This window comes from Oncorhynchus kisutch, linkage group LG15 (assembly GCF_002021735.2).
Source record: "Oncorhynchus kisutch isolate 150728-3 linkage group LG15, Okis_V2, whole genome shotgun sequence".
NCBI classification, from domain to species: domain Eukaryota; kingdom Metazoa; phylum Chordata; class Actinopteri; order Salmoniformes; family Salmonidae; genus Oncorhynchus; species Oncorhynchus kisutch.
This window is the reverse complement of record NC_034188.2, coordinates 50308569-50379910: the sequence shown is the minus strand read 5'-3', so window position 1 is coordinate 50379910 and position 71342 is coordinate 50308569. Positions and strand designations below refer to the sequence as shown.

The window sequence follows — 71342 nt, the reverse complement described above, 5'->3', positions numbered from 1 at the left end:
ACGTCACAATAACTAGCCTTCCCGGGGGGGGGGGGTAACGGATGGCATCCCCAACTGGAGGCATATGAGGTCAAGAGGCCAGTGTTGGTTCCATGCCATAACAATAGTATAAAACAATACAACTAAAAGCTGGAGATGGGTACAGAAGGTTTAATCTCCTTGTTTGGCAGAGGAACAGCAGCGTGGAGAAAATGTGTCTAACCTAAAAATGTAGTTAGCTCGGATGGGTCAAATTTATGCCTATAGAAACTAAACTTACCTTTCAAAACCTGATGAAACATCAAAAATGTTCATTCACCCAGGCCGATTGCAGTACTCCAACACGTAAGGGGAATAATACCAAATAATAAAAAGGTACGGTTTAAGTCTAGACATGACCTGATATGTGTTAGGTCCTCCTGCTGCCTAGTCTCTTAAAGACATTGACTGACCCTACGTCCATCTGAGCACCAAAACTCTCTCCTCCTCCAGCCCTGGTGCTGCTGCTGACCTTGGGGCTTGCCAGGGCCAGGCCTGGCCGGGCCTTATTTCTGGTGCTGGTCACCCGGCTGTCCTGGGTGTCGGCAGGCGGTGGGGAGGCAGGGGGCTTGCCCAGTCTCTGAAGCACGCTGAGCTTGGCAGGGGGGAGGCCATCGGGGGACGAAGAGGAAGAGGGAGAATCAGTGGGGGGGAGTTTGAATTTCCCTCCCAGGCGGCGGAGGGTGGTGGGGGCCAGCTTGGGGGCCACAGGCTCTTTCTTCTGGGAGGGTGGGAGTCGCTTGAGGACACCAGCGTACTGTAGGACCGAACCCTCTCCGTCACTATCATCCTCCTCCTCCTCCTCTTCCACTCCGTCTACATCAACCCTTCCTGCAGTTCCCTGCTCCTCCTCCGCGCCGTCTGCTCGGCCCAGACGACTGAAAACACCCGTGGCCTGGAGAGAGACGGGCCATGAGAGCAGAGAGGCCATGCCCTGACTAACTTTCAACGTCAGTCACACAGACACACATGTAACGTGTCAAAAGTGAGGGCTCACCTTGCTGCTGCCCGTGGTGGTATCTGCCTTGGACTCGGCTCCCAGTCGCTCAAACACAGACATCCGCTTGCTCCCTTTTTATAGGTAAGAGAAACAGAGTTAAAAAGATAAATATACTGTCAAACACAGAAATTGAAAGAGTGGGATGGTGTGTGTGTGTGTGTGTGTGTGTGTGTGTGGGGGGGGTTCTAGTGAGGGATAGGGGTCATCTTTATCATGGTAAGAGATAAAGACATTCCAAGACCCATTTCCTTTCGATGCGTCAGACCATAATGTTAGTGGGATGAGCATTAAAGGGCGTTGAATGATTAGTTTCCTTGGTTCACCGTGGCCAGAAGGTGAGGCCCTACCTTTCTTGACCTGCTGGGCCAGGATTCGGGCGGTGCGTGCCGTGGTGCCTTTGGGCATGTTGATGATGTACTTGCCTTCCATCTCTGCAGTCACGCGCCGACGCTTCACCGGCAGACCGTTCCCCTCGTCAGCAGGCCGGCTCAGCACTGGCAAAAAGTGAGATAGGATGGCGAGAGAGAGGAGGTGGAAAGAGGTAGAGAAGAAAAAGAATGAGATATTGTGGGATGGGAACAGAGAGAGTCAAGTGTGACATCTTTGCGAGGGAGATTTTGCCTCTAGCTACGGCAGATAGAGTGAGAAGGCCAGTCCACACAGAGGGTGGAAAAGGGGGGTAGCTACCTGCTTTGCCACCTTTGGCCTGTTTGTTGGACACTGTCACAGAGATTGCCCGGTTGTCAGGGTGATGGGCTGGTGTGTTTGGCGGTGAGTCGCGGCTCAAGGCGTTGGCAATCATACGTGTGGCGGCTGCAGAGAAACAGGAGGATTAGAAACATATGGTGAGGATTCTGGCCAGAATGGCTCCCGTGCATTACCCAAGAGGGTGACGCTACTCATTGGCGGTGGAAGGGGCGACTTATCGTCCTACACTGTTAAGCACGTTGAAAAAGGCGATACATAAAAGGCAAATCACTGGTATGAAATTCATAACGGTTCATTGTGTTGAACCAAAATACTCACGGGTGTTGGCAGTTCTTCGGAGTTCGGTCTGAACGCTGGACTGTCCTGAGGTTATGGCCTGTGTGGCCATTTTGCACATGTCCTGGAGACAGGAAGGGGAGGTGGGAGAGAGGCAGTATTGGAGTAACTGCTGTCAGAACAGCATTAAAATCAGCAAGTCTTCTGGCAAAACACCATATCTCTATCGCATGACTTGTAGTGCTGCATTGGAGGAAGTGCTCCCAACATGTGCCCGAAAAGCTCTTTAAATTGTATTTATTTATTTATTTCACCTTTATTTAACCAGGTAGGCAAGTTGAGAACAAGTTCTCATTTACAATTGCGACCTGGCCAAGATAAAGCAAAGCAGTTCGACACATATAACAACACAGAGTTACACATGGAGTAAAACAAACATACAGTCAATAATACAGTAGAAAAATAAGTCTATATACAATGTGAGCAAATGAGGTGAGATAAGGGAGGTAAAGGCAAAAAAAAGGCTGTGGTGGCGAAGTAAATACAATATAGCAAGTAAAACACTGGAATGGTAGATTTGCAGTCGAAAAATGTGCGAAGTAGAAATAGAAATAATGGGGTGCAAAGGAGCAAAATAAATATATAAATACAGTAGGGGAAGAGGAAGTTGTTTGGGCTAAATTATAGATGGGCTATGTACAGGTGCAGTAATCTGTGAGCTGCTCTGACAGCTGGTGCTTAAAGCTAGTGAGGGAGATAAGTGTTTCCAGTTTCAGAGATGTTTGTAGTTCCTTCCAGTCATTGGCAGCAGAGAACTGGAAGGAGAGGCAGCCAAAGGAAGAATTGGTTTTGAGGGTGAAATGAATGATGCAACAGGTCAGTGATTGTATCTTTCCGGCCATCATTTCTCTAGACCGGTGGTCTACCATCCTGTCGATCACGATAGACTGGTTGAACATGATCTACACAAGCCTTCTCCTTTACCTGTCGGTAGACCTGTTTGGCGTGTTTGAGGATGGCAATAATGTCACCGATGACAGTGATGCCCAGGTCCATCATGATCTCCTTACTGAGGTCCATCAGCATGTTCTTCTGGACCCTGCAGAAGAGAGGGTGAGAGAGAAGGAGGTGGGATTGCGAGAGAAAATAGATATTTAATTCCTACTAATAGAAGAATGGACGAGAATTTATTCGAAATTAATGGAAATGATTCACGACTTCGATACCAAATTGTTTACATTTACATTTTAGTCATTTAGCAGACGCTCTTATCCAGTACATACTTTTTCCAGGGATGCAAACTGGCGAGTGCCCAAAAAGGTGACACTTTCTTTTTGCACTGAAACACGAATTTTTTTTTTTTTTTTTTTAAACTCTCCTAAGGGGGAAATACAGCTTTTAACAAAAGCAAACAACAAAGAATATGATCTACATCAGCGGTTCCCAACCACCGGCCCCACGCACGGAAAGGATCATTCATTATAATGTATATATATACCCCCCCAAAAAATTATCTGTAAAATAAAATTATTATTATATATAATTAGAGGCTATTTGTGCAGTAATTACATTGAACTTGGCGCAGTCTGTTGGTCCTTTTCTCACCGCTCTAATATCTGTCACGCCCACATCAGTTTACAGATTCTGAACTTGAGTAACGCGAGCGCCCATCGCCGTCTGCGTGAGCTGTGTTGCTCACCAACTACCTAAGTTGACGTGAATAAAAAACAAGCAAACGTCGAGATCTTCGGAAGGGCTAAGGAAAATAAAAGGCCCAACGACGATGTCGAGAAAGCAGAGACAGCAAAAAAAAAGAAGCCTCATTCAATAGAAAATATGATGTCCTACCTAAAATATGGCTTTATTGCGACAGGTGACTCGCAGTCCCCTCTGTGCGTAGTTTGTGGATATAGGCTATCCAGGGAGAGATCGCCTGCCAATGTTTGAGTTACGAGAGCCGCTGCAGAGAATTCTTTCAGGAAAAAAAAAGTCGCCACTGGCAGCACATTTCAATGACGAGGAATGGGCCGCAAAACTCGCTTACCCGTGCGACATATTTAACCTGCTCAACGAACTCAATCTGTCACTTCCGGGGGAGAATGACAACTGTCTTTAAGTTGGCAGATAGCGTGGCTGCATTCAAAGCCAAACTGGAACTGTGGGGAAGGCGAGTGGACAGGGGCATATTTGACATGTTCCAAAAATGAGCGGGGATTTAGGGAGAGACAGACTGGGCAGTCTTTCTCCCAGCTGGTGCGCGATCCCCCAGTTTCGCTGTCAATGGAGTTCGAGCGTTACTACCCAACCACCAAAAGACCCACGAAATGCGAAGGAATGGATCCGCGACCCATTTGTGAATGTACCAGGTGAATCGTCCATGTCTGTGCAGGAAGAAGATCAACTCCTTGAGGTTGCAAATGACGGTGGCCTTAAAAGTATGTTTGAGAGAACTTCATCTCTGCCGACCTTCTGGATTTACAATCAAAGCTGAATATCCTGACATCGACAAAAGCATTGAAAACGTTGATTCCATTTCCAACATCCTATCTCTGTGAAGCGGGGTTTTCCGCAATGACGGCAACAAAAAAACAAATTACGGAGTAGACTGGACATGAGGAACAAGGGTGTCACTGTCTCCCATCACCCCTAGATGGGACCGTATTGTTGCCGGGGAACGAGCTCAGGGCTCCCACTGATTCAGCGACATGGTGAGTTGGCATAATTTCAGCCAGAGTACACCTGGCATACCCCTTTTTATCCACTGTATTGAAAGAGAGAAAGTGTGTGGTGTTTTTCACAGCTATTGACATAAGCCAGGCCCAGCTCCAGCTACACTTGATCCCTGAATCTACTTGTTTAAAACAATTGCCTCATTTTCACCTAATTCTCTCATTCTGAAAATGAACCACATATTGTAGAGGGAAAACATTAGTTCCATAGCTAGTTAACATTTCACACAGATTGCCAGGGTCCATTAAGCAACTAACGAGTTATAACTTGAGGAACGGCAAGGAGTCATATACCAGTTAATACTATCGCGAGTGAAGACAGCCTTAATTACCTGTTGTCCACAAAAGACACGGCATAGTTGACAGCCAGACCAGCAGGTATCCCAGCATCTTTGAAGAACTGGATCCACTCCGAGGTGGCTGAAAAGACAGAGGGAGGAGCGTTAAAACCCGCTCAAGTAGCTGATTAAAAACAAACACCTTGACTTGAATTTCTTTAGTGTTTTTAATATAGCTCTTAAAAGATACTTGTACAAAAGTGATGATCTTAAAACGTATTTTGACAAACCTATTTTTCACTGGCAATACTAAAAGCCATAACTTACTGACCTTCAACGCTAAAATTCAAAGCCATCTGATTTGGCTATATCCATATAGTAGTGAGCTCCAATGGAACATTCCAAGTGGAAACCCTGGTGACAGGACAGCATGCTGAAGTCAGACAGCACATGCTCGACCAGCCAGCTAGGTGTTATTTGTAAAACCATGATGGATCGCCTTGTGGTGACAGCGATATTCCACTGGGGTTCATAGACACATTTGATATTGCCAGTGTTTCCACCAGAACGATAATGTTGCCGTCAAAGCGGATCAGTGAGGTGTAAAGGACTTCATTTTACAGTATCAGGCAAAACAACATAGTTTTTTAATTAAACTGAGTGGTCTCTGGTTAGCTAACTAGAGGGCGATAACAGGCAGCTAAAGTCAGTCCCAACATTAGCTAAAGGGCCTTGGTTGCAGTGAGTGGGCTACTCGTCGCGAACATAACATAACTTGCTAACTAAACTAATTAACCAACCGTTCTGTCTAGGATTAATTTCACGATGGCCTGCACGAAACGTATGATAATGAAACCAGGCGACCTTTCGGTAACGTTGTTAGACTAGTGATCTACCTCTCCTCCATCACGCTAATGTTAGAACGATACATGTGTAGTTGTGGACTAGCTAACTAGCTACTAGTTGACTTGCTAGGTAGCCAATTTAACAGTAGCTAACGTTCATGTGAATGAAAATGTGAGCTAGATTGACTTTAACTTCGTACCTATCAGTCAACTCGGTGGTGCCAATGATAAACTACTCATCAGTCCCACTTTTGTTTGTGGTAAAAAAATGTTTTAACCACAAACAAGAATTTTGAATAGCTAACGTTATCTAGCTAGCTAAACGGCTAACGTTAGCTACTACATTCTAGTCGGCACTTGAGACCTACACACTATGCTAGCTAGACACAGACACCAGTTTCTCTACATTCCGAAAAATAAATATCCTTCATCACTATTCTAAGAATAATTGATAACAATTAAATATTTGTGGAGTCTTTTTAAGCTATCTTCTACATTATCTGGGCCCTTTTATATCACTCACCTGTTGTTACGGACGCCATGTTTACAGAAGAACAGCTGCATCCAGGAGACAGCTCCGTTCGTGACGTAATTTCCGTTGCGTTTCTGAAGTGGCATATTTTCACCACCAGAGTGCAGTGTAAGCCTTCAATCTACTGCCATAAATTGTCGTTCATTTTTTGGAGACATTTCAGTGACGTGACATTTTCTGATAGAGGTGAGGAATGGGGCCACACCGGTGGAGTCTGGTGGGAGGAACTTTAGTACGGACTCATTTTAAGGACTGGAATGGAATAAATGGAACCGTAACAAACAGATCAAACATGTGGAAACCACGTTTGACTCTGTTCCATCTATACCATTGCAGCCTCTACAATTAGCCCATCCTCTTATAGCTCCTCCCACCAGCCTCCACTGGGACACACACACACACACACACACACACACACAACAAATAACCTTAACAATATGTTGCTGTTTATTGAATGCCATTTTCGACAATAAAGATTTGGAACGTAATATAAACAGTTATGGAGGGGATCGTTCCCTCAGCTTTCACAGTCTATCAACAACAACGATGAGTAAAGCCCCCCCCCCCTCAAGTAAAATAAGAGAGAATGGAGGAAAGGAGTTAGAATGGGGTGGACATAGAGAGAGAGAGAAAAAGGGAGAGCGAGAGAAAGAAATATGACCGGTGGACTGTCATAACATCTGGTCCATTTGAAAAAGATCGACAGTACTGTATAATATAATCAGAGGTTAAATTGATTCATTCAGAAACAGAAGCAAGAGAAGGCTATTGAGTATTACATTTCATCAATTATTATACTTATTTTATGCATTGGACAAGGACAAGTGTGTAGTTATCAAAGCACCATCATTATATCGATCAGTTGAGTAAAAGTGTTTGTACCACTGATGCAGCACCCTCTCAATATCCTCCAATAAAACCCATTTAGTTTAGGGCCTCAGCTGTTACAAATGGTCTCAATGTCTCGAGTATACATTTCTGAGTCCATTTTCATTGGTCACTGCCTGATCACAACAATGCAACCGTTGCTTCACAGAAAAAGACAAACATATGTTTACATATACAGTCTGATTATTATTTTTTTTCAAGAGAAGGCATTCGAGGAAAAGACGAAGGTTCTATTGAAGGAAATGACAGAAATAAGGCATCAAAGGAAAATGCTAAGAAATGGAGTGTTTTGAAATATTTCTTTAAGATTCATATATTTATAATCAAGGTCCACCCCTCAACCTCCACTCAATTAGGTCAAGACCTCTTGGCCCAAACATAGATACAGGGCTATGTGAATGAAAGCTTGCGGTACAGTTTATAACAAGGGTTGAAAATCACAGCAATACATGGTCACACTGGACACATAGCGTAGCAGAAAGAGAGTGCCAGAAGACTTCTGGCACTGCGTAAATGAAGTTCTTCAGATGATTTGCTACATGTCTACCTCCGGCGATATGACTGCATCTCAAGAGTCTCCATTTCAGTACATAACATCGTACGTTTGCAACCCATGGGGAAAACAAATCGTTTGTCGTTCACAAAAATGGTCAAAGACCTCTTGTCTGTTCCAGTCAGTCTTATATCAGGTATTTGTATGAAGGCAGGTTCACTGATGCGACAAAGTTACTGAGTTTATGTCATAATTTCTACGTGTCCATGGCCCATCTCTACTTGGATTGTTAGGAAAGGAACGTCCAAAATGACTTAATCCTCTCAGTTCTCTCCCTCATCCTCCTCTCTCTATGTCTCGTCTTTACCTTTCGGTCTCTCTCTGCCTCTGTCTGTAGGCCTCCAGTGACGGTGTGAATAAACAAATCACACGAGGGAGGTGGTGTGAAGGCAGTATTGGCCACCAGCCTGGACACTGCAGAAAATGCCATTTCCGGAGATGAGAGAAGGGTAGAAGAGAAGGGGGGGTTTGACAGTGAGCAAGCATCTGCAGTGCGGACAGACACTCTCTCTGTCTGTGTGTGTGTGGGGTCTATATAACGGAGACCTTAGATGGTACAGATTAGAAAACGAGTCTTATGTGAACTGGACCTCATTTCCTGATCTGTCCAGTGCTGACATAAGTGCGTATTCTTCTTCCTAACCGGGTTTCCAGGCTCAGACAAAAATGACATAACGTTCTCTGAGAGAATGCACGGTTGGGATTCAAGAAATCAATGCGACACCTGTTTAGGGTGTGAAATAAGAAGAATATCGTCGGCATGAATATTCAAAGCATGCTCTCGTTCAGTGAAAGAACCACGGCATTGTTGTTTTTGTCCAACTCTGGAGACTCTGTGAGCTGCTGTTGATGGAATAGGACCCATGGACCTTATCACTGATAAGACTTGTTGTAAGTGACCCTGCCAGAACAGGATGTACAGGGCTATGTGAATGAAGGCTTGCGGTACAGTTTCTAAGTTCATCTGATGTACTACAGGTAGCGGCACAAAACCGTTCCATTCACGTGCCATCTATCAGCATAAAAACCCTTTCACACATCATCAACAATGCCATGGTAGGTTCATGGAAGGAAATGAAAAGGCAATGACGTTCGCCATTCAAAAAGGGCATACGAGGCCTGTCCCTTGTCTTACCAGTTGAAGCCTGGCACGTTAGTTATTTTGGAGGGGCCCTCTTTTGAAGACTTTAGCCCGTCTAATGATAAGCCAAACATATTTTTTTTTCTCTATCACACCTCCATTGATATTTCAACAATAACTACTATGGAGGTGAATATTTTAAAGAGAGCAACTCTCAAAAAGCTCTCCAGAAATGTCTGTCGATTTGAATCGCATGATAACTACTTTATTGAACAAGAATGCACACTAGACTCTAACAGACTTCTCAACAAAAACATTCAATTAAAAATGATTTGCATCATTAATACTTTAATATGTATTTTGACATTCAATTCATATTAAGTTTCCTCATTTTGGGTCCGAAGGGGACTAAGTGGTGGCATTAAGCTTTGGTGGTGTAGGCATTGGGACTGACCTCGCAGAGGAAAACAAACAGGCAGATGTGAAAGCAAAAAGGCAATAGTACCACCTCAATAATCTCATCATACTGACGAGCCGCAGTACATGCAGTATCACGTGTTAGATATAGTTATCCTGAATAATGTGCTTTATATATAAAACATATGAGCACAGGCAGTGATAATGTGCGTCATATTGAGGGAATGGTTAAGTACGGTCATTTATTATAATTGTTTGTTCTTTTAGAAAAATATCCATTTTAAAACCAGCCTCAAAAACCACCTCTGTTTCTTCATTGACAAAAATATCCCATTTTTATATTTTCAAACATTCATACTTTACAATCATTGTACATACACTTCAATATACATATCTTCTGTATGTATATGCGTATGCTTTTAAGTATACTTTTGACACATATAACATTTTATGATTAGTGCACATGCCTCTGAAGTTGCCAAACATAATACAAATAACAACACAATGCAATAATAATAGTAACATTAAGGGGGAAACCTCCCCTGAAAGAACAAAAACTTCCGGCATCGGCAACACAGGTAAGAGCGGAGGACAAAGCCAAACATGATTTTGTTTTTATACATAAAACATAACAAATGTCACTTGAAAATGAAAAGGAACAAATTCACAGGCAAATGAAGAACACATACTCATAAACACCCCCTCCTCTCGTCTCCTCTGTGTGTCCGGACTCTGTATTGTGCTCTAACATCGTGTCAACCTCAAATCAAAAGAAAGAAATAAGCGGGCCAAGTGGCTCAGAGTGGGATACACTCACAATAAATGCACCTCCCACTAGGAGAGGAAGAGAGGCCGCTCATCCCAATGTTCAGAGGTTGGTTGAATATTCCTTTTAAAAGTATCTTAAAAAAAAAAAAAAAATACATAATGGTTCACAATCTGATACCAATAAACTCATGTCTGACAAAAAAGCTCTTTACCAAAAGGACATGCCTTTCTCAATGCTTTTGTTCTTCTTTTCATCATGACATTTTCTCTGTCAAAGGTAAGACTTAACAACGACAACAGAGAATACTTGGTGATAAAGGAGGGGGGAAGAACAATGTACACAATAGTATCAGTAACGAATGGAGGACAATTCAGATGCTTGAAAGCGACGGTATGAGTATTTGTGTGGGCCCAGGGTGAAGAGACTTTGCAGTATGGCGGTGGTACTATGCCAGTAAGAGGTAACCCATCCACACAGTTGGCAAGAGCTGGATTTTTTTTGTTTGGGGGGGGCGTTTTTTAAATTCAATTTAGGCTTAAGAGTACAGGGGGCTCATCCGTTGTCTCTGCCAAAGTTTCAGCTCTCCCTCTAGACCTCTACCTCGGGCTAAAGCCTCTTCTCTCACTCTCCTGCCGTCCTCATCTCACCAGCGCAACACAAGTCTCATTTCATCTCCATCGTTTCAACATCCAACAATGGCTCAGGAGAAGAATGAAAAGAGTGACAACCCTTTTGCATTTGTGTCCATCCTATTTTGTGTCTTTTCAATGTTTTGTTTTGTTGCTTTGTTTTTTTTTAAAGCTCTATTTTGAGCGAAACACTCCAGGGCTCCTCAGTGGGGGGGGTGCGTCCGTGTCCATGTGGGGGGACGAGGGGGACGTGTGAGGTGGGCCGGCGCTCAGTCAAGGTCCCAGGGTCTGGAAGGGCTCGGCGTGCTCTCAGGGTTCGAAGACTTCAGAGAGAGAGAGAGACAGAGAGGAGAGAAACAAAGATGGAGAGATGGACGAAGACGGCAGGATAAAAAGAGAGGGAGCCAAATAGCTGGAGGCTGTGACGCCCTCCCCTTTCCAAGTCACAACTAACGACGAAGAAGCAAGAGGAACCGAGAGGATGAGGAAGGCAGGAGGGGAGAGCAAGAGCTCAGCAGTCTGGCCTCACAAAAGAAGACCCAAACCTAAGTCCTTCTTCCCTATTTCCGCTTGCACAAATACATTCAGCATGAAGAGGAGGGGTGAAGAAGATGAGAGCAGGAGCAGTGAGAAAGGAATGACTGACAGAGGGAACGACTGGGAGGACAAGTGTGCCTGTGGGATCGCAGGTGAGCATGTTTTCTATTTACTGTGTGCACTGTACGTGCACGTCACAAGACGTTGAAAGATTCATTGTGAATTAACCTGGGTATGATGTCGGAGAATGTTTTCACAGATCGACTGACAACTCAGAGCCCAGAGTTTTGGACTCAATTTGAATTCACTTGAAATACTTGATGAGTTATATTTAGTTTCCTCATAAGGACAACGGTGTGCACTAAATGCTATGCGGTCAAACTTTGCTTGATGTCATGTTTACTCGGTCTGAATGTGTGCGATTTTTTTTGTATGGCTCATTATATAATGTATGTTCATCCATGTTGTTGACCTCGTCTACCATGAGCAACTGTTTTTTGCCGTATATAAGTGATTGGCGTAGGGGCGCGCGCGCGTGGTGTGTGTCTCTGTCGGTCAGTCAGAGCGCGAGCAGCGAGGGCGAGTTCAGGGAGCCAGAGGACTGCTCGCTGCTGCTGTTTCTCTGGTTAGCGCTGACCCCGCAGGCTCCCTCTGGGTAGCTGAACACAAATGAAGATGTGTATGAAGGGTTGTAGCTGCCAGCGGCCGCGCCATCATGGTGACCACCACCCCCACCGTCGGCCACCAGGCACGGCCCACCCGGCGCAGGCTCGCTTGAGCCATAGAAAGAACTAGAAAACGCTACCTCCTGCATCATCCCCGGGTGCGGATTAACCTGTTGCTGCGGATGAACCTGCTGCTGCGGTTGAACCTGCTGCTGTTGTCGCTGCTGCTGATGCTGCGAAGTAGAAGGCTGCGAGGTGTAGGCGGGAGGCAGGTAGAAAGTGTCCTCCACAGTCAAGCCCACGATGGAGACGGGGGCCTGTTGGGGCAGTAGGGGCTGATGCTGGAGCTGTGTGGAGCCTGAGGCCTGCTGCTCCTGGTAGGGGATCTTGCAGCTGGGCTCGTGAGCCACCAGGACAAACTCCAGGCGCTCCTTCTCCTTCTGCAGCTCAGAGATCTCAGCCTCCAGCTCAGACTTCTCCTCCTCCAGGATGTCGGTCTCCTGTGGAGGGAGGGAGGACAGGCGAGAGATAGGATTCAAAGAGCTGTATAGTCTAACCCTCTATGTCTATGGAGATGGATGCATGGCTATCTTTCTAGATATAGATAGGCCAACATGTTTCCTCCTTGGAATAGATAGCATAGCCTATGCTAGGACTGGTCAATTAGACTATAACAACTGTAGGCACAATAGACTGTCACAAGCACTATAATCATCTTTGCTCACTTCAACTTCTGTTAATAACCAGCCACTTAAATAACATTGTGTTCCTATTACTCACATACACAGTCATTACCATAAGCCTAGTAATGTAGCGTAACACACTGTATATAATTATTACCATAAGTCATTTTGACAGTAAGAACCCCAGCCAAGCTCACCCCTTGCAGTCGGTCAGTGAGTTCGCGCCGGCGGTTTCGGCATTTGGCGGCTGCCAGCTTGTTCCTCTCGCGCCGAACACGCCTCTTCTCCTGCTCCTCTGGAGTCAACTGGAGGAAAAGAATAAGGAGAGATTAAAACAAACCCAAACTTGGTCTTTGCCTCTATCTCGCTAGCTTAGAATAACAGATATATAGATGTCTCATCAGATACAGTATCATAAAAAAAATGTGGTGAATGTGTTAACTCTTGCTGTCTACCTATTCGACATATAAAGATTGACACACAGGGCATACACACACACTTACAAACACACCAACATCTCCATCGTCACTCACAGACTCGTCTCGTACACGGCGACTACGGGTCCTAGACTGGCGGATGGGGCCCGGGGCTGGGCCTTGCCCCGGGGTCTCAGAGCCTGTGGGAGTAAAACCTGAGCCAGAGGAATAACTGGGCCCTGGCAGATCATAAGGGTCTACCAGGGACACAGACTGGGTCCCACTTTGGCCAGAGGCCTGGGACGAGATGAGAGTTGGCTGCACCATCCACTGCAGGTCCTGGCTGCTAGTGATGGCTGTGACTGTGGGCACAAAGGAGCCTGGCATATCCACTCCTCCACTGCTGCCCCCAGAACCACTGCCTACCCCGTCCCCGCCTCCAGCAGACACACAATCCTGGAACACACAGAGATGGAGGGGTTAGGCATGAACACAGACAGAGAAATGTGATGCTGCTATACAATGCAATGACAACAAAGTGTCTTGCTCTTTAAACATTGCTTTGTGAACAACTTAGATGTTGATTTCCTTGAACATAAGAGGGTAGATATCACAGCAGAAGATTGCATAGACTTGATGTCCATAAGACACACACTTTAGGGCACAGTTTGACGCACCCATTCTAATTGCAAGTCATCTATAAACAAACGTTGAATTAAATGCCACCATTGCAAACATTTACCATGTGGATATGAAGCTGACTGGTATAATGCATTATGATACTGTTATAAATGCATTGTATGTCCCCCTTATTATGATCTCATTATGATCCTAACTTAATAACAACAATCCATTTAAATGTGTTCAAATGTAACACATGTATAACCCTTATAATAACATCATGAAGGCTCATACAAGCTTACAATAAGTAATAAAGCATATCAGGAAATGTCACTCTTATGGAATGATTGAATGCCAGTGAGAGTTGGAGTCTCCCAAAAATCCCTGCAGAACAACGTTATAAATAGATCACTGCAAGAATAGATTTAGGTGCCCAAATCTATCTTTGTCTCTCTCTGCTTTAATTATAACTGAGACGAGCAGTGATGCCATAGTAAACTCGGAATACATTAATATTCATATCAAAGCGTGTAAGGCAAGGCGGCATGCAGCTTTGAGGAGACCGCCTAAACCAATCAACTCGCTCAAAAAAAGTCCCCCCTCCTCCTTCCTCCTCCCCCGGCGTTCCCTTAGCAACGCAACGTAACACTCCAAAATAGAACGCATTTACGTCACAGCAAGCCCTGAACTGGGAGCGTGGAGAGAAGCGAGCAAAGGCGGAGTATTTTTGTGCATACGTAGGAGAGTGCCAAAACGATGTCATCCGTTGCGCGGGGCGCTGTAAACCAACCACCAAAGACAGTACACGTTGCTAGTAGCATTGGCAAAGCATGAGTCCGAGATCATGCCGGCCGGCAGCCTTTATTTCAATCAAGTTCAAGTCCCTGTAATTTTCCAGGACATTAGCAGCATATCTTTAGCATTGTTGATGCGACGTGAAAGGGAAATGTTCTTGCCTTTCCCTATCATAGAACCTATGTAATAACAAGCTTATAATAATGATGATACTCAGGTTGATAAATCCAAACTCTGCATGGTTGAACTCTAATGCGACAAGGTATAACTGCACCAGCATTTGCAAATGCTACTGAACTGTAAAGCATCATATGAAATCATTCGAAACTCAACCCATATTCCTGGAATACAGCCCACGGCACCATCATCATGTACAACATAAATCAGACTTCATGCATTATTATATAAACATCTGTCAAATGAAATATTGCCTCAATATTATAATGATAAACTTTCGGAAAGTGGGCGGAAAGGACACATAAGCTCCCATTCTCGAATCATTGCTCAAAGTAAAGACATTGGACTTATTGGACCTACCTGTGAGGCACTGGCCGGCGGGCTCCCGAAGGAGTCCACGGAGGAAAGGTACTGAGACTCAATAGACGGGGACGAACTTCCACGGGAGAAGGTATCAAAGTCACCGGGGAACCCTTGGAACATTACCCCGGAGGAGCCGAGTGAAAAACCTATAGTTCCCGGAATGAGTGTGACGTCACCTGCAGTTCGAGCGCACACACATGGGCAAGGGGAGAGAGGGGAGACAGCTGTCAGTTTGCTGTCATTGAAATGCAATCTCATGTATCTAAGATAGGGTCAACAGTAAACATGCATAACTGGAAACCTTGCTTTACGTGTAGCCTACATGTATATCGGAAATAACGTAATAAGAACCGTGTGGCTGCATTATCTAACATTCATGTTAAGAAAGTATTTTACCGTTAATGTGTTCCTTATTGTGCTCCGGTAAGATGCTCTTGGTATCTTTCCAAAAAAGTTGCATGAAGAAGAAAATCCAGTTCGCTGCAATGGAAACAGTCCTTACGTTCCGGATTTTAAAAACTCATTGATCCAATTCAGAGTCCCCTAAAATATGTCATTTGTCCGTTTTTCCAATGTGCAATTATAGATCCATGTAAAAGTCCACTATGGATAAACTGATCAGCGATATAGAGTCTCGGCCCACAGAAGCGAGTCTTGTCTTATGAATGAATCCATGGAGTACGAGCGAAGCATTGTAAAGGACACGAAGTCCCGCCTCGGAGTTCCGCTGACGTACGTGCCCATTTATGGGGTTATGTTTTTGTTTGGTATCCTTGGTAATGACGTTTAGCTAGGGATTCCCTCTCCCACAGAAACGGTACAGCAGACGAGAATAGAAAATGTTACTAACACAGCCACGAAATATTTCTAACCAGTAAACATTTTCGGATAGTAAATTTAATGAAACAACATGTTTTAGTGTGCACGTAGCCAAATTATGTATTGTAAAAGCAGATGAAATCATCATCCAAATGCACTTGTTCTTAGTATTTTGGAGGTGTCTGCTCATGTAGACTAATAATTATTTTCTAGACTCAGTAAAAAAGCCTAAATATTGTAGCGTTAAGCTCCAGATCAGGTAAAACTTTGAGGGCTAGTTTGGCTCATTGCCTAATGAATATGTTCATGAATAAGACAGGCAAGATTATTAATGTACAGACTGTCTGCCTCGTATATATATATATATATATATATATATATATATAGTATTCATCTTTGCATAGGCCTAAAGATATAAATAAATATATAAATGAATATAGATCTTGCATGTAGGTTAGCAGATATATAGCCTAGTATATACTGTAGGCTATAGCCTAGTGACAATGTAATGGGATATTACTGAAATTACTTCTTAAGGTGTATCAATGAATGGCTGGCACTATTCAAGTAGGCGTATTTAGACCGGTTGGCCATTATAAACATATACACATTCCATTGTCGATTTCTTACGCAATTGTGTTGGTTTGACATCGCTCACAAGAGGAAGGAAACCCACCAGGCAGAGAGAGAAAATCCTCTCGGATAAACTTTCTCACGGACACGCCCTCGGGAGTTCCCTTTCTTGAAGAGGCCGTGGAATCCCTCGTTCTAGTCGGGATCATCTGCTGCTGGGATTTCGACAGGTTTTTCGCGCTGGCAAGTTTGAACGCATACATTTATTGTTCTTTATCGTTGCATCAAATATCATCAATATTAGTTTATGAGCTGGTCTTTTAGACTGAAATGGAGAAGGTCGAGCCAAAGCATGTGAAGCAATAAGCAAGTGTTTTTGGACTTCCATCCGACATGTGTTTGTATGAGTGGAGCATCTTCAGGCAACTCATCTATGGACGGTGAGTCTATGCACTCATCTAGAAGATGGCAAGATAGACTATGTGTTATTCATGAGCGTGGTGTGTGAAATGTGCAGAGGGCGTCGCTGATCAATGATTCTGTTGTCATTTTTTCCCCCCACACAAGTTCCCAGAATAACAACAAGGGGTATTCTTTATTCAAGAGTCTCCAAACGTTTTACCAGAAAATATGTAAACAGATTGAAGCAGAGCGTTCCGACACGGATCGTGGGCAGTAGTGACGGAAATACACTGCTGTCACTGCAAACATCATCCTCTGTCGAACTGTACATAAACATGATTGATTTTCTTTTCTGTAGCCTGCTCCTCTCTACGTAAAGACGCCAATGGGAATATGGCAGGTGGGAGGAGGTGTGTGTGTGGGAGGTAAAATGTCGTAAAATGTCACCGAGGCAGGCATGTTGTAGAATACATCGGTGTGTAAAATGACTGGGAATAGTGGGGATAAAAACAATTAGTCAGCACTACAACGTCACCGATGAGGAACGGTCTGTATTCTGTCGGTGCTCAATCGCAATGATTAATCCGTACAGATGGTCCATTGTAAACTCTGAGGTCATAACAATACCGCATACATGTACCTACCTACACAGGAGAGCAGCAAGTTTTGTATTATATTAGAGGAAGGAGGTTCATAGTCAGGGAAGTTATCAAGAAGATAGGACTGGCGGGCTATTATTGAGATAGCATACCTTACATTTCACATTCTTATTGCACTGACTACCAACGACAACAACCACAACTACCATTAAGCTGTTTAAGAAAGGACAAGGACGTTGAATTGAGGGATACAGTTAGCGTGGACTGTGGCGGCAGGTAGCCTAGTGGTTAGATCGAATCCCCGAGCTGACAAGGTCAACATCTGTCGTTCTGCCCCTGAACAAGGCAGTGTCATAGGCCGCACTGTTGCTAGTCCGTAATTGTAAATACGAATTTGTTCTTTACTGACTTGCCTAGTTAAATAAATACAAAGCATCTGCAAACAGCAATTCCCTTGTCATAAACACATCTGCACTGCAAGCTGAGGCTAGCTAGACATAAACAAGAAAAGCCAAGCTGTGTATAGCATGCATACATATATAATCAACGAGACTTGTCTATGTTATATAACGGCTAAAACAAGACTACATCGGTTTTACAGACCAACCATGTGCTTACAATCCCTTTCTCACCACAATCCCTTTCTCACCACGTATGCTGCATGTTTGCACAGCGTTGCGTTGCCTTGGAGATACAGTTCCAACACGCCTGACGTAGAGACGTAGAACTTTTGTCTTTTTTTGTTTTTGTTGCCTGGCAACCGGTTTCCGCAGTAACCAGTTCTTGAGTGACAGGACAGGGGCAGAGCGGTAGTTGAGGCAGGAATAACATGGCTGACTGAAATGTAGCTTTTCCTCGAATCCACTCGTTTAACAGCTCATTTTGCGTGTTTTAAAGTTTGTGTTATAGCCCTGCCATCTCCGTTTACAAATACGTTAATGGTTTTGCATGCATACATCTAACTTGTAGTCGTGTGAAGCGTCGGGAGATACTAGCTACAACAACGCAGCATAGCAAGCATTCTAGCTAGCCTAGCTACAGCAAGCTAAATTGTCCCCCAACTTTCTTTTCACGAGATTCCTCTTGGTTGCTACTCGTGGCTAATTGGTTTGGTCAGGAAATGAATTTTTGCAAAATAGTGTACATTGAAATAGTGTACATTGTTCTGCCTAGGAAGTTAGCCATTCAGTTGTCATCTGCATCCAATAGTTGTTAATACTCATTTTCATGCAATAAAATATGTTAGGGACATTTCTCCTGCTTTATAGAGATGTGGTGGTTTTGAAGTTCATGCAGAAGTTTCGAATAAAAATCTGCTAGAAGTCTACGTGTTGCAAAATTACTGAGGTCTTACGACATTGACTGCCACTTATTGCACAATATTGTTATCCAACATATGAATACTGCTATACCACAAGGTCATAGTTGGCTATATTATTTGACTATCATTCACCATTTTCTTAAGCAAATGACTGAGGCTAAATTGGTATTGTAAGCTACTCAGGGAAACCGGTTCTTAATAAATTACACATCTCAAAATATATTTGATAAGAAAATTACCCACATTTTTGTTAGTTGTTTCTCATATGTGCCCTGTATGCGCCCTGTTTAGCCTGGTCCCACGATCTAGTACGGTTCTTTTATGGACACATAACAACAGTCTAAAAGGGTTTTCTAAAACACACACACACACCTTGGATCAGCCTATGACCTGTTTGTGTGCACTAGAGACTTGCAACGTGGAAAACAAATCAGTATGAACCACCATGCAGTTTACTTTTTATTATTCTCCTAATGTTATAGTTTTACAGTATACTCCTTTTGGTATCTAGTGTACCAAAAGCATTTGAGACCGTCTCATTGATATCAGGTAGCCTAAATGCCAAATGTATAGCAATGTACACCACAGATTTTACATTTTCTATCAGTGTCTGAGTTCATGCATTTTGCATTCCAGAGGTACTAAATTTGTAATGAACCAGTAGATCTGTCTTGTGCCTCAGTGGGGTTTGTTTCGCTTGTCCCTGCGTATTTTCGGGAAGCTGCTAATTTGCTAACATGAGGCCTGTGCCTGTTTCCTTGAGGGGCGGGGCATTTTTCCCCAGTCTTCCTGACCCAAATATTTGTTACCAGGCAACAGCCAGGCCCGTCCCACTCCAGAATGGTGTTGTTTACACCCCTTCTGTCTGCTCACCCCGACAACATTGCATAATCCTTCTCACAGACTTTCCCCACTGAAATAAGTTTGACCTGGTTTTGTTTGCTCTCCAACACACCACAACCCCCACCCCCTCCTGTTAACCACAGAAATATAGCTAACTTTATCTCCAAAGCTCTCTCGACCTTTTCCTTCTCTGTCTGTTGCAGCTACTCACTTAGTTTGCGGGACAAAAGTTCTGCAGAATAGTTCAGGACTTTGAGGCAGGCAGGTTACAGGGCTATTGCTTGCTTTGGGGGTTAGCTCTTGGCTACACAGTTGTATGGCAGTACGTATTTTTCTGATATAAGGGAGAAACTCTGCCCCTACAACCTCTCCTTCTCTCCGTTCCTAGTCCGTCAAATCCAGTAATTATTTCTTGGCAGCATAGATGGGCCATTGCCTCAGCCTAAGCAAACATGACTTGTATTTGTTATATTAACTGGGATATAGCAGAAATGAATACCATTGGCCGCTTGAGCGAAACTTCTATGAGCTCACAATGACCCTCAAACTTTTGAACCTGTGGACTTCTCCTTTTTCTGGCTACAGTTGCTTTAATACATATGTCAAACTATGATATATTACCACTATGTTTAACACTCCCCCTGTTTAGTGTTGACCTATTATTAAAACGTTGCAACTATCGGAGGCATGTACCGGAAAGAGTAACGTCTCTACCTCACACTTCCATAACTACAGTTAAGTAGGTATCATGTCTCCACACTCTGTTTATCTGGGGAGGGAGACGGGGAACCCCTGTCCACCTCTGTGTGGCGGTATCTCGCAAAACACTCAGTCGTGCCTGGAAACATCTGGAACGTCTGGGAGCAGAATGAGGTCATATTGCTACCTCCTTCCTGCACTCTCTCACTGTACAGCTGTCTGGGTTGTGTTATACTTGGACCACAGACCAGGGAGTGTAAAACAAAGGATTTGCAAGGGCTAGGACTGAAATAACTTGATTAACTAGACCTATCCTTCCTCTGCTCCTCCTGCGTCGCTCTGTGGTCAGTGTGTTCAGACAGACAAATAAACAGACAGCCAGGGTCATTAACTTTTACTTTCTCTTGTGGTAGATAATGAACTCTGAATGCTGGAGTGAGACAAGTGTTAAGGCAAATATTCACCTATTTTGAATGTTATATCGTTTTTGTGCATCTCTTAGTGATGCTCTATTGATTACCGGGGTAATTTCCTGTTTTCATGTGTATCCGAGCTATTCACCCTTCAAGCAGGCACAAATACAGCCAGGATGACGAGTTTTGTATAGTGCGACCCCGGGAATCGATAGAACATGGCTCAGAGATTCACAAAAACAATATGACTTTCAAAATGGGGAAATGGATCAGCTTTAATATTGCGGATAGCTTGTAGGTTCTTGACAAAGAAAAGGAGAGCCTTACACTCTAGGAGCTCAGATGCAATAATTTTATATCCAACGTTTTCGACAGACAAGCTGTCTTCATCAGGATATAATGACAAACACTGCGGGTCACTAATTTATATACTTTGAAAGGACACACACAGGTGTCTGTAATCATGGCAGGGTGTGGCTTGATTTCATTGGTTGATTTACAGATATAACTATAACATATAAAGACCATGAATGGATAACATACGATCATAGATACAATGTGGCTACATGGGCCTACAAACATTTACAATGGATAGCAAAAACACAACAAACACAAGAATGGCATCAGATCAAAGTCTACGTTGGGACCAAAGGGAGCAAGATCCAGGCAGCCTCTCGTTTTACCAATAAATTGTCAAGGTCACCCTCTTTCCTAGGGAGGGTGACGTGTTTAATGCTGATAGAGCAAAGTGACAAAATATGTGTGGTTCGCTTCCAGAAAGTGGGCCGCAACTATTTACAACTAATTGTAGGTTCTATCTATTTAATTGCTAACATACGTTTTTGTAAGAGCATATACAATAAATATAGACGGGATGCCTGTCAATACATTCCTGTGTCTATAATGGTCGACTGCGTAATTTTTCTTTTTTCAATTGACTTCCTTTTTTTGTCTGAGTGAATCCTTAGCCGTCAGCAGAAATGAGCATGGCTTGATCTATTGTATCATGCACTGCAAATGAGTTGAGTACCCAAAGTTAAATGCAATCAGTGGGTTTTAGTATTCTGCAGCTCTTCGTGACTCAGACAGCACGTCAAACCTAGCCTATTTTCATCAGGCCAACTGCCAGACAGGGAGGAAGAGATGGAGGAGAGGGTCGAATGCCAAAATGATTATTCCCCCCACTCACTTTTCTCGCTCACCGTGTCTCTTCGTCCATTTCATTTTCTCCTGATGTCTTTGTTTCAACCTATTTCTTGATCTCCATATTCCCCTACCTCCTCCCCTTCTTACTTATATAAGGGATGCCCTATTTCTCAAGGCACTTTACAAGGAGGGAAATAGGGAGTGAGTGGGAGAGAGAGAGAGAAAATAAGAATTTAGAGACATTGGAGGAAAGATAGTTCAAATGAGATTGGATGGGAGAGAAAGAGACGTCAAGACAAAGAGTTCTGCATGTTCTTCCTTCTTCCCCTTACCCCATCTCCACCGTCATTACCCATCTCACCCACACACTCCCCACTTCCCCTCACACACACTCCCATCTGCTCCTTACCCCTCTCACCCACACACCCCCTTCTGCTTCTCATCCCTCACACATACACTCCCCTCTGCTCCTCACCCCTCTTATCCACACACTCCTCTCGGCTCCTTAGCCCTCTCACCCATACACTCCCCTCTCCTGCTCAACCCTCACACATACTCTCCCCTCTGCTCCTTACCCCTCACACATACTCTCCCCTCTGCTCCTTAGCCCTCACACATACACTCCCCTCTGCTCCTCACCCCTCTTATCCACACACTCCTCTCTGCTCCTTAGCCCTCTCACCCATACACTCCCCTCTCCTGCTCAACCCTCACACATACTCTCCCCTCTGCTCCTCACCCCTCACCCATACACTCCCCTCTCCTGCTCAACCCTCACACATACTCTCCCCTCTGCTCCTTACCCCTCACACATACTCTCCCCTCTGCTCCTTAGCCCTCACACATACACTCCCCTCTGCTCCTCACCCCTCTTATCCACACACTCCTCTCTGCTCCTTAGCCCTCTCACCCATACACTCCCCTCTCCTGCTCAACCCTCACACATACTCTCCCCTCTGCTCCTCACCCCTCACACATACACTCCCCTCTGCTCCTTACCCCTCTCACCCACACACCCCCTTCTGCTTCTCATCCCTCACACATACACTCCCCTCTGCTCCTCACCCCTCTTATCCACACACTCCTCTCGGCTCCTTAGCCCTCTCACCCATACACTCCCCTCTCCTGCTCAACCCTCACACATACTCTCCCCTCTGCTCCTTACCCCTCACACATACTCTCCCCTCTGCTCCTTAGCCCTCACACATACACTCCCCTCTGCTCCTCACCCCTCTTATCCACACACTCCTCTCTGCTCCTTAGCCCTCTCACCCATACACTCCCCTCTCCTGCTCAACCCTCACACATACTCTCCCCTCTGCTCCTCACCCCTCACACATACACTCCCCTCTGCTCCTCACCCCTCTTATCCACACACTCCTCTCTGCTCCTTAGCCCTCTCACCCATACACTCCCCTCTCCTGCTCAGCCCTCACACATACTCTCCCCTCTGCTCCTTACCCCTCACACATACTCTCCCCTCTGCTCCTTACCCCTCACACATACTCTCCCCTCTGCTCCTTACCCCTCACACATACTCTCCCCTCTGCTCCTTAGCCCTCACACATACTCTCCCCTCTGCTCCTTAGCCCTCACACATACTCTCCCCTCTGCTCCTTAGCCCTCACACATACACTCCCCTCTGCTCCTCACCCCTCTTATCCACACACTCCTCTCTGCTCCTTACCCCTCTCACCCATACACTCCCCTCTCCTGCTCAACCCTCACACATACTCTCCCCTCTGCTCCTTACCCCTCACACATACTCTCCCCTCTGCTCCTTACCCCTCACACATACTCTCCCCTCTGCTCCTTACCCCTCACACATACTCTCCCCTCTGCTCCTTACCCCTCACACATACTCTCCCCTCTGCTCCTTAGCCCTCACACATACACTCCCCTCTGCTCCTCACCCCTCTTATCCACACACTCCTCTCTGCACCTTACCCCTCTCACCCATACACTCCCCTCTCCTGCTCAACCCTCACACATACTCTCCCCTCTGCTCCTTACCCCTCACACATACACTCCCTTCGGCGCGTCACCCCTTACCCCCACACTCCTCTGCTCCTCACCCACACACTCCCTTCTGCTCCTTACCCCTCACACTCCCCTCTGGGCTTCACCCCTCACCCACAATCCCCTCTGCTCCTCACCCCCACACTACTCTGCTCCTAAACCCTCACCCACACACTCCCCTCTGGGCCTCATCCCTCACAATCCCCTCTGCTCCTCACCCACACACTGCTTTTGCATTATACTCCTCACCCAACCTCTTTTACGACTCACCCCTCTTACAACTCTGCACCTACACACTTAAAAATAAGAACCTAAAAGGGTTCTTCAGCTGTCCTCAGGAGAACCCATCGAATAACCGCTTTTGGTTCCACGTAGAACCCTTTACACAGAGGGTTCTACATGGAACCCACAGATGATTCTACCTGGAACCGAAAAGGGTTTTCCTATGGGGAAAGCCGAATAACCCTTTTGGAACCCTTTTTGTTAATAGTGTACCCCCCCCCCCCATCTCTGATCCTCACCCCCATTCCTCCTCTGCTACAGTCTCACTGCTTCTGCATCAACCTACTCACTGGGCCAACATAGTCATGCAAACCAGGGCTTGGAAATCATACCGCAGCACAAGGATTACCTTAAACCGACAGTGCATTTACTTCTGAGCAGGGAAACACGACTCCAACCCTGGAGGGCTGCAGTGTCTGCATCCTTCCATCTTTACCTTTTAGACACCGACTGATTTAGACACGGGGAAAACACATGTTCATATTTAGGACATTGACTTGCATTGGTTTTGGCCCACAAAGGCTTAAGGGAGCAATTCTGTGGCCTAAATGCTCCCTGGAGACAGTGGTCAGCTAAACAAAAACCAAAGCATGGATTACTGTTTTACCTTGTCCATAGACTGCTGACAGGGTAAGGAAAACAATATGTAATTTGGCTGAATTATCCCTTTGTAACAGGGTTGTATATACCAGTGAAGTGAATGATGTGACTTTAGTACGGTTTAAATACTGATTTGGCTTGTGATGCAAAATTTAAAAAAAAAGGGGCTAATCCTGACTATGATGAAGAATAAATTCATTTGTAGCTACTCAGTGAAATGTAGTTGTCAAAATATTTACATGATCTTGTCAAAGTTTCTCAAGTGAAAGCATCTATGACCACATGCTTTTCTTACAGACTGTTAAATCATGTTATATCTGCTTGACATTTCACAATTAGTTGTTGTTTCAACTAGCAGTCAGTGACTGTGGCACACCGGTCACTTTTACAGCACAATTTCTAGTAAATTGCCAAGGATATAGGTGACGGTCTGACGAATAAATAGCAACAGAGTGATGAGAAACAGAAGACAGAGAGGAGGCGTACAGTAAATGTAGATACGTCTCTCTGCGTCTCAAATCACCTCTTCTGGTAAATCATGCACTCTGTGTCCCATGCCAACACACATCCTTAAATACCTCACTATGACGACTGAGATAAGCGTAACCTCATCACATTATGCCTGACCGAGTGAACCTGGGCTAAATTAGCAGCTTGGCAGCCTCCGTATGCACCCCCCCCCCCCCCCCCCCCCCCCCAGCCACCACGGCTGTACAGCCGAAAACACCCCCACACTGCACCACAACTCCAGCACTATTCCTGTAGCCTCTCCTGCCACTACGGCACAGAAATAACAGCACCTCCAAGAACAGACGCCAAGCCTGGATACCTCTATTATCTTGCTGGCTTGAACTGATTCAGCCTCTACGTTGTGTGTGTTTTTTTTGTATTTGTTTTTTTAGTGGAAAGAGAAACAGAGAGGAGTACCCCATCCTGATACATGTGTATTATGTCTGCTGGGCCCAGCCTGGGCAAGACCACTGCTGTCACACTAACTCACCTATGTATGTATGTGCAGTGCCTTGCGAAAGTATTCGGCCCCCTTGAACTTTGCGACCTTTTGCCACATTTCAGGCTTCAAACATAAAGATATAAAACTGTATTTTTTTGGTGAAGAATCAACAACAAGTGGGACACAATCATGAAGTGGAATGACATTTATTGGATATTTCAAACTTTTTTAACAAATCAAAAACAGAAAAATTGGGCGTGCAAAATTATTCAGCCCCTTTACTTTCAGTGCAGCAAACTCTCTCCAGAAGTTCAGTGAGGATCTCTGAATGATCCAATGTTGACCTAAATGACTAATGATGATAAATACAATCCACCTGTGTGTAATCAAGTCTCCGTATAAATGCACCTGCACTGTGATAGTCTCAGAGGTCCGTTAAAAGCGCAGAGAGCATCATGAAGAACAAGGAACACACCAGGCAGGTCCGAGATACTGTTGTGAAGAAGTTTAAAGCCGGATTTGGATACAAAAAGATTTCCCAAGTTTTAAACATCCCAAGGAGCACTGTGCAAGCGATAATATTGAAATGGAAGGAGTATCAGACCACTGCAAATCTACCAAGACCTGGCCGTCCCTCTAAACTTTCAGCTCATACAAGGAGAAGACTGATCAGAGATGCAGCCAAGAGGCCCATGATCACTCTGGATGAACTGCAGAGATCTACAGCTGAGGTGGGAGACACTGTCCATAGGACAACAATCAGTCGTATATTGCACAAATCTGGCCTTTATGGAAGAGTGGCAAGAAGAAAGCCATTTCTTAAAGATATCCATAAAAAGTGTTGTTTAAAGTTTGCCACAAGCCACCTGGGAGACACACCAAACATGTGGAAGAAGGTGCTCTGGTCAGATGAAACCAAAATGGAACTTTTTGGCAACAATGCAAAATGTTATGTTTGGCGTAAAAGCAACACAGCTCATCACCCTGAACACACCATCCCCACTGTCAAACATGGTGGTGGCAGCATCATGGTTTGGGCCTGCTTTTCTTCAGCAGGGTTAGGGAAGATGGTTAAAATTGATGGGAAGATGGATGGAGCCAAATACAGGACCATTCTGGAAGAAAACCTGATGGAGTCTGCAAAAGACCTGAGACTGGGACGGAGATTTGTCTTCCAACAAGACAACGATCCAAAACATAAAGCTAAATCTACAATGGAATGGTTCAAAAATAAACATATCCAGGTGTTAGAATGGCCAAGTCAAAGTCCAGACCTGAATCCAATCGAGAATCTGTGGAAAGAACTGAAAACTGCTGTTCACAAATGCTCTCCATCCAACCTCACTGAGCTAGAGCTGTTTTGCAAGGAGGAATGGAAAAAATGTCAGTCTCTCGATGTGCAAAACTGATAGAGACATACCCCAAGCGACTTACAGCTGCAAAAGGTGGCGCTACAAAGTATTAACTTAAGGGGGCTGAATAATTTTGCACGCCCAATTTTTCAGTTTTTGATTTGTTCAAAAAGTTTGAAATATCCAATAAATGTCGTTCCACTTCATGATTGTGTCCCACTTGTTGTTGATTCTTCACAAAAAAAATACAGTTTTATATCTTTATGTTTGAAGCCTGAAATGTGGCAAAAGGTCGCAAAGTTCAAGGGGGCCGAATACTTTCGCAAGGCACTGTATGTATATATGTATGTATGTACAGTGGGGCAAAAAGTATTTAGTCAGACACCAATTGTGCAAGTTCTCCCACTTACTTATACTTATTTTCCACCATAATTTGCAAGTAAATTCATAAAAAATCCTACAATGTGATTTTCTGGAATTTCTTTTCTAATTTTGTCTGTCATAGTTTAAGTGTACCTATGATGAAAAGTACAGGCCTCTAATCTTTTTAAGTGGGAGAACTTGCACAATTGGTGGCTGACTAAATACTTTCTTGCCCCACTGTATGTATGTATGTATGTATGTATGTATATGTGTGTGTGTGTGTGTGTGTATGATCTGTCGACTATCCCCCCTTTCTGTCCTGAGGTGGATGGACTGTTGCCATGGGCAACCTGTGTGTAGTCACCTAAAGATGAACAGGAAGCTGTGTCTGAGCAAAGCTTCTATTTATAGGAGCATCAGGAGAAAGGACAAGAGCATACATGCTTGTGTGTTTTTGTGACTTTGAGAGCACACAGGGTAACAGAGGGAGAAGGAGGCAGATTGTGAGACAGTTACTAGAGAGCGCGAGGGAGGGCGCAAAGGAGGGAGGGAGCGAGGGAAGTAGCGGAGGAGGCGGCAAGTGCGTGTTGATGCTGTACGTGGCGTCAGTATGATAAGTATAGAGACGTGTGTGCAGCGCGGCTGAGACATCACCTTCACTCCCTCACCAGGGCAGGCCGTACTCACCGTGTATGTGAGGCTGGGCTGTATTTATAAACACAGAAATAATTTGACATTATCGAAGCAGATTTTTATTTTGGGATACATTTTATTATAATTTTCAACAGTTTAACTACATTTTCACTATTTAAAAGTCAAACGATGAAAGAGGGAACATGAATACTTGGCTGTAATACTGAATATATATAACAGGAATACTGGAAATATTTAGGTGAAATAGCTGATATACACTGAGTGTAGATTAGTTGGAGGAGACAGGTTAAAGAAGAATCTTTAAGCCTTGAGACTGAGACATGGATTGTGTAATATGTGCCATTCAGAGGTTGAATGGGCAAGACAAAAGATTGAAGTGCCTTTGAACGGGGTATGGTAGTAGGTGCCAGGTTGGAGGGGGTGGGTTGGGGGGGGGGTCTAACCCCATGTAAATACATGTAAAGCAATATAACACAATATGGCAGTAGAGAGTGACAGCGCTGTACATTATAGTAGAATATAATGTGCTGTGTGACATTGTCATCGCATACTGCTTTGAGGCTGTTATTCCAACACTGCTAATGTGACAGTTCCTATAGCAGCGGGGTATCGTATGCTGACAAAGGCCAGGGGATGTTTGTGTGTGTGTGTGTGTGTGTGTGCGCGCGTCTGTGTGTGTTGTGTGGACGAGGGCGCCCGCGGAGGCATGATGTTATGGAGGCATGATGTTATCATATGGTCCTGGTCAGACAGAATGACCCTGCAGTGCCCACGCAGAAACCCCCTTTACAGAGCACTCTCACACGGTCAGGAGTCGGAGCAGCCACTGTAAAAGAACATCAACTATTCAGGGTTAGAGGGCATTATTAAGGGTATAGTCTGTATTAAAGGTGGGGTCAGGGTCAAGGTACTGTATAATTTAGGCTTGTGGCACAGGACAGGTTAGGGTCAGGTTATGGTTCATGGTTACCGTTGAGATATAGGGTTATGGCTAGGGTTAGGGTTGAACCAGGATGTGGACATGAAGCTAGGTTTAGGGTTAGGGTTGTGGTTTGGGTTAGGGTTGTGGTTTAGGCTAGGGTTAGGGTTGAACCAGGATGTGGACAGGGCTCGGGCCAGGGTTTTGGTTGATTTTACGGTCAAGGAGGACTCACGGCATTGATTTCTACGCCTTTGATCTCTGGGTTGCTCTCTGATTTAAACAAGGCTGGGTAGAAGGGACACAAACAAACACAATATCATAACCTGCAACAAAATATAACACACCTAAGTGTTTGTGTGTGTGTGTTCAAATACCGAATAGCTTGCGCAGCCTGGAGACACAGGTCACAAAGCCATGGAAAGGCAGGTGCAGCTCCCCAGAGCCAAACCTCTCCCACAGAAGCTGTATGACCTGGCCATCACACTGCACACCTAGCAGGAAGGAGGAAGAAGAGAGGAGAGGAGAGAATGATGAGGCAGGGATGAGAGGGAAGGAGAGAGAAATGTGTTATTATCCATTCAAGAGTGGAGTCCCTGCTGAAAAATAAACAGCATAAATTTGGTTCAGATTTGGTCCGGGTCGGACCAGCCTTTATTTGGCTCAACTTTTGACCAATCAGATCAGCTCTGAAAAAAATCTGATGTGAAAAGATCTGATGTGATCGGTCAAACCAATCCAATCTGTTAGTTGTTCCAGTTTAGATGGTTTGGTCGTCTCATTTATTCATCTTTCTAACCCTGGCAGTCATTCTGAATGCAGATTGTGGGTGAAGGAACTGTGTTATGGGAAAAACTACACCCTCAATGTATGATATCTGTAATGCATTGTCTTAAATGATTAAGCACTGTGATGCTGGTAAGCCTGCTCCCTCCAACACCTGACGTCACCGGTCCCTTCAGATAGCCATCAGTAATAAGGCAGCATTCTGTAACGTACACGCAGGGAGTCAGGAAGCAGGTGCAGAAGGTGAGTTTAATAATGAAAGAATACAAAACAGCGAGAAGCGTGCAGAACGTGTGAGAACTGCTGCTTGGCGACTGAGGCTTACTGAGGGCTGTATGAAGGGAGAGTAATAAGGGTGGTATTGAAGGTCAGGTGTTCTTAACGACAGGGAGCAGGTGTGCGCAGTGATGGTTGCCAGGACCGGTGGTTAGTAGACCGACGTCGCCGGAGGGAGGGAGCAGGTGTGACAATACCAGTATCATCAGCATAAACTGGTCACCAGCATACCAGCATCAAAATGTCCAAAAACACAACGAAGGCTGGTCACTAGCAAACCCAGCAGCATATGCTGGTCTATGATGTTTTTTGTTCAGCAGGGGTGGAGTGTGAAATGTAAACGAGGATATGAAAGTGAGGTAGTGAGGGAATGGCAGGGTTCTCTCCCCAGAGAATATGAGTGGCGCTGAAGACTTGCTACGCCACTATGTAAAACTTTATTTGTTATCGTTTAAGGACAGGCATCGCACCCATAGGGTATTGTCCCACTCTGAGATTGCAGGAAATGGCCATTACAGATGTTCAAAAACACAAACATCTCCCCCCCCCCCCCCCCCCCCCGCCGTACTCCGCAGCACTACCTTGTTAAAAAACCCGGAGTAAACTCTGAGTTAGAGATTGAGTTAGGGAGTGAGGATAAGAGGCAGATCAGAGAAAGAGATTGTGTGTGTGTACGCACCAGCAGCCTGGAGGGCCAGACTAAGCTCAAAGGGGCTCATAGTCCCTGAAGAGTCCTGATCAAACTTGAAGAAGATGGACTGAAAGAGAGAGAGGTCAATGAAGGATGGTTGAGTAGCTGTTGAGTAGCTAACCTGTAGCTAACCTGCAAATACAGAAAATGCTCTGTACAGTTCCCTTTTCTTATGAATTCCTTTCTCTTTATTAAACTCGCCCACCCTTCCTTCATCCACGCAATATTTCATGACAATAAACCCGCCAGTGGGATATGAGTCGATCTGCGCATCACTAGTGTGCATATCAGACAGAAAAATGGTTTCCTGGTCTATTTAAGTTGGTAACCCGTTTATAATAGCAATAAGGCGCCTCAGGGGTTTGTGGTATATTGCCAATATACGACAGCTGTATCCAGGCATTCTGCTTCACGTTGTGCCTAAGAACGCCAATATACCACAACCGCTCTAGCCTTATAGGGCTCCAACAGGCCACGCCCCTCTGTTGTTATTGTTCTGGATCCGACACACCCGATCTCGCCACCTCCCGCCTGCCTTCCATCTTTGAGGACATGTATTTCCAGCGTTAAGAGTTGTCACTAATATCTTGTCTGAGAAGGTTTGACAGACGCAATCAATATGGTATTGGCACCACCTTGCCCTTCGATAGGCTATGAGGAAGATTCACCTTATTGCTCATATCAATCAAATCCTCTCAGATCTCCACAAGTGCATAGGGTCGATTTGGGATTGGCCGAGGTGTTGCGTTTCTAATTTCTGTTAGCTAGTTAAGTGGTCCAGTGTTTTGTCCCAGACTGTACTCCTCACGCCGGAGTCTAACTACTGCATTTTACTACGCAAAGACGCTTTCCCACGTCTCGTGTAGCCAATATAAGGGTGACAGTCACAGTAAGCACACACATACAAGCAACAATACACGCAGCATCCGTTATTTTAATTTAAAAAATAAACATTGTCCGTTTTACTAACGGAAAATGTACAAAATGTGTAAAACAGTGAAATATACATCTCAGACTCATCCTCTGGCTTCAAAACATAACTCCAAACTCTCGCGGTAGTTCCGTGGTTGTTGATCGCGTTAGAACTGACCCAGGGTCTGTTTTTGTGGTGGCAGAAATGCTAAGGCTCATGTTTAGTGTAGTTTTTGGTGCTCTTTGAAACTCGGAACTGACGGTAAAAACACGACTTCTCAGCACAAAGGTTGATACATTCAAAACGGATTTGCACTACATCAACATACGAATGGTTTTGCAATCTTGGGAGAAAATAGAAGGTCTACGTTGCACAGTAATATCCCTATTGCTAATATTTAATACCACCATGGTAACGAGGATTGAGAATTCAGTTCCGGAATCACTTGTTGCTTAACACCTTGGGGCTTGTCCCTTAAGCAGTCAATCAATCACATTTATTCATAAAGCTCTTTTAACATCAGCAGATATCACATGGGGTTAACAGAAAACCCAGCCTACAACCCTAAACGGCAAGCAATGCAGTCGTACCTGCAGACTGCGAAGAGAGGCCAGCACAGGCTCTGTCTGCTCTCGGGTCAGACTGCTACGCCCCCCAGTCTGACAGGTGGGTTAGGGATCGCTCTCAGACACAGACAGAGGCGCTCAAAAGTACCAGGGCCCGTATCCACAAAGCAATATCAGAGTATGAGTGCCGATTGTTCCGTATCCCAGAAAGAAAATTTTTAAAAACACTGTCGCTCAAACAGAAGAGGGAACTAACAAAAGTCACTGACGATCCAAACGAGACAGGTGGGGTTTTAGGAGGGGTTCTGAAAGACACTCATGGAGGTGTCCACTGAAAGTTGACGAGCAACAACTGGGACGGAAAAGACACTCACCATGAGCGGCCCGCTAAATTTGCCCAAGAAGCGGCAAACAAAATAAAACTCCACACCAAACTTAGGCCGGAAGCAAACCAAAAAGTGGAGCAAAACGAAAACAGGGAAGATCAGAATAAGGATAGGTTTATTTGGAGAGAAAAAAATAGAGAGTGCCAACTAAAAGGTGTTAACCCTCCACATCTCTCAAGCCAAGTGCAGTACTGGGTCAGCAGCTCTTAAATATCACTTGTGCCAGTACAGGTGAAACACCTGACAAACAAGATGACAAGCCAGCACAGATGTAAAACATACTGATTAATGAGGTGACACCATTTGGTGCGGCCATTGTGCTAACGTCCAACCTCGAAAAATAAATGGGAAAACCAAAGCATGTAACACCTTCCCCCCTTAAGACAACAAATATATCCTATATTTTTGTTGGACAAGTTTCCTCACAAGCAACAGAAAACCACTTCCATATCACAACATGATCGACTTAAATGAGTCTCTACTTAAACAAGTCACCTTCTCCAATATAAAACATGTTATCTACTGGCTATCAATACTTAAATACAAGACCAAAAAAAATATATATATATATATATTATTTTGAGAAACAGAGGTAAAATCACATGCATTTCTATTACTCTCATCCCCTTGGAATGAGCTCTACCAAAACAAATCTCCAATACAGCAAAATGTGGAGTCAAATAAAATGTTGGCAAGGGCTACAGACTGGCTAAATATAAAACGTATGGACTGCCTACCCTTGAAAGGCAATCAGCAACCAAGTTGTCTTTTTTCAATTACTCAAGTACTGTTTTTGATGTGAGGCCAATTGCTTTGAAAAAGGGTGCTCATTCTCCAGACCACGTAGCACAATATGCATGAGCCTTTGAAACGTGGCTCCAGCATTTTGTAACCCAAACGGGAAAACAAACCATCAGGTGTGATAAAAGCAGACAGCTCTTTGGTGTGCTCAGTTTAGGGGGACCTGCCAATATTCCTCCAGCAGATTGAACTTGCTAACGTACTTAGCAGCGCTAACACGGTCTGCACAATCGTCGACTCTGGGCAAAGGGGAGGAGCCCGACTTAGTTGTTGTCCGACTTAGTTGTCGGAAACAAAACCGCAGAGACCCATCTGCAATGCCGTGTTCAAACATAAAATCCAACTCACTGTGGAGTTTCTTTCTCTTTTCAGGTTTTACTCGATAAGCAAGTTGTTTCATTGGGGCAGAGTCCCCAATGTCAGTGTCATGCTCTGGCACACCTGAGAATAAACCCTGATATTCTAAAAGCAGTGCAACAATGTTGACTTTTTCCTCCAGAGACAAGTGTGCCAAAAAGACATCAAGGTTATCTAGAATCTGAGTTACTCAGCCATCCCACGGGCACAGGGTATATTGGGCTTTCCTCGTGCTCTTGAGGAAGACAGTCAACAGTGACAGCAGTGGCAACAGGTAGAACATCACTACCGGTTTCCACCGACTTCTCACGCCGGATGGTAACGGGTGTAGTATGGTTTTAATATGTTGACATGACCCAGCCAGGGTTTCTTCCTGGCGCTCCAGTGTGGCAATGATGTAATCCAGATGTAATTTTTTTTTTTTTACTATGGAGTAATGGCCTGAAAAGCAAGCTTGCACGTTGACTCCAGAATAGGAAACAAAACCAGAACTTAGTCACCCACACTGAAAGTGCAGTTTAGGGCCTTTCTATCATACCAAACTTTCATTTTCATTTGCGCCTTCTCCCAATTCTCACTGGCAAACTCACAGGCGAGGTGTAATCTGTATCAATAACTGCTAACGTGCTCCAGCAAATTTGTTTTTGTGTTTAAGGTGTTGACTTGCAACAACCTCACTCGGAGTAAGCTCAAAGATTCCTGAACAACCTTCCGTGCTGCAAACAGCAAGAGGAACCCCTTCATCAGTCTTTCTCAAACTCAAAGCTCATGTCATTAAACGTCAGAGTGATGTACAATGTGAAACCGTACAGATGTGCGTTCTTCTACAGCTACAGTGGCTTGCGAAAGTATTCACCCCCCTTGGCATTTTTCCTATTTTGTTGCCTTACAACCTGGAATTAAAATAGATTTTTTTGGAGAGTTTGTATCATTTGATTTACACAATATGCCTACCACTTTGAAGATGCAAAATATGTTTTATTGTGAAACAAACAAGAAACAAGACAAAAAAACTGAACTTGAGCATGCATAACTATTCACCCCCCCCCCCCCCCCCCCAAGTCAATACTTTGTAGAGCCACCTTTTGCAGCTGCAAGTCTCTTGGGGTAACCTTGGCACAACTAGCCACTGGGAATTTTGCCCATTCTGCAAGGCAAAACTGCTCCATCTCCTTCAAGTTAGATGGGTTCTGCTGGTGTACAGCAATCTTTAAGTCATACCACAGATTCTCAATTGAATTGAGGCCTGGGCTTTGACTAGGCCATTCTAAGACATTTAAATGTTTCCCCTAAAACCACTCGAGTGTTGCTTTAGCAGTATGCTTAGGGTCATTGTCCTACTGGAAGGTGAACCTCCGTCCCGGTCTCAAATCTCTGGAAGACAAACAGGTTTCCCTCAAGAATTTCCCTGTACTTAGCACCATCCATCATTCCTTCAATTCTGACCAGTTTCCTCGTCCCTGCCGATGAAAAACATCCCCACATCATGATGCTGCCACCACCATGGTGGGATGGTGTTCTTGGGGTGATGGGAGGTGTTGAGTTTGCGCCAGACATTTCTGTCTCATCTGACCAGAGTACCTTCTTCCATATGTTTGGGGAGTCTCCCACATGCCTTTTGGCAAACACAATTTTTTCTTTAAGCAATGACTTTTTTCTGGTAACTCTTCTGTAAAACCCAGCTTTGTGGAGTGTACGGCTTAAAGTGGTCCTATGGACAGATACTCCAATCTCCGCTGTGGAGCTTTGCAGCTCCTTCAGGGTTATCTTTGGTCTCTTTTTGTTGCCTCTCTGATTAATGCCCTCCTTGCCTGCTCCCTGAGTTGTGGTGGGCGGCCCTATCTTGGCAGGTTAATTGTGGTGCCATATTCTTTCCATTTTTTAATAATGTATTTAATGGTGTTCCGTGGGATGTTCAAAGTTTATAACCCAACCCTGATCTGTACTTCTCCACAACTTTGTCCTTAACCTGTTTGGAGAGCTCCTTGGTCTTCATGGTGCCGCTCGCTTGGTGGTGTTGCAGACTCTGGGGCCTTTCAGATCAGGTGTATATATACTGAGATTATCTGACAGATCATGTGACACTTAAATAAAGTCCACCTGTGTGCAATCTAACTAATTATGTGACTTCTGAAGGTAATTGGTTACACCAGATCTTATTTAGGGGCTTCATAGCAAAGGGGGTGAATACATACGCACGGACCACTTTTCCGTATTTCATTTTAAGCAATTTTTTTCATTTCACTTCACCAATTTGGACTATTTTGTGTATGTCCATGACATGAAATCCAAATAAAAATATTTTAATTACAGGTTGTAATGCAACAAAATAGGAAAAACTCCAAGGGGATGAATACTTCTGCAAGGCACTGTAAGCTATATATAACAGAGGTGACACCCATTCGATGTGGCCAATATTCTAATGAGCTAACATCCAACCTCGCTGATCTAGGATCAGAATAGCCTTTTAGATCATAATCAATAAAACTATATGGACGGATCCTAGATCAGCAGATCTACTCTGAATATGCTTTGTGGATACGGGTCCGAGCAAGAAAAACAAAGCCTGTGAGATGTAAGGGGAAACGCTGTGACAACTGGCCAAATAAAAGGATACTTCCTCTCCAAAGATGAGCTGTCTGCATGTCTCCAGTGGCAGCTGGTAGTCTTTCTCCATAACTGAGAGAGAGGGAGAGAGGGGAGGGGTGAACGAGGCAGAGGATTGTAATGGTATACTATGAGGTTTTGCCTAGAAAAGTCATCTGTTTCCCCCAAAAATGTGTCTCTTACTACTCTGCTCCCACCTACTGGCTTTTACTGGTACTGCTGTGTACGAATATTCCCCAGCAACATGCAATAGCGGTAGCCTTCATTGCAGCAGTTTAAAGAGTTCTGCAACATGGTTTGACTAAATTAACATATCACCTTGTAATGACAACCTGAGTTCATTAAACCCCCTTGGACACTGTGCTATCTAACCTCCAAACGAGCTTCAATGCCATACAACACTCCTTCCGTGGCCTCCAACTGCTCTTAAACGCTAGTAAAACCAAATGCATGCTTTTCAACCGTTCGCTGCCTGCACCCGCACGCCTGACCAGCATCACCACCCTGGATGGTTCCGACCTTGAATATGTGGACATCTATAAGTACCTAGGTGTCTGGCTAGACTGTAAACTCTCCTTCCAGACTCATATCAAACATCTCCAATCAAAAATCAAATCAAGAGTCGGCTTTCTATTCCGCAACAAAGCCTCCTTCACTCACGCCGCCAAACTTACCCTAGTAAAACTGACTATCCTACCGATCCTCGACTTTGGCGATGTCATCTACAAAATTGCTTCCAACACTCTACTCAGCAAACTGGATGCAGTTTATCACAGTGCCATCCGTTTTGTCACTAAAGCACCTTATACCACCCACCACTGCGACTTGTATGCTCTAGTCGGCTGGCCCTCGCTACATATTCGTCGCCAGACCCACTGGCTCCAGGTCATCTACAAGTCCATGCTAGGTAAAGCTCCGCCTTATCTCAGTTCACTGGTCACGATGGCAACACCCATCCGTAGCACGCGCTCCAGCAGGTGTATCTCACTGATCATCCCTAAAGCCAACACCTCATTTGGCCGCCTTTAGTTCCAGTTCTCTGCTGCCTGTGACTGGAATGAATTGCAAAAATCGCTGAAGTTGGAGACTTTTATCTCCCTCACCAACTTCAAACATCTGCTATCTGAGCAGCTAACCGATCGCTGCAGCTGTACATAGTCTATCGGTAAACAGCCCACCCATTTTTACCTACCTCATCCCCATACTGTTTTTATTTATTTACTTTTCTGCTCTTTAGACAATATCTCTACCTGTACATGACCATCTGATCATTTATCACTCCAGTGTTAATCTGCAAAATTTTCATTATTCGCCTACCTCATGTCTTTTGCACACAATGTATATAGACTCCCCCTTTTTTTCCTACTGTGTTATTGACTTGTTAATTGTTTACTCCATGTGTAACTCTGTGTTGTCTGTTCACACTGCTATGCTTTATCTTGGCCAGGTCGCAGTTGCAAATGAGAACTTGTTCTCAACTAGCCTACCTGGTTAAATAAAGGTTAAATAAAAATAAAAAAAATAAAAAAAGGTTGATGTCAACGGAAATCTAATTAGCATAATAATAACAAATCCCCATAGAAATCTGTCAGTTTAAGCTAGAGATAAATGTTTTTGCATTGGATGCATCTCAATCCACCACATTCGCCTACGTCGCCCTTCCCCATCTGAGCCAATCTGACAACGTCTGTCTATAGCGTCCAAACAGTTTGGGCTGCCCAATAATATGACTCTCACGAACATATACATGGCGGTTGTTGTGCTCTAGGACACCCACAGGCCACACAAGATTCATCGTTTAGCTGTTGTTTCATGTCGTGAATCTGTTATTCAACGTGATTGTATTGAACAATAGCAGTAAGGCCCCCAATTTTTTTCATTTTTTTTCATTTTGAATATATTTTTGGGATACTTCAAGGGGTCTTAAACCCCCCTCCGGATTAGACAGGTCTTAGACTCTTATGGGTTCATTAATGATCTAACCTGAGTTAACCAGCTTCATGAACTCCTTAGCATTCAGTTTGTCATCCTGCCAGGGAGAGAGAACAGGAGGTTAAGACTGTCTAAGGGAGACATTTATCTTCTATGATTGAGTTATATTTAGAGATGAGAGAATTCCTACCGGCCCCGCCACCTCATCAAAGGTCTTCTGTACTCTCTTGCGATCCTCTGGCAAGACTGGTGGCATTGACATTACCTGTGAAGGACACACACACACACACACACACACACACACACACACACAGACAGTTGGCTTGGTGAACTGGAGAGCAGGACTGCAGTAGAAGTAGACTTCAGTAAGGTTTACTCACCATGAGGAAGCCAGTGGAGCAGGTGAAGTCTTGTGTCCTGGAATACAAGGAGGAGCACCATCAGTCTGTTACTAATTATCTTCATCATCATCATCATCATCATCACCCCCCCACCACCCTCCTCTCCGTACCCCAGATTGTTGCCAGTCTTGGAGTAGACGCGGAGGAAGAATTCCGCAGGCACGTTGGGCCTGTAGGTGGAGGCCAGGATCACGTAGTTTCCCGGGTCCAGCCTCACCTTCCTCCACACAGCCCTACGGTGACAAAAGAAGAAGACAACCTCTATGGGAGTAAAAAAATTATTGAAAGTATATATGGAGGGCCTTTTATATTTGTGGTTTTTGTATTTTTCTTTGTGTGTTTCCTATACTCCTGCCTTGATTGCAGTATCTGTGTAATTGCTTGGTCTTGTTATGCAGGGCTCTCTTGAAAGGGAGACATTGGTTTCAATGGGACTCCTCTGCCTAAATAAAGGCTCCAAAGAAAATCTAATAATAAGTGTATTGACTGTTTTCATAAAAATGTGACATATTTGCAGTAAAGACTGGCTACTGAAGTACCTGAGGGGCTGGTACTTCCCAGAGCGTCCCACAGGGTGCTGGTTAGAGAAGAAACTCTGGTCCAAACACAGGCCCTGGAGCTACGAGAGTGGGAGGGTAGAGGAGAGAGAAAAAGGCAGAGGTAGAAAATATGGAGTAAAGGAGATGGTGGAGAGAGAGGGAGCAGCGACCATGGTTGGTCGATTTAAAAGTGTAGTCTAACTAAAGTAAATAGTTGTGTTTTTCAAATACTTTACTACAAAATACTCACCTCTGGAGGAACCTGCAGATACAGGAAAGACATCATATTAACTGAAAATGTAGAACGTTCACATTCACAGCACATACAATTGACAACACATTCTCTCTCTCTCTCTCTCACCCTGTAGATGTGGAAGGCGATGTGGAGAAAGTTAATTTTATTCCTCTTTCTCCGGTCTTTCTGCAGTAGTTCCACCAGCACAGTGCACTGCTTTGCTTTCTTCTTCTGCTTCTCTGCCACCATCTTCTCCTCCGGGGTCATCTCTTCATCCTCATCTTCATCATCATCTTCTTCTTCCTTGTCCTGCTCGGCAAGGACAAGCTGGAACTGGGGATTCTTCCAGAATGATCCTACGAGAGAGAGAGGGATAGTTAGATAACGGGGGTAGAGAAAGGTTTGATGAAAAGGAAAGGAGTAAATGAAATTACAAACATTCTGCCATTGGAACGAGCTGTTCTCCCTGCTCTCCCAGGGATCTGTTCTCCCTGCTCTCCCAGGGATCTGTTCTCCCTGCTCTCCCAGGGATCTGTTCTCCCTGCTCTCCCAGGGATCTGTTCTCCCTGCTCACCCAGGGATCTGTTCTCCCTGCTCACCCAGGGATCTGTTCTCCCTGCTCACCCAGGGATCTGTTCTCCCTGCTCACCTCACCCAGGGATCTGTTCTCCCTGCTCACCTCACCCAGGGATCTGTTCTCCCTGCTCACCCAGGGATCTGTTCTCCCTGCTCACCCAGGGATCTGTTCTCCCTGCTCACCCAGGGATCTGTTCTCCCTGCTCACCCAGGGATCTGTTCTCCCTGCTCTCCCAGGGATCTGTTCTCCCTGCTCACCTCACCCAGGGATCTGTTCTCCCTGCTCACCTCACCCAGGGATCTGTTCTCCCTGCTCACCCAGGGATCTGTTCTCCCTGCTCACCCAGGGATCTGTTCTCCCTGCTCACCCAGGGATCTGTTCTCCCTGCTCACCCAGGGATCTGTTCTCCCTGCTCTCCCAGGGATCTGTTCTCCCTGCTCTCCCAGGGATCTGTTCTCCCTGCTCTCCCAGGGATCTGTTCTCCCTGGCAGACGGTATCGGAGCACGAGGTCTGATACCAACAGGCTCAGAGACCGTTTCTATCTACAAGCCATCAACACTTGAACTGGACTGACTACCTGCTCTGATTGTCCCGAACCTTAGCACACATTCACTCACCCACACACACAAAACACACATTCATGCTACACACAAATCACAACTGCTGCTACCAGACTCTTATTATACTGTTCAGTTTATCCACCCCCCCCCCCATTCCTCCCTACCTGCAAGTAAGCATTTCATTGGACAACGTATACCATGTGTATCCCGTGCATATCACTCGTGAAACTTGAAACACACTCACGACGGTAACTACGACTGCCCCCTGCGGTGGAGCCCGATACCCAGGAGCCTTTGTGGGAGCTGAGTGTCCATGCAGAGGTGGGGGCGGCAGGGGAGTCGGGTGTTTCCCCGTCCACTATGGGTTCAGGGTTCACGCTACACAGCTCCACTGTGTCAAACAGCCTGGTGAAGTCCTCCACATTCATCCTGACACACAGAGAGGATAGACTGTCAGTGTGTGTGTGTGTGTGTGTGTTATTTTTGTAGGTATGTTTGTGTCTACGTGTGTTTGTAATGCCAGAACCTACCAGAATTCTCCATCCTCACTCTTTTTCAGCTCAATCCTTTTCTTTTCAGCAGCATCCACATCGTCCCAGTCTTTACTCCTAATTAAAAAAAAGAACTCGCCATTAACCATCAAGTATTCTCACAGCTTGCTAGAGCACTGTGAACTGCGGTGGCGCAATGGTCTGAACATCACGAGTTCAATCGTTTAAAGAAACATAGTGCCAAGGAAGGCATACAGCGACGTTTTATGGACCTTTTGAAACGTTCCAACATCAAAGTCTATTTCTATTGACCAGGCTGGGTGTAGTCTGTCGTGGAAATGTCCTCTATTTACCAAATCATGGGAGCAAACCACACACGAGTCAGACTTATGCTTAATCTTCACCTTTAATAATAATTAAGCTTTTGCAATAGCATTTTGACTTTCAACAGTTCAGTATCTCTAATGAAAAGTTGAGAGTCCCCAACATAATGGCAAATGGGATCCTTTATAGCAAAGATCCAAACCCTCCCTAGACGACATGACAAAACACAGGTCTTAGGAACTTACACAAAGAAAGACTTTACTTCAGAGGAATATCCCCTAGTCAGACAGAGTTGGCTATAAATTATCGTTCAGTTTGGTCTCCTAAACAAAGCTCTTATTTCGTCCCACCCTATGATATATACCAAATTGTCATTTAGATACAACAAATTCTAAATACAACCAATCCTGGACAAGCTCACGGAGAGGAGAGTGAGGCTATAGGTTAAGATAGGAGCAACAAAAGAGGGAGCATAGAATTATTCCAGACACTGCCATCCTCCTCTCCCCGATGGGAAAAGTAGGGTGTGACTGGCACACAGACACAGTGGAGCAAAAGATATGTTTACACATGATGACACCTTGACCTCTCCCCTCTCTCCAGCCCAAACAACTTAGAACAGATACTGCAACCCTGCCACAGTATTATACAAACATAACATTCTGATGAGAAGTAACTTACAAACATATGATGAATATAAAACACCTTACCTATGTTACCACCTAATTCTGATTATTCCCCAACAAGTCCCAGCCTGTGTAACGACAAAATGAAACATGTGCACGCACGTACCTCGCACACGCACACATACTCTTCCTTACTTGTCACTCCAGGGTCCAGAGTACTCCACAAAGCCCCAGGGATTCCTCAGCCGTAGCAACAAGGCCTCACCATCCGGCTTCTTCACCTGAACCACACACACAATGGTAACACTTCATTTGAAGGGGACCTTATTGCAGTGTAATAACACTATAAGAAGTATTGTATTCATTGTGATTATTCATAGTTACATGTTGTTAGTACAGGATGTAACTGGTGGTAATTGCAGTCTGTAATTACAGAGAAAGTTTGTTCCTACACTACATGACTGCTCATCTTACATCTCATTCCAAAATCATGGGCATTTGCTGCTCCTCCCGCAGTTCGGCGTTCCAATTCATCCCAAAGGTGTTTGATGGCGTTGAGGTCAGGGCTCTGTGCAAGCCAGTCATGTTCTTCCACACCAATCTCGACAAACCATTTATGTATGGACCTCGGTTTGTGCACGGGGGCATTGTCATGCTGAAACTGGAAAGGGCCTTCCCCAAACTGTTGCCACAAAGTTGGAAGCGCAGAATAGTCTAGAATGTCATTGTATGCTGTAGCATTAAGATTTCCCTTCACTCCAATTTGCATTCCGCCTCAACAGATCCACAGATGATGCAATCTCTATTCCACTCAACACTGCCCTTTCCCACCTGGACAAAAGGACACCTATGTGAGAATGCTGTTCATTGACTACAGCTCAGCGTTCAACACCATAGTGCCCTCAAAGCTCATCACTAAGCTAAGGACCCTGGGACTAAACGCCTCCCTCTGCAACTGGATCCTAGACTTCCTTACGGGCCGCCCCCAGGTGGTAAGGATAGGGAACAACACATCAGGTGTCCACGCTGATCCTCAACACGGGGGCCCCTCAGGGGAGCGTGCTCAGTCCCCGCCTGTACTCCCTGTTTACTCATGACTGCATGGCCAAACACGACCCCAACAGCATCATCAAGTTTGCCGATGACACAACAGTGGTAAGCCTGCAATGTTTGACTGTCTCGCTCTCCTTGAGCAAAGGTCTACTCGTCTCGCACACATGATGACGCGCAAACACAGACACACTAAAATGCCAATCCAATCTTTGCTGAATTTTTTCCCCCAGAGTGCCAACCGAGTGGCGCAGCGGTCTAAGGTACTGCATCGCAGTGCTAGCTGCGCCACTAGAGATTCTGGGTTCGAGTCCAGGCTCTGTCGCAGCCGGCCTAGACTGGGAGACCCATGGAGCGGCGTACAATTGGCCCAGCGTCGTCTGGGTTATGGGAGGGTTTGGCAGGCATGAATGTCCTTGTCCCATCGCGCACTAGCAACTCCTGTGGTGGACACAGTCGCCAGGTGTACGGTGTTTCCTCCCACACATTAGTGGGACTGGCTTCCGGGTTAAGTGGGCCTTGTGTCAAGAAGCAGTGCAGCTTGGTTGGATTGTGTTTCTGAGGACGAACGGTTCTCGACCTGTACGAACTCGTGATACTAGCCAGGCTGTTAGGATAGGGAATGTACTTCACAAGTACACATTCATTACAAGTAAGTTAAGTTATCCTCAATATACACAGGATTTAGCTAGTTAAAATGAAGTGTAACACCTAGTAATTACATTACACTCTGTGGTGTACTAGTGGGTTTATTCTCCAACTTGGATGGCAAGGAGGTTAATCTTGTACACATTATAAGTAATATCTTTATTATGACCTTGGATGACACCCGTATGGTAGTCAATGAGGTTCACCTATATGTGCGGCTTTGGAAAACCTATCCACAACCGTAAGGGCCGAAGCAGGGACGAACATCCGGCTAGAACCGAGTAAATAACAGAGCACAACGAGCCTGCCTTGAGTTGAGGCATTTGGCGGTACGAAGATATTCTAGATTCTTATGGTCGGTCCATACTAACAATGGGTGTTCCGCCCCTTCAAGCCAGTGCCCCCACTCCTCAAGGGCCACCTTGACTGCAAGAAGTTCCCAACTACCAATCTCATAGTTCCTCTCAGCGGAATTAAGGCGATGGGACAGGAAAGCGCAGGGATACAACTTTTTGTCCCGGGCAGAACGTTGGGATAGAACGGCTCTACTCCAACGTCCAAAGCGTCGACCTCCACCACGAACTGACGGGACAGGTCCTGATGGATTAGGATGGGGGCAGTGGTGAAACTACAGTGCCTTGCGAAAGTATTCGGCCCCCTTGAACTTTGCGACCTTTTGCCACATTTCAGGCTTCAAACATAAAGATATAAAACTGTATTTTTTTGTGAAGAATCAACAACAAGTGGGACACAATCATGAAGTGGAACGACATTTATTGGATATTTCAAACTTTTTTAACAAATCAAAAACTGAAAAATTCGGCGTGCAAAATTATTCAGCCCCCTTAAGTTAATACTTTGTAGCGCCACCTTTTGCTGCGATTACAGCTGTAAGTCGCTTGGGGTATGTCTCTATCAGTTTTGCACATCGAGAGACTGACATTTTTTCCCATTCCTCCTTGCAAAACAGCTCGAGCTCAGTGAGGTTGGATGGAGAGCATTTGTGAACAGCAGTTTTCAGTTCTTTCCACAGATTCTCAATTGGATTCAGGTCTGGACTTTGACTTGGCCATTCTAACACCTGGATATGTTTATTTTTTAACCATTCCATTGTAGATTTTGCTTTATGTTTTGGATCGTTGTCTTGTTGGAAGACAAATCTCCATCCCAGTCTCAGGTCTTTTGCAGACTCCATCCGGTTTTCTTCCAGAATGGTCCTGTATTTGGCTCCATCCATCTTCCCATCAATTTTAACTATCTTCCCTGTCCCTGCTGAAGAAAAGCAGGCCCAAACCATGATGCTGCCACCACCATGTTTGACAGTGGGGATGGTGTGTTCGGGGTGATGAGCTGTGTTGCTTTTACGCTAAACATAACGTTTTGCATTGTTGCCAAAAAGTTCAATTTTGGTTTCATCTGACCAGAGCACCTTCTTCCACATGTTTGGTGTGTCTCCCAGGTGGCTTGTGGCAAACTTTAAACCACACTTTTTATGGATATCTTTAAGAAATGGCTTTCTTCTTGCCACTCTTCCATAAAGGCCAGATTTGTGCAATATACGACTGATTGTTGTCCTATGGACAGAGTCTCCCACCTCAGCTGTAGATCTCTGCAGTTCATCCAGAGTGATCATGGGCCTCTTGGCTGCATCTCTGATCAGTCTTCTCCTTGTATGAGCTGAAAGTTTAGAGGGACGGCCAGGTCTTGGTAGATTTGCAGTGGTCTGATACTCCTTCCATTTCAATATTATCGCGTGCACAGTGCTCCTTGGGATGTTTAAAGCTTGGGAAATCTTTTTGTATCCAAATCCGGCTTTAAACTTCTTCACAACAGTATCTCGGACCTGCCTGGTGTGTTCCTTGTTCTTCATGATGCTCTCTGCGCTTTTAACGGACCTCTGAGACTATCACAGTGCAGGTGCATTTATACGGACACTTGATTACACACAGGTGGATTATATTTATCATCATTAGTCATTTAGGTCAACATTGGATCATTCAGAGATCCTCACTGAACTTCTGGAGAGAGTTTGCTGCACTGAAAGTAAAGGGGCTGAATAATTTTGCACGCCCAATCTTTCAGTTTTTGCTTTGTTAAAAAAGTTTGAAATATCCAATAAATGTCGTTCCACTTCATGATTGTGTCCCACTTGTTGTTGATTCTTCACAAAAAAATACAGTTTTATATCTTTATGTTTGAAGCCTGAAATGTGGCAAAAGGTTGCAAAGTTCAAGGGGGCCGAATACTTTCGCAAGGCACTGTATAATTAAGATTCAGAAACGGCCAGTCAGCATCTGGGAACCACGTGAACGGAACCTTGGGAGAAGTGAGTGTAGAGAGGGGGGAGTGAGGTAAAGACAAGAATGTCGTTGAGGTAGACAAACACAAACCGGTTTATCATGTCACGTTGACCAGGGCCTGAAACACTGCGGGAGCGTTGGTCAGTCCGAACAGCATAACCAGGTACTTTTAGAGGCTTGAATGCCGAGGAGAGGAGTGGTAGAGGGTAATGATTTTTTACTGTGTTGTCATTGAGGCCCCGGTAGTCGATACACGGACGCAGGGTTTTGTCTGTTTATTCCACAAAGAAGAACCATGCGTCGGCAGGGGATTCAGAAGAATGAATGCTCCCTGCAGCTAGAGAGTCCTCAATGTAGTCCTCCATGGCCTTGGTCTCTGGGCCAGACAGAGAATAAAGCCACCCCTGAGGCGGTGTGGTGCCCCGGAGCAGATCAATGAAGCAATTGTCGGGACGATGTGGCGGAAGGGATGTGGCGCGAGCCTTGTTGAATACCTCCCAGAGGTTCTGGTACTCTGCGGAGAGATCCAAGGCTTTTCCCAAGCCCACAGGAGGATGTCTCGGGGCAGGCTGTGCCGCCTTAACACAATGTGCGTGGCAGAACGGGCTCCAACACAGGATAGAACCAGTAGCCCAGTCAAAACCACAGGAACACAAGAAGATTTAAATGAGTAGAAACTGCAAAGAGGCACAAGGACATCCAGTGCATCTAGCAACAAGAGATTACAACCTTGTGACAGTTGTCACTGAATTGGATGCAACTGAGAAGAATCATTAGTGAATTTAGTGGAAACTTGCCCATTTGTAACAAGCATGGTAAGAAGCATTTGTTGTTACACCTCTGTAATTACAGACTGCAATTACCACCAGTACAACTACGAGATTACAATTAACTACAATACTTGTTACAATGTAATTACACATGTAATTAAACTGTAATAATGACCCCTTAAAATGTAGTGTTACTGGAAACGGAAACAATTATGTGAGCAAAGCGCAAAGATTTTCTATCCAAATTATAAAAGTGGATTATTTTCTGATGACCTTAGCTTGGTGAAGCACAGTATGATACATACCATGTCAGTGTCTGTGATGGCGTAGGCATGGCCCTTCACCAGTCCCTCTGCAGTCACTGTGCCTATCTCACGATAGTTACTAGCCTGTGGAGATACACAGCACATAGAGAGCAACTCACCACAGGTGCTGCATACACAGTAAGAATCACACTTGCCGTCACAGTAGCTATTGGCGAAGGAGAGGTGTGAGGAAGGTACAGTGGGGCAAAAAAGTATTTAGTCAGCCACCAATTGTGCAAGTTCTCCCACTTAAAAAGATGAGAGAGGCCTGTAATTTTCATCATAGGTGCACTTCAACTATGACAGACAAAATGAGAAAAAAAATCCAGAAAATCACATTGTAGGATTTTTTATGAATTTATTTGCAAATTATGGTGGAAAATAAGTATTTGGTCAATAACAAAAGTTTCTCAATACTTTGTTATATACCCTTTGTTGGCAATGACAGAGGTCAAACGTTTTCTGTAAGTCTTCACAAGGTTTTCACACACTGTTGCTGGTATTTTGACCCATTCCTCCATGCAGAGCTCCTCTAGAGCAGTGATGTTTTGGGGCTGTTGCTGGGCAACACGGACTTTCAACTCCCTCCAAAGATTTTCTATGGGGTTGAGATCTGGAGACTGGCTAGGCCACTCCAAGACCTTGAAATGCTTCTTACGAAGCCACTCCTTCGTTGCCCGGGCAGTGTGTTTGGGATCATTGTCATGCTGAAAGACCCAGCCATGTTTCATCTTCAATGCCCTTGCTGATGGAATGAGGTTTTCACTCAAAATCTCACGATACATGGCCCCATTCATTCTTTCCTTTACACGGATCAGTCGTGCTGGTCCCTTTGCAGAAAAACAGCCCCAAAGCATGATGTTCCCACCCCCATGCTTCACAGTAGGTATGGTGTTCTTTGGATGCAACTCAGCATTCTTTGTCCTCCAAACACGACGAGTTGAGTTTTTACCAAAAAGTTATATTTTGGTTTCATCTGACCATATGACAGTCTCCCAATCTTCTTCTGGATTATCCAAATGCTCTCTAGCAAACTTCAGACGGGCCTGGACATGTACTGGCTTAAGCAGGGGGACACGTCTGGCACTGCAGGATTTGAGTCCCTGGCGGCATAGTGTGTTACTGATGGTAGGCTTTGTTACTTTGGTCCCAGCTCTCTGCAGGTCATTAACTAGGTCCCCCCGTGTGGTTCTGGGATTTTTGCTCACCGTTCTTGTGATGATTTTGACCTCACGGGGTGAGATCTTGCGTGGAGCCCCAGATCGAGGGAGATTATCAGTGGTCTTGTATGTCTTCCATTTCCTAATAATTGCTCCCACAGTTGATTTCTTCAAACCAAGCTGCACGGTGGCTCGGAAAAACTCCCTAGGTTGTTTCTAGGTTGTTTCTGGTGTCCTTTGACAGCTCTTTGGTCTAGGCCATAGTGGAGTTTGGAGTGTGACTGTTTGAGGTTGTGGACAGGTGTCTTTTATACTGATAACAAGTTCAAACAGGTGCCATTAATTTCAGGTAACGAGTTGAGGCCAGAGGAGCCTCTTAAAGAAGAAGTTACAGGTCTGTGAGAGACAGAAATCTTGCTTGTTTGTAGGTGACCAAATACTTATTTTCCACCATAATTTGCAAATAAATTCATGAAAAATCCTACAATGTGATTTTCTCTCTCTCATTTTGTCTGTCATAGTTGAAGTGTACCTATGATGAAAATTATAGGCCTCTCTCATCTTTTTAAGTGGGAGAACTTGCACAATTGCCCCAATGTATGTAGCTATGTTGGTACAGCATTCATCATAAAGTCTATAAGCCATACATGTGCCATGGGTGTGTGTGTGATCTGTCTGTGAGCGTGTGAATGTGTTCTTCGCTATGTGTGTGTCTGTGTACCTGTATGAAGCAGCTGAGCAAGCTGCCACGGGACAGGGCAGCAGAGAGGGCTTTCCACATGACCCTTGGGGTGCGTGAGGAGACAGGGAGGGAGTAGGCTATGCCGCCTGTGAAGTCCTCCATTGCCTCAGAGATATTACCTCCCTTCAGACTGCCATACGACCCGATCAGCCTGTGGTGTGGTCGAAGGATTGAGGAATGAGGGAGGTGATATTTTCACACACAGCCAGACACACAAACACTAAAATGATGTAAGACATTGCAAGGATGCATGCACGCACACATACATAAACACACACACAGACGCATATGCTGGTGACTGACTTGGCATAGGCTTTCTCCACCAGGGCGCTCCAGTACTCGTTGCGGGTACAGGAGTAGCTGAAGAGCAGGCGACCCTCGCGTACAGGTAGCCTGTCATCTACTACCACCTCCACCCACTCACCATACTGCCAGAACTACATGGGGGGGGGGGGTTATGGATGGAGAGGGAGGCATAAAGAGGGTGGACAGGGAGGAAGGGAGGAAAGATGAGGCGGGGGGGGGGTTATGGATGGAGAGGGAGGTCGGTAGGAAGGGAGGCATAATGAGGGTGGACAGGGAGGGAGGGAGGGAGGGAGGGAGGGAGGGAGGGAGGGAGGGAGGGAGGGAGGGAGGGAGGGAGGGAGGGAGGGAGGGAGGGAGGGAGGGAGGGAGGAAGGAAGGATGAGGCATAAGGAGGAGGATGTAGGGAGAGAGCGAGGGAAGGAGGAGGGAAAAGGGGAGAGAGGAGGGGAAAGAGAAAGAGGGGAAGGAGAGATGGGACATTAAGAACTGTAATATACTGTGGGTCTCAGAGTCATGGCTGAACAAGGACGCATCTAGCTAAGTTTTTCTACGTATCGGCAGGACAGAACAGCAGAGTCCAGTAAGATCGGTGGGGTGTCTCTTTCTTTTACAGGATTTAAAAAAAGAATTGCCCCCTTTTTCTCCCCAATTTTGTTGATTACTGTCTTGTCTCATCGCTGCAACTCTCCAATGGGCTCGGGAGAGGCAAAGGTAAAGTCATATGTCCTACGAAACATGACCCGCCAAACCACACTTCTTAACACACGCCCGCTTAACCCGAAAGTCAGCAACACCAAATGTGTTGGAGGAAACACGATGAGCCAAGTAAAGCCCAATTGTGCGTCGCCGGTGACTGAGGTGGTATACTCAGGAGGCTGAAAAGATTTGGCATGGGCCCTCAGATCCTCAAAAAGTTCTACACCTGCACCATTGAGAGCATCTTGAATAGCTGCATCACTGCTTGGTACGGCAACTGCTCGGCATCTGACCGCAAGGCACTGTAGTCAAACTCCCTGCCATCCAGGACCTCTATACCAGGCGGTGTCAGAGGAAATCCCTAAAAAGACTACAGCCACCCAGTCATAGACTGTTCTCTTTGCTACCGCATGGAGAGCGGTGAACAGATAATAAAATGTCTACCCGGACAATTTACATTCATTTATTATTAATTGTTTTGCAATAACTCCCTTGCACTGGCTCTATGCACACTCACTATACTCTACCCACACATTCATACATACTACAGTGACACACACACACTTTACATACGCAGCTGCTACTCTGTTTATTATATATCCTAGTCACTTTTAACCTTACCCACATGAACATACTGTATTACCTCAACTACCCCCTGCATATTGGCTCGGTACTGGTACTCGTCTATAGCCTCGTTAATATTTTTATTGTATTACTATTTCCTGATTGCCTAGTCAATTAACCCTACCCACATGTACATACTGCATTACCTCAACTAAACTACAGTACCTCATACCCCCCTGCACATTGACTTCGTACTGGTACCCCTTGTATATAGCCTTGTTATTGTGTTACTATTTAAACTTTTGTGGTTTAAATATTTCTCTTATATTTGGGCTAGTAAGTAAGCATTTCACTGGAAAGTCTACACCTGTTGTATTCGGTGCATGTGACCAATAAAATGTTATTTGGGGGAGGGGGAGAGAGAAAGAGAGAGAAAGAGAGACACTGTGTGGTCTAGATTAAAGGCTCATGGCTATAAGGGGATCAGCTGGAGAAAAACACTGGGCTGTGTGCGCGTGCGTGCATACGTGTGTCCCAGGGTAGTAGCTACCTACAGGTCTGTACTACACTCCCAACATAACCCCTCCGGGTCTACTCATATGTATCCCCCCCACACATACTCACCAGAGAAAACCACTAAGCCATAACTAACGATCTCGGTGAGGTTTTAATGTTTTTGGTCGACCAACATTATAACTACATGATTATGAGTTTGGAATCCAGATAACATATTTTTTTTAATTAAACAAACCAAGTAACAGATTTAGTCATCAATATTTTTAACCTGGACATTTTTAATGATCATACAACCCCAAAAGCAATCACTCTGGATTTGTAATTGCCTATAGGATGGCGTTTTATTTCTCAGATGACATCGGCTAAACGAACATCATTTACACAGGATTATGAGTTTGGAATCCATGTAACATGTTTTTTTTTATTAAACAAACCATGTAACATATACTGAGTGTACAAAACATTAGTCCATGGACTAAAACATTAGTCCATGCCCTCAATTCGCCAGGGCATGGACTCCACAAAGTGTAAAAAGCGTTCCACAGGGATTATGGCACGTGTTGACTCCAATAATTCCCACAGTTGTGTCAAGTTGGCTGGATTCCCGTTGGGTGGTGGACCAAAATAAATCATGTAAAAAAAAATAATCGGGCTACACGTTAAAACGTTGAGCGTGAAAAACACAGCAGCGTTGCAGTTCTTGACACACTCAAACCGGTGAACCTGGCACCTACTACCATTTCCCATTCAAAGGCACTTAAATCTTTTGTCTGGCCCATTCACCCTCTTAATGGCACACATGCACTATCCATGTCTTAATTGACTCAAGGCTTAAAGATCCTTGTTTAACCTGTCTCCTCCCCTTCATCTTCACTGACTGGATGTAAGCAAATTCAACAAGTGACATCAATAAGGGATCATGACAGTTTTGGCCAGTGACCAATGTTATGGATTATCATACCAAATTGATATTGCAAGCATTCATCTGATACACGTTTGGACGTACCATCTACTCTAACAGAGGAAAATACAATAACATATAGTCCCTAACCAGGGCCCAGTGTACATGGGTGGCCAAGGTTGCAGGGCATTGGAAAAATTCAAACCAAACCCTAGTCCCCCCCCCCCCCTAGAGAGAGCAGGTGATGATGTTAGTCCAGAGAAGATGCCTTTGTGGCAAATGTAAATTATTTAATGGTAATGACGATAGGGGCAAGTGTGCAGAGACGAGATAGAGAGTGGGTTAGAGGTGTGTGTACGAAAGCGTGTGTGTGTGGGGGGGGGGGGGGGGGGGGGGGGGGTCTTGTTTGGAATCAGTCTCGGCTGTTTTAAGGGGTGAGTGTGGTTATTGTGGTAATTATGTACCCTTGTTAGGTACGAAAAGGGGGGAGGGTGAAGAGGGGAGCAAGGGGTCATAAATCTAGTGGGGTAATTATACAGCAGTACAAGAAAACTGTCCGTTATCCTAGGGAAGGGATCATCAACCAGATTCTGCCGCGGGCCGATATTTTATCGAGCAGATCATAATTACAAATCATTTGTAGACTGCAAATTGACCACAAGAAGCCCAAACAGATATAATATTTGACTAAAACATAATTATTTCAAACCTTGCCTACATTTGTATACGATCACATATCAAATCAAAATCAAATCAAATCAATTTATATAGCCCTTCTTCCATCAGCTGATATCTCAAAGTGCTGTACAGAAACCCAGCCTAAAACCCTAAACAGCAAGCAATGCAGGTGTAGAAGCACGGTGGCTCGGAAAAACTCCCTAGAAAGGCCAAAACCTAGGAAGAAACCTAGAGAGGGGCAGCTGGGTAGCCTAGTGGTTAGAGTGGTGGACTAGTAACCAGAAGATTACAAGTTCAAATCCCCGAGCTGACAAGGTACAAATCTGTCGTTCTGCCCCTGAACAGGCAGTTAACCCACTGTTCCTAGGTCATTGAAAATAAGAATTTGTTCTTTCCTGACTTGCCTAGTTAAATAAAGGTAAAATAAAATAAAGAGGAACCAGGCTCTGAGGGGTGGCCAATCCTCTTCTGGCTGTGCCGGGCGGAAATTATAACAGAGCATGGTCAAATAATAATAATCACAGTAGTTGTCAGCACCTCAGGAGTAAATGTCAGTTGGCTTTCCATAGCCGATCATTAAGAGTATCTCTACCACTCCTGCTGTCTCTAGAGAGTTGAAAACAGCAGGTCTGGGACAGGTAGTACGTCCGGTGAACAGGTCAGGGTTCCATAGACGCAGGCAGAACAGTTGAAACAGTGGCTTGCGAAAGTATTGGCATTTTTCCTATTTTGTTGCCTTACAATATGGAATTAAAATAGATTTGATTCACATAACATGCCACCACTTTGAAGATGCAAAATATTTTTTATTATGAAACAAACAAGAAATAAGACACAAAACTGAAAACTTGAGCGTGCACAATTATTCAACCCCCCCCAAAGTCAATACTTTGTAGAGCCACCTTTTGCAGCAATTACAGCTGCAAGTCTCTTGGGGTATGTCTCTATAAGCTTGGTATATCTAGCCACTGGGATTTTTGCCCATTCTTTAAGGCGGATGGGTTCCGCTGGTGTACAGCAATCTTTAAGTCATACCACAGATTCTCAATTGAATTGAGGTCTGGGCTTTGACTAGGTCATTCCAAGCCATTTAAATGTTTCCCCTTAAACTACTCAAGTGTTGCTTTAGCAGTATGCTTAGGGTCATTGCCCTGCTGGAAGTTGAACCTCCGTCCCGGTCTCAAATCTCTGGAAGACTGAAAAAGATTTCCCTCAAGAATTTCCCTGTATTTAGCACCATCCATCATTCCTTCAATTCTGAAGTTTCCTAGTCCCTGCCAATGAAAAACATCCCCAAAGCATGATGCTGCCACCATCATGCTTCACTGGGATAGTGTTCTTGGAGTGATGAGTGGTGTTGGGTTTGCGCCAGACATAGCGTTTTCCTTGATGACCAAAAAGCTCCATTTTAGCCTCATCTGACCAGAGTACCTTCTTCCATATGTTTGGGGAGTCTCCCACATGCCTTTTGACAAACATCATTATTTTCTTTATTCAATGGCTTTTTTCTGGCCACTCTTCCGTAAAGCCCAGCTCTATGGAGTGTACGGCTTAAAGTGGTCCTATGGGCAGATACTCCAATCTCTGCTGTGGAGCTTTGCAGCTCCTTCGGGGTTATCTTTGGTCTCTTTGTTGCCTCTCTGATTAATGCCTTCCTTGCCTGGTCTGTGAGTTTTGGTGGGTGGTCCTCTCTTGGCAGGTTTGTTGTGGTGCCATATTCTTTCCATTTTTTTATAATGGATTTAATGGTGTTCTGTGTGATGTTCAAAGTTTCTGATATTTTTTTTTATAACCCTACCCTGATCTGTACTTCTCTACAACTTTGTCCCTAACCTGTTTGGAGAGCTCCTTGGTCTTCATGGTGCCCCTTGCTTAGTGGTGGTGCCCCTTGCTTAGTGGTGGTGCCCCTTGCTTAGTGGTGGTGCAGACTCTAGGGCTTTTCAGAACAGGTGTATGTATTAGAAGTCGACCGATTATGATTTTTCAACGCCAATACCGATTATTGGAGGACCAAAAAAGCCGATACCGATTAATCAGCCAATTTTTTTATTATTTATTTGTAATAATGACAATTACAACAATACTGAATGAACACTTATTTTAACTTAATATAATACATCAATAAAATCAATTTAGCATCAAGTAAATAATGAAACATGTTCAATTTGGTTTAAATAATGCAAAAACAAAGTGTTAGAGAAGAAAGTAAAAGTGCAATATGTGCTATGTAAGAAAACTAACGTTTCAGTTCCTTGCTCAGAACATGAGAACATATGAAAGCTGGTGGTTCCTTTTAACATGAGTCTTCAATATTCCCAGGTAAGAAGTTTTAGGTTGTAGTTATTATAGGAATTATAGGACTATTTCCCCCTATACCATTTGTATTTAATTAACCTTTGACTATTGGATGTTCTTAAAGGCACTTTAGTATTGCCAGTGTAACAGTATAGCTTCCGTCCCTCTCTTCGCTCCTCCCTGGGCTCGAACCAGCAACACGACGACAACAGCCACAGTCGAAGCAGCATTACCCATGCAGAGCAAGGGAAACAACCACTCCAAGGCTCAGAGCGAGTGATGTTTGAAACGCTATTAGCGCACTAACTAGCTAGCCATTTCACTTCGGTTACACCAGCCTCATCACTGCAGTTGATAGGCTTGAAGTCATAAACAGCACAATGCCTGACGCACAACGAAGAGCTGCTGGCAAAACGCACGAAAGTGCTGTTTGAGTGAATGTTTACGCGCCTGCCTCGGCCTATCTCCGCTCAGTCAGATACTTAGATATTTTGTATTCTTGTTTGCTCAGTCAGATTATTTGCAACGCAGGACACGCTAGATAATATCTAGTAATATCAACCATGTGTAGTTAACTAGTGATTATGATTGATTGTTTTTTATAAGATAAGTTTAATGCTATCTAGCAACTTACCTTGGCTTACTGCATTCGCGTAACAGGCAGTCTCCTTGTGGAGTGCAACGAGAGAGAGGCAGGTCGTTATTGTGTTGGACTAGTTAACTGTAAGGTTGCAAGATTAGATCTCTCGAGCTGACAAGGTGAAAATCTGTCATTCTGCCCCTGAACAAGGCAGTTAACCCACTGTTCCTAGGCCGTCATTGAAAATAAGAATGTGTTCTTAACTGACTTGCCTAGTTAAATAAAAGGTATTAAAAATGTTAAAAATATATGTTTTTAAATAAATTAAAATAAAATCAGGAATACTTTTGTAAGACACTGTAAATCTCTATGATGCTTGGGAATACTTAGGAACAGATTTCAAAAACTTTTTAAAAGTTGGAGCTGATTTGCTGGAGTTTTTATAGTCTTATGTCCAACTATTAAAAAAACACAAATCACCCACTGGCCAAATTCGGTCCACGGGACGGACGCCAGTTGGGGAACCCTGATCTAGTTACACCACCTCCTCCCATAACACACACTCTCTATCATACACACGCTAACACACTCCTCTGTTCTCCCATTCCCTTAAGGAATCCTTAATTCCACCTCTCCATCTCTACTACTATTTTCAGTCCTTTGCTTCTCCCGCTCTTTTACAAGACATGCTACCCTGATAAGATAGTAAGGAACATTCTCAATGCATTCACAAAAAGTGAGTATGCAGAACACATGTACACTGCAAGCTCATGAACCCTCCCCACGTCTTACCATGAAGTGGAAGATGCCAGCATAGGATTCTGTCAGGCTCTGATTAGGTGGTACCACTTTGACAAAGAGATGGGGGTGCATGGTAAGGCAGGACAGGGCAGCCAGAAGCCAACAGTCACCTATTAGAAAAAGAAAGAGGCAATATGCATGTTAACTATTGTTATGATATGGGGTTTAGGTTAGTTTTGGCAAACAGTTAGGCAACACACTACCAGGTTGTCACTTCCATACTCCATCCCCAGGCAGCAGCACCAACCAGGTCAAGGGCATTTCTCTGCCAGGAAGCCTTTATAAGCACATCAACTGCAGGCAATTATGGTAATCGCCAGTTGGCAGAGCCTGAGTTACTGATAAATCAGGGAATCAGATTTTGCGTGTCCATTTAAATCCTTGGTAAATAGACTTCGTAATGGCCTGTCAGCTTGAAAGGTTTTAGGGTCATCAACAACAACACCATGATGAACCATGTTAAGTTTGGCATTGACATCTTAAAATACACTGTGTGTACCAACATTAGGAACACCTTCCTAATATTGAGATGCACCCCCTTTTGCCTTCAGAACAGCCTGAATTTGTCAGGCATGGATTCTACATGTCGAAAGTGTTCTACAGAGATGCTGGCCCATGTTGACTCCAACACTGGGCGAAAAGGGTCAGTATCAGGGGATATCTTTATCTATATATTCCTGGATATTTTGTCGTTTTTTTAAATTATTAGTTGTGTACTTGTTTGACCATTTTAATGCAATGCTAGGATCTAGTAACACATTTCGTTGCACCCACTATAACAACTGCTGAACTGTGTGCTCGACCAACAAAATGTTATTTTATTTGATGAATTAAACTTTGACCTACCAGCACCATCACCCACTGTCACAGAACACCAACACCCACTTACCCCAAGGCGGCTCAACGTACCCCGTCCCTATGCTCAACTTACCCCATACCCGTAATGAGTTGTGCCAAGAGACCACTTTTTTTGGACAAACTATGTTTTCAAAATTGTTATGTTTACATGAACTCTGATTATTTCCAGGAATACACAACATCCTGAAACATATGTAGATATCTTTGTTAGAAAGAATACTATATTTCCCAAGACCCCCCCCCACACACACACACACCTTTCTAACAGTAAACAGCTGCCCTGTGTGTCCATGTAGAGGAAAGAAAAAGGATCTCTCAACCCTATTCCCAGGAGAATAGGTTTGGAGAGGTGAGGGCAATCTGGTTATACAGGAAAACTGTGAGTTGGAGTTGATTGTCTACTGTTACTTAAATGATACTCCATCCTATGATGTTTAAAACAGCACACACTTACCCAGCTGGCCCTGGCAGATATCGGTGGTACAGGTCGTGTCCTCCACAAACACAGCATTGGCACTGATCTCCTGCAGAGAGAGAGAGACAAGGGGCAGAGTTCAAGACTACAGTTTACCCCACAGCACATATTGCCCTTTAGTCTGAGGGAATGTGAAACCAATACAACACTCATTTCGTTCACCTAACAGTTGACTGGACGATGACAAGGCAATGTTAATGATTTAAACTGCATCACACAGGTTGTTATCTCGTCATTCCATCTCTGTTCTGCTGTTAGAGATATCCTGTCCAGCTGTTTGGCTCAGACTCAGAGTGTGGTCTGTAAGTTCTCTTTCTTTTCTCTCAACATGCTCTGTCCGTTCTGTCAGTTCCATCTTCTCTCTGAACATGCTCCATCAGATCGATCTATATTTCTCAAAACTAGACCTCACCTGACAGTGAGCCGCGTTGCCATGTTCGCGGTTTTCTAGCAAATTGGGCTACTTTGAAAACCATGTCGTGGGTGAAAATGTCACGGGTTGCAGGTTTTTTGGCTATTCTAAATACCTTACGAAAAAAGATTGCGGTCAGAGTGCAGTATAACTTCAGTATGCTACAAATACTGTGCTGTATAACTGCTGTATGCTGCAAATACTACGTCCAAAATAACGTTTATTTGACTGCAGTAACTTTGCAGTTTAGAGTGCGGTATAAAGGCAGGACACTGCAGTTATTCTACAATTACTGCGTCCAAAATACCAGTCGACTGCAGTTCCAAAACGGCTATCTTTTTTTGCAAGGGCTGCGGCTGCCATCGCATATTTTTTTTATTTTAAATGAGCTATTAATTTCACTATCATGCAGTGAGGCTGTTGCTGAGTGAGTGAGTGGTGGTGGCGTGGAGGGAGCTTCATATACAGTCATTGGAAGGGAGGGGCAGGCCGGAGGGGTGTGTATGTAGTACTGTTGAGCAGCTGAGTCACGTCAGTGAGAGGAGAACGCACATCGTGGCAGGTGATGTGAAATTTAACAACGAACAGCACTAGATAACTACATACTTCTCCCTCAAAAGGATTCTTGGTCTCATTATTGGCAACCTAACCACCCCCAGCCATACCAATCATTACAGCCAACACAGCAAGGGAGAGAAACTGATCATTAATAATACAACCGTTTCAGAGAGAGAGAGGGAGAGAGATTCGAACAATGTGCTTTCTCTCTGGTTATGTAGCTAGCTAGCTAACATTGTCCAGAAAGCTGAATTCAGTTGAGAGTGCGATGCACAGTGGCGCAGAGGTGAGGCCAGAGGAACAGATTTCACACGCTAGTTTACTGGCTAGACACGATTCTACTGTCTGAATGACAGATAAATTGGGCAAAATATGGGAGGAAATATTGCAAAGACTGGGAAAGAGAACAGGTATAACGGAATGGATTAAGTGCATCCCAGGAGATGACAGAAAAGCTTACTGTAGGCATTGCAAATCAGAAATGTGAGTCCATGACGCCGATCTTTTTCTCATGCACAAACGGAGAAACAAGAGAAATGCTGCTCCATTTTTTTAAATGCAAGACCATTGTTTGACACAGGAACTATAATGAACAAACATAGAAACTCAACCATTTCAAAAAATTTACTGAGTTACAGTTCATATAATTGAATCATGCAAGTAAATAAATCCATTAGGCTTTAATAATCTATGGATTTCACTACTGACAGGGGCGTCATGGGTGGGCCTGAAGGGGATAGGCCCTCCCACTTGGGAGCAAGGCCCACCTACTGGGGATCCAGGCCCAGCCAATCAGAATTAGTTTTCCCCCATAAAAGTGCTTTATTACAGACAGAATGTCCTCCTCAGTTTCATCAGCCGTCCAAGTGGCTGGTCTCAGATGATGAAGAAGCCAGATGTGGAGGTCCTGGACTGTTGTGGTAACACGTGGTCTGCAGTTGCCAGGTCGGTTGGAGGTACTGCCAAATTCTCTAAAACAACATTGGAGACAGCTAATAGAGAAATTAACATTCAAATCCCTGGCAACAGCTCTGGTGGATGTTCCTGCAGTCAGCATGCCAATTGGACGCTCCCTCAAAACATGAGACATCTGTGGTATTGTGTTGTGTGACAAAACAGCACATTTTAGAGTGTCCTTTTATTGTCCCCTGCACAAGGTGCACCTGTGTAATGATCACACTGTTTAATCAGCTTCTTGATATGCCACACCTGTCATGTGAATGGATTATCTTGGCAAAGAAGAAATGCTCACCAACAGGGATATAAACAAATTTGAGAGAAATAAGCTTTTTGTGTGTATGAACAATTTCTGGAATCTTTTATTTCACCTCATGAAACATGGGACCAACACTTTACATTTATATATTTTTGTTCAGTATATATTTGTAAGAGAGAATAACACAGTTAAACGATCAGAGTTACAGATGGCTGCAGATATTGCATGCCACTCCAGCATTGCAACTGTAGATCACCGGAGATGTTGTTGAAGACATTACAAAGATACGAATCAGAACAAAATGCACAGTGCTCATAAATGAAGCTATAGGGCCTGCGGCGCATGGATAACTAAGAAAGGACATTGGGAATGAATCTTACTTGTTAATTATTGATGAATGTACTGATGTCACAACCAAGAGGCAACTGTGTGGGGTGATAAGATACCACAGCAAGAAACTTTCTCAAATCATAAGCACAATTGGAGCTTCTGTGCCTCCAAAGCAGTGAATGTTCTTCCACAAAATGTTGAATATACTGTGCATTCGGAAAGTATTCAGACCCCTTGACTTTTTCCACATTTTTTTTACATTACTGCCTTATTCTCAAAATGATGAAATCGTTTTCCCCCCTCATCAATCTACACACAATACCACATTTGCATATATATTACTCAGTACTTTGTTGAAGCACCTTTGGCAGCGATTACAGCCTTGAGTCTTCTTGGGTATGACGCTACAAGCTTGGCACACCTGTATTTGGGAAATTTGTCCCATTATTTGTCATCGGGCCCTTCTATACCAGTTGCTCAATAAACTTCAGTTAGTGCTAAACACGGCTGCTAGAATCTTGACTAGAACCAAAAAAGGTATCATATTACTCTAGTGCAAGCCTCTCTACACTGGCTTCCTGTTAAGGCATGGGCTGATTTCAAGGTTTTACTGCTAACCTACAAAACATTACATGGGCTTGCTCCTACCCATCTTTCTGATTTGGTCCTGCCGTACATACCTACAAGTACGCTACGGTCACAAGATGTAGGCCTCCTTACTGTCCCTAGAATCTCCTAGCAAACAGCTGGAGGCAGGGCTTTCTCCTATAGAGCTCCATTTTTATGGAATGGTTTGCCTATCAATGTGAGAGACGCAGACTCGGTCTCGACCTTTAAGTCTTTATTGAAGACTTCAGTAGGTCCTATGATTGAGTGTAGTTTGGCCCAGGGGTGTGAAGGTGAGCAGAAAGGCACTGGAGCATCGAACCACCTTTGCTGTCTGCCTGGCCGGTTCCCCTCTCTCCACTGGGATTCTCTGCCTCTAACCCTATTACAGGGGCTGAGTCACTGGCTTACTAGTGCTCTTCCATGCGTCACCGGAGTGGGTTAAGTCACTGACGTGATCTTCATGTCTGGGTTGGCGCCCCCCTCTGGTTCGTGCCATGGGGGAGATCTTCGTGGGCTATACTCAGCCTCCTCTCAGGGTAGTAGGTAGGTGGTTGAAGATATCCCTCTAGTGGTGTGGGGGCTGTGCTTTGGCAAAGTGGGTGGTGTCGTGTCTTTGGCATCATTAAAGTGAAGACTTATTTTATCAAATCAATTCTCTGTAATTATTATTATGTGATTAAACTAATCATGTAAATGTAATTAACTAGGAAGTAAGGGCACCAAGGAAAATCTTCAGATTATAAAGTTATAATTTTACTAATATAACTCTAAACATATTTTAATATCTGATCAATTAGACTGCTAATGAATGAATTATTCTTTACCTCACGTTAGTCTCATTCCAAACGTCGTAAATTGTTGGTTATCTGCACGAACCCAGCCTATGAATCATCCATGCATCAATTGTCTTAATCATTTATTTACTAACTAAATAATCACAGAAATGCATAAACAAACAAACAATAGATATGGTTACAAGGAAATGATAGCAGAGGTTCCCTAGTGGGCTAAACCGATATGACGGCTTGGTAGACAAAGGGAAGTGGGTGTGGACTGAGAATGGCGGGAAAGACAAAAAGCACTTCAGAGTACCATTCAGAAATGTTCTTATAGAATAGATGTTTCGGCGGTTGTCAGTCTTCGCATCCCAGGTTAACAATTTGTAGCTGTAGACTAGTAATTAGTATCTAAGATTTGCTCTTATTCTGTCGGGATCAATAGGCACCTGTATAAACATAGTTATGATATATTGTATATTGTCTTTCATGAGGTCACAAACATGAAATAAAATGTACCGGGTCATAGCTGGCTTCTCCACTGACCGTTTACACATTCTCCAAAACATGGATATTGTTCAGTTCTCAAGTTCTGTGATGTAGAAGAAATCCATTTGTTCTACTGTGAAACTCTCTCTCTATACTGCATGGCCAGGAGGAGAGAGTCTCCTCCAGGAATTTACGACCTGAGATAACAGAATCTGGGTGTAGGAGGGAGAAAGAGGGGAATGCCCCGCTTTATACCCAGAAAGGGCCACGTCATGACAGTGGAGTTATATCCTGCCTGTTTGGCCCTGTCTGGTGGTATCGTCGGACAGGGCCACAGTGTCTCCCGACTGCTCCGGTCTCAGCCTCCAGTATTTATGCTGCAATAGTTTGTGTGTCGTGGGGCTAGGGTCAGTCTGTTATCTTGAGTATTTCTCCTGTCTCATCCGGTGTCCTGTGTGAATTTAAGTATGCCCCCTCTAATTCTCTCTCTTTTCTCAGAGGACCTGAGCCCTAGGACCATGCCTCAGGAATAACTGGCCTGATGACTCCTTGCTGTCCCCAGTCCACCTGGTCGTGCTGCTGCTCCAGTTTCTGCCTGCAGCTATGGAACCCTGACCTGTTCACTGGACGTGCTACCTTGTCCCGGACCTGCTGTTTTGGACTCTCTCTCTACCGCACATTTCTAAAAACCTGTTTTTGCTTTGTCATTATGGGGTACTGTGTGTAGATTGATGAGGAAAAACATTAATCCATTTGAGAATAAGTGTAACGTAACAAAATGTGGAAAAAGTCAAGAGGTCTGAATACTTTCCGAATGCACTGTATGGTGTCACAGACATATACATGGTTCTCCAATACCACCCAGCGACTCTTGGAATATGAAGTATGGAATATGGAATATGAAGACATATATACCACCATCAATGTTGTTGAAGCCCTCTGAAGATATTGCATCAAACAACTGGAGGCACTCGAGTCTCTCTCATCCTGAGCATTGTGCTCAATGGCGTCAAGCCACGTCTAGATGCTCTCTCCTTCTTCCCTCTCTTCAAAAGGAGACCAACAGTGGAGTGATCCACACTCAATAATAGACCAACAAAGGAGGCAGTAAAATAGAAAGGTTAGAGGTTAAGTTAGACACACTGATGCAGCGGGGGAGAAAGATTTACAGGAACGTGGACATTTTGCTCTCGCCGTGCTTTCTTTGCCATTCAGCAATGCTGCTGTTGAACGTGCCTTCTCCCAGATGGCATTGATAAAAAAATAAAAATAAACAAGCTGAGAAACAGAATGCAGGAAAGATGTCTTGAGAACATCATGAGAGTCTGAGCCCACATGCAAAAGGAACGTCAGCAAGGATGCTCTCATTGTTCACCGCTGACATCTACTCAGCACAACAGGCTGAGGTAAAATGGAGACAACCCTCTTCTCTAAAAGAAGAGAGGAAACAGACTGTAAATAGTTACATTTGATGTGAATAGTTTGGATCGGTGGAACAAAAAAGAACAGACAGAGTGGCAGTTCACAGCAGGAGGAGAGTGCTCTGGATACGGGCAGGGAGTTTGCTGAACACAAGAAAAAAAGCAGGGTGAGCAACTTTTCTAAGCGTTATTTGTGAGTCTACACACAGAGACGCTTCCTTCAGTCATCTGTCGTTAAAGTCTAATTTCCCCCGTTTCTCAAACTCATCCCTCATTATCGCTCTTGTCTGTTGTTCTACTCTCTGTAGAGCAACATATGAGGAATTGCAGCAGCAACTTGTATGGGGATCACCCCATCCTCTATGGAGGGCTACTATCAAACCAGCACTGCTGTTTTGGTGAGTACTTATCTCTAAATCCATGACAGACTATCAAATTATAGTAGTGATAGATTGATTAATAGTAGAATACACTATCTTGATGTACTTGGACTCCTGATGGATCTCCTCTCTCTTTTCTTTCCATCGTGCTCCAGAGAGAGGATGGATGACTGGGACATCAGGCTGCAACCACACATTAATTGACATTTATTATGAAATAAAATAACTGTTGGGGATTTTAGATTTGTATACTCCCGTTTAAAGGAATACGATTATTTTAGAGCAATGTGACTTGATTAACATTGTGTTAACACCATTTCAGAAGAATGTTTTCTGGAAAAAAACATACCTCTTTATCATTCACTCTGAATCACTTCTATAGTTCAGATTAAATCATTAAATAATTTGGTGTGATGAACCAATAACAAAGGGAGAAAGGCAAAGAACAAGGTAAAGCAAATTGACCATATGTATTTAGATTGTCATTATGAAGACACCTATTGGATAGATGTGATGACTTATCTCTTGCTGCTGGAAAACAAATTTGGGCTATTTTTCTGCCCTTGTGGGTGGGTTTTGAGTGGTAATTGGACTAGAAATGTTTGCTTAACCTGGCAACACAGACAGTGAGTCAGTTCAGGTGTAACCTACATCTGTCCAAGAGCAACACCTAACTTTGAACTCTGCCTTGAACTACCTAGACTTACTCATATCCTCAAACGCAATTCATAATGTCAACATAAAAAATTATAACATAGGCTACAGATATCCATAAAATGAGCATGACTATCACGAGTAAAAAGCTGGACTATTGCAATGTAGAAGTACGTTTTTGAGCATGACTATATGACTGGCTATCATGTAAACGCCGATAGGACGGTAGCCTACCTTGGGTCGCAGCCACTCGATCTCCTTTTTGGGGTCTGGGTCGGTAGGCATACCGATGGAGCTCTGGTCCGGGGCGAAGGTTGGGTCAGAGAACAGCGAACCGGATTTAACGCACGCATCTAGGAGAGCTACATAGTCCTGGCCCCCAAATTTTACCGGGTTGGCAATGGATCCAGGTGTGACCTGCTGAGCCTCCATTTTCAATGCTAAAATTTAGATGAATTTGAAAATAATAGGCCTAGCGAATAAAGTCAGATTGAACCAACATTCCTATCTCGATTTGTTCGTCGTAGCTCCGTTTTGGGGAATTGTGCAACAAACAAATCCAGTTCTTAAATACACGCATAGGCTTACCCACCCACTTACTCGAACCATCTGGGTGAGGTATGCAGAGCCTCCGGGAAGTTAGTCAGCTGGAGTTGGGGTAATGACATGGTATCAGGATCTTACTTAGAACTCTATTGTTTATCGTCCATTTGCATCATTTTCCGTGGTTAGTTAATCCCATGTCGATTAAATGTGTGATGGCCTACAACCGCTGTTTATTAAAACGTCAAGGTCTTGCTTTCTCACACACACACATTTTACTCTTCTTCCTTTAAAACACATTATTTCACAATTATTCTTCCACACATTGCCTGTATTTAGTTACAACGGTCCTCTCCATCAAGCCAGTCATGTGGGGTCTGTGATGTGAGCGCCTCTTCGCAGTGCCCGACTGCAATCGATAGTAGGCTACTAAATGTTGTCACTATAGAGGGCAGTCTGTCTCTACTAGATGGGCGAAAGGGAAGTGCAGTTGAGGCCCATAACAATTTTGAAGCACTACAAATGCCAAGAGACAACAAAGCAGGAAAAGTGATATAATCCGCAAATGTTACTAGCCTAAAATGGAAAAGGAGAGATATATGCCTACGAATAAGTCTAGACCGTTTTTTCTTTCCATATATTACTATAGCCTATGTTCATCTATAGGCCTATATGCAGGAACTGATCATGTACCCTATAGCATCACAGTCAGCACCACACGGGGGGGAATGCATGGAGCAGGTGATAGGGGGTTTATGAAATGAGAAGAGAAATACATTTGGTACGGGTAAAATAACAGTTCAAATTTGGTTCAAATTCAGATGTTGAATTTCAGATGACTCAATACAGTGACCTGTAAAGCTATCTCGCTGGGTTGAACGTATACAGACCCTGTGTTGCATTTGCTTTTTTAGTGGAAAGAGAAACAGAGAGGAGTACCTGTGTATTATGTCTGCTGGGCCCAGCCTGGGCTAGACCACTGCTGTCACACTAACTCACCTCATACAGAAAACTCAAGTCAGCTGAACCAGAATAGGCTCTATGCATTATACTGCCTCCCACACTCTATTTTACTTCCTACCGGGTTGCTGACTTGTTTTTATCATTAGCTTACTCGTTAGATAACTGTCGTCAATGCATCTCTGACTGAAATAGTTCGCAATGACTATGTTTAAATTACAGCCCAACGAAGGAGGTGCTAATGAACAGTGCCTCAAAATGTAATGGTATTATGAGCCTCCATAGTTTCCCGGTCGATGTAGAACTCAGAAAAAGGTGGTTGGTGGCAGTATGCTGTGACAAATTTATGGTCACCAAACACAGGTGTGTAGTACACATTTCGTCGAGAGTGACTTTGTTGAGGGAAAAATTACAATACCTAAAAAGAGGTGTTGTTCCTACAGTCTTCTCGTGGAACTGGCACATTCAAAAGAGACCTGGTGTTTGGGAAAGAAGACTGAAACCTCCTGCCCCGACTGAGGAGGATGAAGTACAAGGTGCGCTGCCTATGGACTGTGCCGTCTCTTGATCCGGTCCAGACACATGATTACTGTGCAGCCCCTAAAGCCCTGGACATGGCCCTAATGGAAAAGCATGAGCATGTAAGAGAAATTAAGGAGCTTCGAGATGAGCTGAAGAAACTGTTCGCCTAACACGGCTTTGGTCTACAGCGATTTGCTGGTTCTGACGAGGATATACGTTTTTACACAAGGTACAGTAATGATTTATTATTATCCAACATTACTATTGTTTATTATTTACTATTATTATACCGAAGTCCATCTTACCTTTAAGAACATGTTCATTATTATTTAGGGGTGGCAAGTAGTCTAGTGGTTAGAGTGTTGGGCCAGTACCCAGAAGGTTGCTGGATCATATCCCTGAGCTGACAAGGTAAAAAATCTGTAATTCTGCCCCTGAACAAGGCAGTTAACCCACTGTTCCCTGGTAGGCTGTCATTGTAAATAAGAATTTGTTCTTAACTGATTTGCCAATTTAAATAAAGGTAAAATAATAACAAATGTAAAACTAGACTAGCACATTGAATGTATATTGTGTTGACATTAGTTTTCAGTTAACCCCAAAAAATGCTCCCAGGTTGTTGCTGCAAATAAGATTTGGGTCTTGTCCACTTCCCAGGATTTTTTAAAACAAATTCAATGCTGTGAATTACAGTACGAATTGCAGTAACAAGAAAAACAGGCTACAATAGCAGCTAGGTCATGTCTAGTGCTACTTGATGCTTAGAGAAGATGGGCAATAACAGTAATGAGCTTTTTTGGTATTCAAATACTCTGGGTCCGTCTTCAGATTTGCAAACTACACCCACCTGATGGCCTTCTGGCACTTGATTGAGCAGCAGAGACCAAGTTAATAAGAGTCACAAGCACCAATCCATCTGAAACAAGTGTTACTGGAAGAAAATGAAGTCCCTTACTGGTTAAATACAGTACTTAGAGAATATTATTTGATCTTACTGTAATTGTTAAACATTGTTTACTGTTTGTTATGGACCGAATGTAAGGACTATATTGTACTAAAACGGTTTTCTTTATGTTCAGACACTGCCATCAAATCGACGAGTTGTTCTTGTTTATGACTCATCTGTCGCTGGGTCTGAAGCAGAAGGATTTGGCCCATTGGTTCAGCCTCCACCAATCGAAAGTGAGACGGATTATGATCTCTTGGGCCAACTTCCTCTACTGTCTGCTTGGATCAACACGGATATGGATCCCCAAGGAAACCATCAAAGCCCACCTGAGTTCAAGGACTATCCAGACCCCCAGGTAGTGATCGACTGCACTGAACACCGCTGCCAAACACCATCTTCCCTACTACTGCAGAGTGAGGCGTTTTTTTCCCTACAAGTCACACTGTACCTTTAAGGGCATGTTGGGAATGTCCCCACATAGAGCTGTCACTTGTGTCATCGTTGTATTCTGGATCTGTGAGTGACAAGGAGATCTTCAAGAAGTCTGGAATTATTTCCTTACTCACCCCTGACATGGCCATTAAAAATAAAATAAAATGTTATTGGTCTCATACAGTACACATGGTTAGCAGATGTTAATGCGAGTGTAGTGAAATGCTTGTGCTTCTAGTTCCGACAGTGCAGAAATATCTAACAAGTAATCTAACCTAACAATTTCACAACAACTACACGTGTAAAGGGATGAATAAGAATATGTACATATAAATATATGGATGAGCGATGGCCGTGTGGTGGATAAGGGCTTTTTCGTAGATTACATTGTTCCGTGCAAGGTCAACAGGACAGCCTTTCAAGACGCACACAGATGCCAGCGCATGAGGTTAGGGAGACCCAATCCATTGCCAGGCTGAGAGTGCATGTTGAAAGAATGAGCCGCAGAGTAAAGGAGCACAAGCTGTTTGACAGTCACCCCCCTGACCATCTCAGGCAGCATCAACCAATTATTTGTAGTGGCGTGCCTGTTGGTCAACTATCAAAACGGACCTTTGGCCAAGCCAGTGTAAATGTACATGTGTCTTTTGCTAGCAGCAAAATAATAATTTGTTTATCTATGACATGTATCAATCATTTGTGTTGCAGTGAATATCAGTTTGTGTGGAGCTTGTATTGGCTTTAATTAGGCAATGAGTTAAAGGGTGGGGGAAAGAAATCAAGTAAACACAGTACAGCCAGAATGCAAGACTGTATACAATGTTAGAGATGTGTAATTGATTAACTGAACTGTTGAACATTTGCTGAAATACATTTTTTTTAAAACATCTATTATACTGTAGTTTTCTTCACAAGAACATCAATACTTGTTTTTTCATGAAACCACTAAACTTGGCACCCATGCAGGGGATCCATTCAGGTTCGAGATAAGACACTTCTGCAAGTAGTGGTAAAAATAAGTTGAAACCTGTAGATCTTTATATATCCTTTCAACTAGGATGTCCTCCTGTGCACAGATTACAAAAGTCACACCAGCTACAATCTGTAAGAAGGATTTGACCTTGCACCTGCCAGTAGTAAGCATGAGATCTCTTCAACTTCAGCTCCCCATTCTGTATCTTCAGGTAAGGGCAGTCAACATAACTTGGTACATTTGGGCACTTGACCTCTAAGAGTCCAAAGTGTGGTCTCACACTGGGATCAAATATGATTCCATCTGGAGAGGATCCTAACCACGGAGCATCTTGGTGCACTACGAAGCCACACGGAGAGAAGTTAACATTCTTCAGTGTGCAGTCCTCCTGTACAGCCACTGGCTCCATGGACCAGAGCCCCCTCTTCATCTCCATGATCCCTTGAACATCCGCTCAGCTAGGTGGTCAGCTGAGGTCTCTCCCCGGACATGGCAAAGCTCTCAAACGAGAGGATGTTATTCTCATTGTCCTGAGCTGATGCCATTCTGGGTTGCTGCTCTGCTCCCTTGTAGCAACCTCGACTTTGTGTGACATCTCGTAGGTTGTCTCTAATGCCTTGAGGTGGAACTGCTCCTGATGGCTAAGGACGTAAGCACACTGGGAAGACTGAAGCCTGTAGCCATCTAATGGAAGTATTGGTGGAGAAGGGACATCGGCAATCTTCACAATTTCACAGGTCTGGCTGTGGAAGTTGATAGGACAGCACACTGCCAGCTTGCACTGGCCCAAAGGCAGACTCAACCAGGGGCACGTCAGCTGACATTTCCATTGTTGTCACAAGAGGGGCAGTAAGTGGAGAAAAGTTGGTACGCGGAGAAGGTCCATGTCAGGCCTGTATCCGTTGAGTGCTTTGTAGAGAGAGCTTCTGCAAAACATTTTAAAACCTTAACATCAGGATGGAGAGATTACTATGACAAAGACTCATGTAACTTTTCCAGAAACAACACAAGCCCGAAAGTTCAAATAAAATGGATTCAAATATAGAGATTATTATATATTTCCCCTTAGTCTTTGTCCCAAACATTTGTTGTTACAACGTAAAGACGGCACTGTTTAGGCTTATCATCTGGATACAAAGAATACGAATCACAACAAAATGTTTTATAAAATGGCTTCACACTCTAATTAACAAGGATTTACTGTTACATAGGCTGAATACTTTTCAGGTGCATTTTTTTATGGATATTGATAGACTCACAAGTGTTCTTGTGCCAACGCTGTTCTGTGTCTGTGCAGCCGTGAATTGGTGGTGCAGCAGGATGGTTTAGTTGAGAGTAGTGCGCTGTCTGGTAAAGAAGGGCCACCACATGATTGCACATAGCACTTCCTGCAACACAGCAGCAGTGGCTTTGGACCTATCACTGGTACGGAGTGCTTTAACTCCATCTGTGAAGTGAAGATACGTGTGAAGTGAGAATTAAGAATGATGCGGCCCATGAATAACAATAAACATAGTAGTGTCTAGTCTTCTTAACTAGGGGCTCATTTAACAGATCTTTACCAAATAACCTGTTAAGTGGGCAATTCTAAATTGGGATTGGGACCCATCATTAATATATATCTATCGATAAGATTAAACGTTGACACTGTCTGTTTGTAGGAATTTTTATTCCTCTATGTTTTAACACCCAATTAAAATTAAACACTCTGTCAATTCATAAGGATATGTATGACCCTTATTAGTATAAAAATGGACAGAGCCCAGTCTTAAAGTCAAACAGCAGCCTTTATTCACGAGAGTACTGCTCCTTTGACCACAGGTTATAAACTTAAAATGACGTCATTAGTTTCAGTACCAACCCGTGTCATCTCCGCTCTAGTACAAAGGCTGTATGGTTCTCACATCGTCTCGCCCTATTAAGATGATATATGACTTGAGCTTAGGACAGCTGGTGTAGATAAGCCTTCTAGCCAGTCTGGCTATAAGTTCATTCATTTCTACCATGGTACAGACAGTCATTGTTCTAATTCTTGATTATATTTGCACACATTATATTCAGTACTAAGATTAAAAAGAAAATTCATACATATACAGTAACATAATAGTATTCTGATTAGTACATATACAGTAACATAATAGTATTCTGATTAGTCAGTCCTGATTGAAATGTATACATAATTAGTCATCATTGATAAAAATTCCCTTAACCTGTCACATTTTGACCATGATGACAGTGTCCCACAGGAGATGTTTAACATGGTCCCTAGTAGCCATCTTTAACCTTTCCCTACTCTCATGCTGTGCGGTGTCAATGTATCTTTGCTAGATACCGTGTAGAAGAAATGAACAACAATTATTTTTAGCTTGCAAATATAGCTAGCAAGCTAACGAAAATACACACATTCTCAAGTAGATTCTGTCAACGCTACATACTTTTACGAAGTAACTAGCTAGCTACATTTACTA

At 44.1% G+C, this 71342-nt stretch overlaps 3 protein-coding genes across 16 annotated transcripts in view; all 3 read right to left on the bottom strand.

The window, feature by feature from the left end:
- The window catches only part of LOC109905402 (uncharacterized protein C19orf47 homolog), a 7518-nt gene extending 1003 nt beyond the window's left edge, over positions 1-6515 (bottom strand). The window contains exons 1-8 of one of the 8 annotated variants that reach the window (XM_031790456.1): positions 6378-6515; positions 5064-5151; positions 2987-3101; positions 2045-2171; positions 1706-1831; positions 1441-1512; positions 1016-1089; positions 1-913 (exon numbers count right to left, since the gene is read on the bottom strand). The exon at positions 1-913 is cut by the window's left edge and continues 1003 nt beyond it. In XM_031790456.1, the coding sequence (XP_031646316.1) occupies positions 389-913; positions 1016-1089; positions 1441-1512; positions 1706-1831; positions 2045-2171; positions 2987-3101; positions 5064-5151; positions 6378-6396 (1146 nt within the window). In that variant the 5' untranslated portion in view covers positions 6397-6515 and the 3' untranslated portion in view covers positions 1-388. Of the gene's footprint in view, positions 914-1015; positions 1090-1365; positions 1513-1705; positions 1832-2044; positions 2172-2986; positions 3102-5063; positions 5152-5340; positions 6339-6377 lie in introns of those variants that run through there. The other 7 variants (XM_031790454.1, XM_020502759.2, XM_031790458.1 and 4 more) reach the window with 7 other exon arrangements.
- A 295-nt stretch (positions 6516-6810) lies between these two features.
- Positions 6811-15931, bottom strand: LOC109905401 (protein fosB-like). 3 transcript variants are annotated; one of them, XM_031790453.1, is made up of 6 exons: positions 15377-15931; positions 14978-15156; positions 13142-13480; positions 12806-12913; positions 12066-12425; positions 11846-11911 (listed from the first exon to the last, which is right to left on the bottom strand). In XM_031790453.1, the coding sequence occupies exons 1-6, from the start codon at positions 15438-15440 to the stop codon at positions 11846-11848; spliced, it is 1116 nt and encodes a 371-aa protein (XP_031646313.1). In that variant the 5' UTR covers positions 15441-15931. The 3 variants fall into 3 exon arrangements, with proteins under 3 accessions (XP_031646312.1, XP_020358342.1, XP_031646313.1); XM_031790452.1 differs by having other exon boundaries at positions 6811-12425; positions 15377-15927; XM_020502753.2 differs by having other exon boundaries at positions 6811-12425; positions 13112-13480; positions 15377-15925.
- A 12171-nt stretch (positions 15932-28102) lies between these two features.
- On the bottom strand, positions 28103-65380 carry LOC109904762 (calpain-9-like). Of its 5 annotated transcripts, XM_031790449.1 has the most exons (22): positions 64730-65373; positions 57630-57699; positions 56309-56427; positions 49284-49417; positions 48960-49131; positions 47079-47162; positions 42201-42286; positions 41095-41172; positions 40809-40993; positions 39553-39782; positions 39442-39453; positions 39192-39271; positions 38763-38885; positions 38632-38668; positions 38442-38516; positions 38303-38348; positions 36330-36391; positions 32193-32261; positions 30678-30756; positions 29314-29430; positions 29172-29224; positions 28103-28843 (listed from the first exon to the last, which is right to left on the bottom strand). In XM_031790449.1, exons 1-22 carry the CDS (start codon positions 64925-64927, stop codon positions 28817-28819), a joined length of 2136 nt encoding a protein of 711 aa, XP_031646309.1. In that variant the 5' UTR covers positions 64928-65373; the 3' UTR covers positions 28103-28816. The 5 variants fall into 5 exon arrangements, 4 of the variants coding, with proteins under 4 accessions (XP_031646309.1, XP_031646308.1, XP_031646310.1 ...); XM_031790448.1 differs by lacking the exon at positions 29172-29224 and having other exon boundaries at positions 64730-65377; XM_031790450.1 differs by lacking the exons at positions 29172-29224; positions 64730-65373 and adding an exon at positions 59081-59252.
- Positions 65381-71342: the final 5962 nt, after the last annotated feature.

Bases quoted from the DNA above. Each gene is read 5' to 3' on its own strand.
- LOC109905401 (XM_020502753.2), bottom strand. From the start codon at position 15,440: ATGCAACTTTTTTGGAAAGATACCAAGAGCATCTTACCGGAGCACAAT. The intron at 12,914-13,111 runs GTAAGTGTGTGT...CTTTTCCTCCAG, and splicing joins ATGGAGATGTTGGTGTGTTT to TTGACTCCAGAGGAGCAGGA. The intron at 12,426-12,805 runs GTGAGCTTGGCT...CTCCCTCCACAG, and splicing joins TCACTGACCGACTGCAAGGG to GAGACCGACATCCTGGAGGA.
- LOC109904762 (XM_031790448.1), bottom strand. From the start codon at position 64,927: ATGGAGGCTCAGCAGGTCACACCTGGATCCATTGCCAACCCGGTAAAA. The intron at 38,517-38,631 runs GTGAGTAAACCT...TGTCCTTCACAG, and splicing joins GCTCCACTGGCTTCCTCATG to GTAATGTCAATGCCACCAGT. The intron at 32,262-36,329 runs GTATCCTTTTAT...CCCACCTGTCAG, and splicing joins AGCTCATCTTTGGAGAGGAA to ACTGGGGGGCGTAGCAGTCT.